Source organism: Stegodyphus dumicola, chromosome 10, assembly GCF_044657685.1.
Source record: "Stegodyphus dumicola isolate Sdum_Otavi_A_Nest chromosome 10, ASM4465768v1".
In the NCBI taxonomy this organism is placed as follows: Eukaryota; Metazoa; Arthropoda; class Arachnida; order Araneae; family Eresidae; genus Stegodyphus; species Stegodyphus dumicola.
This window is the reverse complement of record NC_140777.1, coordinates 71,510,039-71,582,127: the sequence shown is the minus strand read 5'-3', so window position 1 is coordinate 71,582,127 and position 72,089 is coordinate 71,510,039. Positions and strand designations below refer to the sequence as shown.

The 72,089-nt window shown below is 32.6% G+C and overlaps 3 protein-coding genes across 4 annotated transcripts; 1 reads left to right on the top strand and 2 right to left on the bottom strand.

The window, feature by feature from the left end:
- Positions 1–21,426: 21,426 nt before the first annotated feature.
- On the bottom strand, positions 21,427–24,759 carry LOC146995003 (uncharacterized). Its single transcript, XM_085825126.1, has 6 exons — positions 24,751–24,759; positions 24,424–24,486; positions 24,086–24,151; positions 23,514–23,582; positions 23,317–23,385; positions 21,427–22,199 (listed from the first exon to the last, which is right to left on the bottom strand). The coding sequence occupies exons 1-6, from the start codon at positions 24,757–24,759 to the stop codon at positions 22,077–22,079; spliced, it is 399 nt and encodes a 132-aa protein (XP_085681252.1). The 3' UTR covers positions 21,427–22,076.
- Positions 24,760–25,258: 499 nt separating this feature from the next.
- LOC146995002 (THAP domain-containing protein 2-like) lies at positions 25,259–27,061 on the bottom strand. The gene is made up of 2 exons (XM_085826067.1): positions 26,144–27,061; positions 25,259–25,364 (listed from the first exon to the last, which is right to left on the bottom strand). The coding sequence occupies exons 1-2, from the start codon at positions 26,294–26,296 to the stop codon at positions 25,275–25,277; spliced, it is 243 nt and encodes an 80-aa protein (XP_085682193.1). The 5' UTR covers positions 26,297–27,061; the 3' UTR covers positions 25,259–25,274.
- A 6,251-nt stretch (positions 27,062–33,312) lies between these two features.
- On the top strand, positions 33,313–61,738 carry LOC146995001 (uncharacterized). 2 transcript variants are annotated; one of them, XM_085825066.1, is made up of 7 exons: positions 33,313–33,469; positions 34,362–34,472; positions 36,259–36,325; positions 41,558–41,659; positions 46,870–46,956; positions 49,706–49,759; positions 61,597–61,738. In XM_085825066.1, exons 1-7 carry the CDS (start codon positions 33,444–33,446, stop codon positions 61,621–61,623), a joined length of 474 nt encoding a protein of 157 aa, XP_085681192.1. In that variant the 5' UTR covers positions 33,313–33,443; the 3' UTR covers positions 61,624–61,738. The 2 variants fall into 2 exon arrangements, with proteins under 2 accessions (XP_085681192.1, XP_085681193.1); XM_085825067.1 differs by lacking the exon at positions 49,706–49,759.
- The last annotated feature ends 10,351 nt before the right edge of the window (positions 61,739–72,089 follow it).

The following is a 72,089-nucleotide window of genomic DNA, read 5'->3' as shown; positions in this document are numbered from 1 at the left end:
AGGCAAACCGATGAAGGTTCACGGTAAACCGTAGCACTGAAGTTGGATGTGTTACGTGTGATCAGAAGGTCGAGAAACGGAAGAGAATTATGAAGTCTCAAGTTCAAAAGTGAACTGAATAGCAGGATCAATAGAACTCATTGTTGAAAGAACATTATTTAAATCATCTTTATTACCTTCAAACAGGGTAAAAGTATCGTCTACGTAGCGGAACCATACGGGAAGTTTAAAGTTTCAAATGATTTTGATTCATAATAAAGCATGTAGACAACAGCCAGGATGGGACTGAGGGGGCTTCCCGTGGCTAATCTCTCAGTTTGCTTGTAATGTTTATTTTAGAAAACAAAATCTGTTTGTTTCAAACAAAGTTGAGTGAGAGAAATTAGCTCATCAATTTCGATGTAAGAGAAATGAAATTCACGAAGTCTGGTTTCTAGACATCTTAATGCATCCTCCACTGGAGTATTGGTGAATAATGGTTTTACATCAAAAGAAACCATGAGGAAATTTCTAGGAGAAATGTTTTTAACCTTTTTTACAAACTCTATTGAATTTTTTATGGTGTAAATGTTATTGTCTAATAGAGTTGAAAATCTAGAAACTAAATATTTAGCTAACGGATACGAGGCAGTACCTAAATTTGATACAATAGGGCGGAAAGGAATAGCACTTTGAGACATACAACTTTGAGAAAAGCATATAATCTGGCACATTTCGCAACAGATGGGATAAGCGAATGTTTCAAGTTACTCGAAAAGATTTGTGAAGATTTGATCGCAGTTTTTATTTTTGACAGGTCCGAAGGTGAAGGATCTTTAGGGATCGGATTATATGGTCGTTCGTTTAAGAGTTTAGTGACACCATCGATGTAAGTGTTCTTATCCATGACAAATAGGGCCCACCAGCGGCCGAGCGGTAAAGACGCTGAACACTGGTAGTTCGGTCCGAGGTTCGAATCCCGCGAACGGGCTGGCTGCATGGGCGTTTTCGTGGTTTTCCCCATGTGTAACGTGTATACGAGCCAGTTTCCCTTAGAAAGTCCTCCACGAAAGGCATCCCTCCCCTTAGGCAGATAGCCCTAGTGTGCTTTGCCATGATTAAATACACACCAACACATACACACACACCATGACAAATATCTGGCCACCTTTGTCGGCCTTTGAAATGATAATATCCGGATTAGAATGAATTTCGCACATTTTAGCTCTTTCTCTCGCAGTTAGATTTGGTTTCAAAAGTTTATTATTGAATTTCACGCTATGAGCGATAAGATGCCTAAGTATTTTATTCTGTGAATCTGAAACTTTTCTGAACTTGAAAGCTTTTTCGATAGGAGCCAAAATCTTTGGAATCGAGGATTTGCAGATTTGTGGATTTACAGATTTACAGATTTGTGAGAAGTTAAAATTATATTTTAGAATTCTCTCTTGTTCTTTTCATAAACTAACATTAGAAATATTAACTTTTGGTTTAATGTTTACAGTGGGAAGATTTTTTGAACTATTTGAACTGGAAGACTGTAAAAGAAGTTTTCGTTAAACCCAGTGAAACTGCCAAGAACACGAAGTTAACCAACATCCAAAGTCAACTTACCTTCTGAAAACAAATTTCCTAGTCAAAAAGTGGAGGATGATTATGTTACTAATTCTATTGCATCTGATAATGTTAATACTCTTAATGTTGTCAGTTCGAACGTTTATAATTATGATGTCAATGTATCTATTACCGTAAATTCTGATAATTTTCTTAGTGAAAATTCTGTTGGTGTAAATGATAAGGTATCTCAAAACGGTAAGCAGGCTAAGCCCTCACATATATCATCTATTACGTTGAAACCCAGGCAAGGTATAACATTTTATGCATTTTTAATATTTATGAGTGGCAAGTTGCCCGAATGTAAATTTTAAGGTCGCCTGAGTGCGAATTTCTGAAAGTTGTGACGTCTGATGAAATAGCGATAGAGCGCTCAGTTAATGCTTTTAGATATTGGACCTGAGCAATATGTTATAAATTCCAAACACAGGAAACTTGCTTACCTCTAAGTATTATATAGAGGCCTACCGTCCAGGTCTGGAGTTAAAATTATCTAGTAAACATTTATTGAGAATAAAATAAGAATTCACAAGGTTGTGCGATTGACTAAGTATAGAATTAAAGCTCCTTTGCTACTCTTTCAAGCTGTATTTTTCCAGATGATAACTTTGAGAAAATTTATAATATGAGTTATCTTATGTTGTTCCACGTTAAAATTCAGGAGTATATCCTCAGAAACCAAATGCTCCAGTGTCACAATTTCCAAGACGTCATTCATCTGAGAATTATCATGTGGCTGTCTAATGCGTTAAGTATGCCGGGTTTCACACAGAACTGCTAATTGTTATCAGCAGGGGAGCTTGAGGATTTCAAATGTGCAAACTATCTTGGGCTCCATATGATCTCGTATTGTGATTGCCCTAAATGGCTTTTCGTTAGGAAAACTAAGACTTCTTCTGTTGTTAAACCTGGCTGGTGTTTTGCTCAAGCACTCAAAACCTCTAAAGTTACACAAGAAATACATATCATCGGTGAAGTTACTTCAAATGAGACACATACTGAATGCACTTCCCAAGGTTATGCGAAAAATTCTAATTTTAGTGACTTCTCTGAATTAATCAATGTGATGAATGAATTTTAAAAAAATCATTCGGCCCAAATATTGGCCAAGTTGTTCACATTTACAAAAGTAAACTACTAGAGTTTAATAAATGTACACACATGCTTGATAAGATATATATATTACACCAGATACTCCAGGAAGCTGAAGGGCTTTGGGGCTAAATTTCTTTTTTTTTCTTTTTTTTTCTTTTTTTTTCTTTCGTTTTTTTCACCATTTTATATCAATCATGTTACTGTGCATGTTTAATTGTTGTTTTTTACTAAACTTGGCTCTTTTTGTGCTCATTTTATACTCATTTTGCAATATAGGTCGTACTTTAGTTTCTTTTGGGAGTTCGACTCTAAACGTTAGCTAGTACACTCATGCTGTTGTAATATAAGTTTGCATACTGGCATTTCTTTTTTTTTTTTTTTTTTTTTTTTTTTGAGTTGCCAGAATCCTCTTTATTTACTCTTGCTTACATCATCTGACCCGTTTAACTGGTAAAGTTAAGTTATGCTGCTTTATCATCTGTCTCTATTGGCTCTTACATTGTATTATTCCTTGATGAAGACTCTATGTACTCACTGCTTGGATTATGCTACAATAATATTGCTATGCATTGACTGACATAATATGACGCTGCCCAAGTGAATTATTTTTCGAAACTCATACATAATCGAAATTGCCAAAATCTGTGTTATGCTCTTCCGCGTTATAGCGCTCTTGTGCGGCAGCACGTTACAGAGAAATGCGTTCGCCTGAGCAGAGGTTTAGTTTTGGTTTACTTCCAGCAAGCTGACTATACAATAGAGATAATTTTATTCCGTGTTTTGAAATTTTAATTCAGAGAAGGACATCCAAAATAGCGAAGGTATGAGAGTAGAATTCACATACTTTGTGTGATTGACGTCAAATTATTGAGATCATTTTAGGCTGCATTTGCAGTACATCTGAGAACATAGGGGGTAAGAATAATGTGATTGATATTGACGGCTTGAAGTTCAGAAAGCAGAAGTGTCACAGACGGCATCCTGTTAAGGAGAAATGGGTGTTTGAAGGTATGAAAAGGGGGTCTAACAGAAAGCTTTTAGCGGCTGTAGAGGACAGACCTAAAGAAATTCTTATGGATTATATAACGGAATGGATTATCTTAGGAATACTAACACTTTCAAATGGCAGGAAATCATACGAATGTATATTAATAGAAGAATTCAAACATGTGTATGCTTATCATAGTATTCAGTTTGTTGACCATGATTTCGGATGCCATATTAATACGACAGAATGTACTTGAAGGCATGTCAAAAGTACCTTGTCTGCTTACAGTGGATGGACAAAAATATGGAAACACCTTGTGAAATGCATGTTTGAAAAGAAAGATTGATTTTAATGAAATATGTAGGTGGCGCTGGCGTTTTTGACTACTGACGCCACCTGTACAACTTCGTAAATGTGCTAAACAGTTCAGTTGTTGTCGGAGTACTGTTATGTGAGGTTGTCATTGCATTATGACAGAGTTAACAGATATCGAACGTGGGCAAATTGTTATAGCACGTATGGTAGGTGCTTCCGTAAGCAAGGTAGCCGAGGTGTTTAGTGTTTCAAGAGGTACGGTATCGAAGATTTATTCCTCATAATTGAAAAGCGGAAAAACATCATCTGCTAAATCACAGCACGAACGAAAGTGTGTCCTGAGTGATCGTGACAGACGATCATTAAAGGCAATTGTGACGAAAAATAAGAAGACCACAGGTGCAAAAGTTACTGCTGCAATGAATGTTGTGTTACCGAACCCTGTGAGTACCAAAACAATTAGAAGGGAGCTTCATAAACAGGAAATTGCTGGCCGTGCTGCAATTGAGAAGCCACTCATCAGTGATGCTAATGCCCGTAACAGGAAAAGGTGGTGTTTAAGGCACAAAGCCTGGACTATAGAACAATGGAAGCGAGTAATATGGTCTGACGAGTCTTCTTTCACATTGTTTCCCACTTCTGGCCGAGTTTACGTCTGGAGAACGCCATCTCAAGCCTATAATACAGACTGCTTGTTGCCAAGAGTGAAACATGGCGGTGTTCTGTTATGGTTTGGGGAGCCATATCGTGGTTCTCTGCTAGCCCCATGATAACTGTGTCAGGGCACATGACTGCCAAGACTTACGTGAACATTTTGGCCGATCAAGTTCATCCCATAGTACAAACTTTGTTCCCCGATGCTGATGGTGTCTTCCAAGACGACAAAGCCCCTGTTCACACAGCTCACTTCTCTTGTCCAGGACTGGTTTTCTGAGCACGAGGATGAGTTGTCCCATCTCCCCTGGCCAACACAGTTACCAGACCTGAATATTATCGAACCTTTGTGGTCTACATTGGAACGGAAAGTGCGTTCTTGTTATCCACCGCCAACATCGTTATCTGAACTTGCCACCATTTTGCAGGAAGAATGGTACATACAGGAACATACAGGAACATAATTGGAAAACATACAGGAACTGTATTTATCCATTCCGAGAAGACTGCAAGCTGTTTTGGATGCCAACGGGTTTCCTACACCATATTAAGCAAAGAAACATGTTTTTTTAAAGGTGTTTCCATATTTTTGTCCAACCCTGTATAATCGTGAAGTTGACTTTCAATTTTATTTGGCACTGTATATGTTTCATCATTAATGTGCGGATATTGATGAAGATCCACTTAATAAATTCGTAAAACAATCCGAAAATTAACTAGGAGGAGTTTAGTGTGTTAAGAGCATTAAATAAATGTTTTAAAATTTTGTTGTGTTATCTTTCTTATTCCTATTCTGCTTTTTGACAGAGATGAATTTCTTAAACATTTTTTTAACATTGTGTTCCTTTCTCAAACGATAAGGGCACTTGTTTTACATTGTTTTGTAAGGATCTTAAGTTTTACTAACGTTTATTTTATTTTAAATCTTTACTATCACTTCTTATTTTCTACTTCCAGCCAGAATTAAAAGCGTTAACTTATGTATGCAAAATTTGTCTGGCGAACGCCAAGTACTTAAGTTGTGGCTTTTTGCCAAGCGAGAGAGAGGAAGGAGTTAGTCGAAGCAGGCCGCTTACCTTCGAAGTTTTACTCAGTTGCTAATTGCCTTCCAGGCCAGAGGTTTAATCCTCGTGATAATTTTAAACGTATTGTAGTGTTAACAGTTCTCTGTACTACATACGGCTTCCTGTTAATATAAGGCCAATCTTCCACGTTTATTATTCCAAATTTAAGTTAGAGTTTAGTTATATTTTTATATTCTTACGTTCAGACCACAAGTAGTTGGTCTCTGTATTCCGAAGTACGGAAATTATTGTAAAGAGTGAAAAATAAAGGGTTTTGTATACCCTTCCTGTGTATCTTGTCTACTTCCCACAGTTATTGAACATAGCTTTAGTAAGCTCCCTGTTCCGAGTCAGGTCTGTGCATGTTCCCAAAGAAAGTAAGACGGAACATTGAACCTGATAGTTTCAATTATGTAAGTTTTTTGTTTGCATTTCGCACCTTAAACCTAACAAGTCTGCGAAAACATAGCTTTCTCGCGAAAAATGTATAGCAATAACTTTTCGACAATGCAGTGCATCTGGCACATCTGTTTAAAAATGCTGTCAGATTCTAATCAGTAATTTCATTATAAGATTTCTTTGTATGAAATGCAGAATTTAGTTCTGAAGGTAAAAAAAAAAAAATTAAATACGAGCAGGGTGATATTTACTTATTTATTTAGCAAAATATCATGAATGGACCGAAACGTCTGAAAGGATGTAAGTTATTTATCATGTGATTATAATGCACTATTTAATATTTTGAAAAGAATATTATGAGAATAAATGTATTGCTTTAAATACATTTCAACAGAAGCGGAATACAAATTTAAAATGGCATAAACAATTGCATCTATATCTCATTCAATTGAAATTACCGACAATAATTTAAATAAGATGTTCCAGTTGGTGATAACGGACCAAGAATAACATATATATGTAATAAATTCAGGAGCAGGAATTTAGATTTTCAGCAACATCTTACGGTTACACAAAAGTCGGCACTTTAAATGTGCCTGTTCCAAGGGGTTTACATTTTTGAAAACTTTGCATCAAGAAAGAAGCAGTAGCCAGGTCAAAGTGTAGAAAGCAAGTGCGTAATTTTGAGGATGAAATCTCAAGTCAGACTGAGTTAGTTTTGGTTCTCAAAGCATTTTGATTGAATAGTTAATATTGCTATAAAATTATTATTGGCTGCTTGAGTTTTAGTTCAATTTAGATCACCAGAATTACGTACGAGTCATATGACATAGATTACATAGCATTACGTAGCGACAGAGAAGCCTTTTTAAAGGAAAAGCGTTAAAACACTAGCAAATGGGAAAAAAAAAAAAAAAAAAAAAAAAAAAAAAAAACCGTAAATCATAAAATTTTGATGCTGTAAAGTATAATTTATAAATATCAATTTTTTTAAATAAATTTTAATTTTTAAAGTTCTATTGAATTTTTCAACATTTCAGTCCAAAAGTCGTTTTGTTTGAGAATTCACATAATCATAATTCTTCAGGGAAGTTTCTTGTTATCACAGAATATCACAAAATAAACTTTTACATAATCATTACTTATAATTAAATGTAACGCACATAAATATTTATGATACTAATTTCCATACCGATAAATTATATTTTAACACCATAAATATAATAGGAGTAACAGTTTTAGAAATTATGGTTTCACCGTTATTATCTTTCATTTACAATTCCTTATTTTAGCAAATTGGAAGGCCTCGCAATACTTCTAAACAAACATATTGTTACGAAATGTACAGGTACAGTGGGATAGCTTCCCCCGCAAAGCAGTTTTAGGGTTGCAATAAAATACCAAGGTAAGGCAGGGTTGCCACATTTGGCGAGAAATCGTCCATTTGGCGACAAAATGGTCGGATGGAGAAACTTCTGGAACGAACTCTTACCGGTTTAGCGCAGAATGTTCTCGAACACAAGCCAAAAACTATATAAACCTTGCTGGTTCGCAGTCAGTTAGAGTGTGCCTTGTCAAGAGGGCGAGTGTGCGTGCCTCGTCTGGATTGCGAGATAGTTAGTATCGAGTTGGTTGTCTCGTCTAACGAGTCAATCCCTGCGGAGTCGATCGCGTTGACAGCCGGGCAGCGAGTGCCGAGTGGTCGTCGAGTGCACCAAAAGAGTCTCGTAGTGTATCGCGGTTAGTGCATCGTCGAGAGACCGTGTTGAGCTCCGGGAACGACTGAACCGAAGAGTCAGGAGCTGTGCTCTGCGTGTCGTCGAGTGCATCGCGAGTTGAAGCGTGGAGAGTCTCGAGAGTACGTGGAGTTCCGAGAACGACCGAGCAGAGTCGGGAGCTGTACTTTGGTGCTTCGCAAGGAAGCTGTCTCCACCGTTATTGCCTGACAGTGTGAAGGCTGTGTCGCTGATTGTTCCAGCGTGTTTACAGTAGTTCATCGACGAATGTAAAAAAGTGTTTTGGAGCTGTCCTGATTAATATTGGGAAATAAAGTGTGTTTTGATACTTCATCAAATGTCGTCGTTATTCACTCCAAATCTACGAACCCCGTACGAACGTGAAGGAAGAGGAAAACGCAACAACTGGTGTCAGATGGAATAAAATAACGTAACAATATTATTAGGGCTGTCCTCTTGAGACAACCAGTGTGTTCTCTGCACTGGTGGCCCAGGGTGCCTAGGCAGTTACTTGAAAAGCCCCCGTTACTTGCATAAGGTAACTGGCCTCTGAGAACTGCACTAATATATTCCACAATAATAAAAGTATAATAATATTTAAAAACATTACACACGCATGAAATGAGAACCTCCAACATTATCTTAAATGAAGAGGATAAAAGGAACGACTGTACAGAGGTATTTATAGGAACCAGTACTCCCTCAACATACTTTATACTCAACACACAATCACCCAAAAAATTTAACATGCATTTACCATAATTTCATATTACTTATCTGTACTAATTTCACTTATTTTTTACATCCACTTCATTTTTAGAATAATTATAAAATTCGTATTCAAAATTTTCAACAAAATTTCAAAAATATAAAAACTTAACAGCCTTTTCTAAAAATAATTAAATCTAAGAATTCTTTACTTACTTAACTAAATTATTATAATTCAAATTTCTAATATCATTAAAATCTATTTCTTTATAAGACAGTGTTCATTTTTAATATCCAATTTATTAAGAAAAAATATCAGTTCTCAATGGAGATTCAATTACGCAAAAGCAGAAGCGAATATAATTTTCTAGCATCTACTTCAAGTGTAAATTTAATCCCATAACTGCGAAAGAACAACATAAATTTATTCGCATAAGAGCCATATTAAGATATGCAGTTTGATAACCTTGAAAGCACGGGAATGATTTGAAACGTCAGCACTCGAAAAACATTCGTCATTTTACTATAAACAAAAGCTGGATTAATTTTGGAAGTCTGGCTCTAGATTTCACTTTTAAGCACTCTTAGCAACTTTATGATTCGATTTTTTTTCACATTTTCATATCGCTGTTCAATTACGACGTTGCACTTATGACCGCATATGCTAGATTAAATTTCGCTGACTTAAAACATTTAAAACTTTTAACACGACTTGCTGATTCCAGGTTGCGCACACAGATTGACCGTAGCCGAAGATATCTTGAAGATTAGAACATGAAGGCATTAATTAACTAATTCGCTTTCACAATCGTAGCCACTATTTCGATGATAACACTTCTATGAAGCACAGGCACACTTTGATGATGTAAAACACTTTTTTTTTAACATTTAAGGGAAGGCTGTACACCTACGTTAGCACTTTTGGACTTGCAGGTATTCGATATCTATTATGAATTTTTATTACACATGGAAGTTTGAAGATATGGTCGGTTATTGCAGACATTGCAATGACATTTCCACTGGAATTCCAACTCACAGGGCAAGTGTCCTGTCGATTCACTTGTAATATATTCAAACTCAGAAGCAATGACCAGGAAATTGGAGGCGAATGCAGATTAAATCTACAATTTTATTTTCAGCAACATGTTACGGCTACACACAAGTCGGCATTTTAAATGTGACTGCTCCAAAGGGCTTACATTTTTGATATATTTGTAGAAAAAAAAGAAGAAGCAGACAGATTGCAGTCCAGCTAATGCAAAGCGTAGAAAGAAAATGCGTAATGTTCAGTGAACTATTCGAGGGAGACCCAATCCGCCTTGTCCCAGCGGGACCTTGCGTAATGTTCAGTATGAAATCTCAAGTCAGACTGAGTTAGTTTTGGTTCTCAAAGCATTTTGACTGGATAGTTAATATTGCTGTAAAATTATTTTTGGCTGCTTGAGTTTTAGTTCAATTTGCATCACCAGAATTACGTAAGAGTCATATGACAGATTTTTCTCGAAATGACGCAATGCAAATAGATGTTGCTATTTTTAGAATAGAGAAGGGAAATTAATTTGCGCTGCTGATTTAATCTTTTACATATTCATCTTTCTTACATATATATAAGCTATACAATAAAATTAACAAGCTAGGAAGTAATTACAATACTGAAAGACCAATTTGGTCTAAAAAATTTTTTTGCGAAATATGCTGCAAAATTAAGGAAATGAGAAATTGTAGAGAGCTCGACAAAAGTTACCAGGAGCTGTGGTTCCAAGAAAAAGTTCAACACATTTTTTAAAAAAACAATGTCATTGAAGGGTGAAAAATTATTAAAAAAAATAATGTCATTGAAGGATGAAAAATTAGGCTACACGCGAAATAGACTGTAAAATTTATATTAAACACAGTAAAATACTAATCTTTAGAAACTAGTAATGGCAAAAAATACAGTAAAATACCTATCGATGTGATAAGTGAGAGGTAAAAACATATAAAAAACCAATCGATGGAACATGTTAAAACAAAGAAAACAAACAAAAAACAATTATAAAAATATAAAGCGGAAAATGGTAAATTAGCTCAATTCGAAGTCCAATCTGGCTTTTCAAGGGAAATTTCTAATTAAACGTCGAACCAAGTCAACTCCATTACGCGTTTCGCCAAAACAGACAATTGAAGCTTTTGCGTTACAAAATTTTTATTTAATTAGATGAATTGTTTTTAAAAATTTTTAGTCTCAATTCTCTGTTCCAATTTCCCGACGCGTCCGCACACAATGACACATTAAGGTGTTAAAAGATGTAAATGCAATTACGATGTACAGCAATAATGAAAATAAATAGCTGTGTTGTGAAATGAACTGAAGTAATAACCGGCGCGAGGCGCTGCTGTTTGTGACGTCAGCCTGCGTGCGGAGTGTTTCGAATGTTTTGCTTGTAGTCGGAACGAAAGCTGATCTCGGAAGAGTGATACTGTTTTGATGGAAATAAAGAATGACTTATTAAGAATTTTTTGTCTTTATTCATAATGCACCCAGCCTCGGGTAGAAGCAGGCCCGCAACTGAACGAACTGTTTTAAATATATTTGATTTATATATTTTCTGTGTTCTTCGTAACACAGTGGTACCCTCGGCGGGACCGGGTGCTTTGAATTAGAATTTTCCGATTGAACTTTTGATATTGAATTTCGATTTTGAATATACTTTGAAGATGGATTTGATCGCTTTAAAGGCTCAAAGAAAAGGACTTAGAATTGCGTTTTCGCAAACCTCAAGGAAAACCGAAAGTGAATTAACTAAAGAAGTAAGAGATTTAAAAATACTTTCGATTTTGAAGTGTCAACTTTGTGATAAATTCCAGAGACTTGACGTATGTCAGAGTGCTATATCGCAGCAGATTTTGCAGACTGAAGATGGAGAAAAATTATTTAGTGATGATTTTCAAGAAGCGGAGAATTATCGAGATAAGTTTCTAGAACAGTGTGCTCAAATAGATGCGGAAATACAAGCCTCCTCTCTTTCAAATAATTCCGAATCTAGGAAATTTAAATTGCCTAAAATTGAGCTTAAAAAATTCAGTGGTGAAGCTAAAGATTACCTGACTTTTTGGAGTCAGTTCCAGAAAATCCACGATGACAAAAGTATCGCCGATGAAGATAAAATGCAGTATCTATTGCAGGCCATGGAACCCAAATCGAAAGCAGAACGCCTAGTCCTTAGCTTCCCGGCAACGGCAGCTAATTATCCTAAAGCCATCGAACAACTAAGAGAGCGCTTTGGACGCGAAGATTTACTTGTGCAAATATATGTGAGAGACTTGTTAAGCCTAGTGATGAAGAACACTGTAGCCGGAAGAGCAAAAACGGATCTACCCTCCCTGTATGATGAACTAGGAGGGCGCTGCGATCACCGAGGCAAGCGGCTGGACGTTCGCAGCGCTCCGTAAAAAAGTGAAAAAAATTCCTTTCCGCTTGGGGATTATCAATTAAATTACTTTGAAATACTGATTTTTCTACAATACCTACACGTTTTCAATAGTTTTTCAGTTGCGATGTTGATGAGAATGAAACAGCGGACAATGTGAGGAAGTACAACGAAAGGCTGGAATTTTAAGATAAGTACCCTTCTTTCATCTAAACTCAATCAAATTTCTATAAATATGTGCCTTTAAATCAATAAATTTTAACTTTTAATCAGTTATTAGCATTAAAAAATACTTGAAATTGCTTATTGCCTGTGGCTTCCTTTGTTAAACAATTCCGAACAGACGCCAACGTTATCAGTTCACGTCTGTCGTCACTTACAAAGCCCCCTTATCTTGCTTTGAGGAATCTCGTGAGAGGGAAAATAGGGGACTCACGGCATCGCGCTATTTCCTCTCGGATCCTCTGGATTCTTTTTTTTTTTTTTTTTTAGATCGCTTAAAAATTTTTTGCCTTTAAACAATATTATACCTCACCGATTTTTTCTCATACTGTTCCTTGCTATCTGTTAAATGTCCATATGTAACGGATGGATTATTCGTCACTGCCTTAAATAAATTCTTAGAACTATGAGCTTATATAAACAACAGTGTCCCTCATCGTGTTAAGTAATTAATTGTGTAATTAATTAATTAAGTAGTAATAAATTGCGATAGCAAAATAATAAATCTTGTAATAAATTATGATATATAAATTAATAAATACTATGTTTAATTTGTGTTTTTAATACATATACTCAGTAATTTACATACACACACACATATATATATCTTTTTTTTTAAAATTTTTTTGTGTGTTTGTGTGTGTGTGTACGGTTGTGGTCTTGTATTGTATATGGTTCTATCTTGTTTGTCTGCTGCTGTTTTTTGCAAAAATGTATGAAAATGTTGGGAAAGAAAATAGCACAAGTTACTTTAGTTAAATTAATATATACTTTGTATGATGACTTTTGTTGATATCTCAGGATGCAATACATATTACTTTGCATATACTCAGCATACATATTACTTTGTATTTCATGCTAAATACCTTGATACGAAGCAATTTAACACCGTCAATATTTTTTTCTCCCCCAGTAACACATCTATTCATCATTACCAAACACACTCACCACACACACACACACACACACTTGTGAGACACTATTTATTGTAAATGAAGACAAATTTTCCTCCTTTTAACTACACTCATGGACACAATCGTATTTTAGGATATTTTCTACTTCTTTTCCTTTTCTTTCTATAGGCCCTTTTTTTTTCCTCTCTATTATTTTTGGGCCATTTATTTTAAATTTTATTTTGTCCCATCTTTTCTTCCTGACCTTTTGAACTCGTGCAAGATGTACGAAGTTCCCTTTTTACTCTCCTCAAATACGAAATTGCCCCCTTTCTATATACCTTTCTTTCGCACCTATGCTTGATTTTTCGCCCATCGGTGCAGAAAGACTTAGCGGGTGCAAAACAAGACATCTGTCTACTTTGTCTGTCTGTCTGTATGATGAACTAGAAGGAAAATTGCGAGCGTTGGAAAGTTTGGGGAGAACTCAAGAAAAATATGGGGATTTTTTGACCCCCTTAGTGGAAAGTTGCTTACCAGAAGAAGTATTGATGGCATGGGAAAGAAGCAGAAATCACGACTCCATTGAAACTAAAGGGAATCGATCTTTGAAATATTTAATGAATTTCTTAAAACAGGAAGTTAAGGGGGAAGAGATGGTTCTCCTCGCAAGAACTGGTTTCGCTTCCCAACAAAACCATCGGAAGAAAGATTTTAACCACGAACAGGTAAAGCAAAATGATCCCGATTCCGTAACAGCATCAGCTCTAGTAAGTCTTGAGAATTCAGGTAAGAGTGTTCCAAACTGTAATTTTTGTGAAAAGAAACATTTTAGTGAAAAATGTTACTCTGCAAAAAAAATGACTTGAATGAAAGCTGAAAAACAACAATTGTTGTTGAAAAAAAGGTGCTTGTTTTTCTTGTCTGAAAAGAGCGAGTCACATTAGTAAATTTTGTCCTTTCAAAGGTAAGTTAAGTTGTTCTATTTGCAAAAGTTGTAATCATTTTGATGTAATGTGTAATCAAAAGCTAAAAAATAATGATCAGATAAATGTTTCAAAAGAGAGTTCTCTTTCTAACTGTGGCAGAAGCGAAACTGTATTTTTGCAAACGTTTTGCGTTCGAATTCGGTGTCGAGGTCGCGAGAAAATTATTCGCTGCATAATTGATAGCGGAAGACAAAGTAGCTACGTTAGTGAAAATATGATGAGTCAACTTAAAGCATCTCCACTTCGGGAGAAAACAGTTATACATGCACTGTTTGGGGGGGGACGAAACGAAACCTAAACAACATGAAGTGTTTTCGGTCGAGGTCAGCAATTTAAAAGGAACATTCGCATGTAGTTTTGAAGCACTTTCTGAAAAAAAGATTTGCGGTTTTATTCCTAAGGTTAAAGACAAAGAGATTTTGAATGAATTAAAAGAAAAAGAAATCGAATTTTCTGATCCATTGCGAAAGGAAATTGAAATTAACCTTTTAATCGGAGCAGATGTTATAGGAAAATTATTGACGGGAAATTCTATTGAATTACAGTCCGGGGTAACGGCTGTCGAAACGAAACTTGGGTGGACGGTATTTGGAAAACGAAATTCGGGTGAAAAGGATAATATTTTGAAAACATTTTCAATGCATGTCAGGAGAATTCCTCTGAATGAGTTATGGGAACTTGAAAAAATAGGAATATGCGCTCCAAACGAAACTGTTAAAATGAATGAAAGTTTTAATTTATCTGAATTTGAGAACAAAATGAAAATTCTTCCAGATGGAAGATATGAAGTAGAACTTCCGTGGAAATATGATACGACACATTTAACCGATAATAAAGAATTATCCTGGAAAAGGTATTAAAAGATGATCTATAAACTCAGATGTAGTAAATTTTTCGATGATTATCAAAATGTGTTCAAGGAATGGGAAAGGTTGAATATTATTGAACGCGTACCAGAAACCGAACTGAATAATGAATGTCATTATTTGCCGCATAGGCCTGTAATCAAATTAGGAAGTGAAACCACGAAAATTCGTCCTGTTTTTGACGCTTCTGCATCTGGGAAAGGGAAACTCTCTTTGAACGAATGTTTGTTTAAAGGAATAAATCTTATTGAATTAATGCCTGATATTCTAGATCGTTTTAGAATGTATCAGATTGGTATTAGTGCCTATATTGAAAAGGCTTTTTTAATGTTATCCGTCGCATCTAAAGATAGAGATTTTCTCAGATTTTTTTCCCCATGCAATGAAGAGCAATTAATTTATAGACATTGCAGAGTTGTGTTTGGAGTTTCTTCGAGCCCCTACTTGTTGAACGCATCTATAATGCATCTATTACAAAACTGTCCACGTCAATATAGTGAAGTTGCTCAAAAATTAAAATCGTCATTTTATGTGGATAATTGTTTATCTGGTGTTTGTAGTATTGATGAACACTTTACTTTTATTGAACATTCCAAATTAATCATGTCAAATGGATGTTTTAACTTGCGCGGTTTTGAAAGCAATGTGGCTGGTACAAATGTTGACAAACATTCAGGGGATACTTCCGTTTTGGGAGTAATTTGGAATTTGGATAATGATACACTGAGGTGCTGCACAGATACAGATACATTGACCTGTGATACGAAAATCACAAAGAGGACAATTTTGGCAATTGTGCAGACAATTTTTGATCCTATTGGTTTATTAACGCCAACTACATTGCTTCCAAAACTGTTGTTGCAAAAATTGTGGAAAGTGAAAATTGCATGGGATGATGAATTGTCTCCGAATGATGTAAATATATTTTTGAACTGGTTTAAAGAACTTAATGTTTTTAAAGATGTTACTTTGCCTCGATACTTGTTTATCAATGACACGTCTGAACTACATGTATTTGTGGATGCTTGCAAGGGGGGGCGTATGCAGCGTGCGTCTTTGTTCGATCAATATTTAATTCTGAAGTAAAAATAAATCTCGTACGGGCGAAGTCTATAGTATCGCCTTTGAAATCTTTAAGCATTCCTCGCTTAGGATTAATGGCCTGTTGTATAGGTTCTAGACTTGCAAATTCTATTATCAAAGCTCTCTGTTTGCCCGATTTAAAAGTTACCTTCTGGTCTGATTCAACCACTGCCCTTTGGTGGATAACAGAGCAAGGAAATTGGTCTGTTTTCGTCGAAAATAGGGTTAAAGAGATTCGAGAGTTCACGCGAGGTCATTCATGGAGACATGTCCCAGGGAAACTAAATATTGCCGACTTGTTATCGCGCGGATGTTTTGCGAAGCAAATGCGTCGGTCTAGATGGTGGGAAGACCCCTTGTGGTTGCGAGACGGCCCTGAAAACTGGCCCACTGGTGAGATTATTTGTTTGCATGAAGAAATAGAATTGGAGAGAAAAAAGATAAAAATAGTGAATATTGATCTATCAAAAGACGCACCCCCTTGGCATCGAATCAGTGTATCCAATTATGATAAAATGATTAGAGTATTTGCATGGATATTTATATTTGTAAATAATTGTAAAGGTGGTTCTGAAAAGAATGGAAACATTGAACTTTCACAGTATGAAACTGAAAATTCTGAGAAAAATTTAATTCGTTTGGTTCAAAATTATTATCTGACTGATAAAATATCTTATAATTTTATTGAAATGCTCATTGATGATGATGGTATTCTGAGAGTTAAAACGAGAATACTAAATAGAGATGACCATGAATCTTTTCTGTATCCAATAGTGTTACCAGAAAAATGTGATTTCACTAAGTTATTAATCAGAAATGTACATAATAAGAACTGTGATGCTGGATGTACGTTAAAAAAGGGAATTGCACCTGATAAAATGGTGATGCAACAATATTCCTCCTCTGGACGACTTGTAAAAGTTCCAAAAAGACTTGATCTTTTAAATAATGTTTGTTATGAGTTTGAGACTCAACCTGAGTCTCAAGGGGGGGGAAAGGATGTTGTGAAATGAACTGAAGTAATAACCGGCGCGAGGCGCTGCTGTTTGTGACGTCAGCCTGCGTGCGGAGTGTTTCTAGAGCTACTAGAGATACAGGCTGACTCGTCAGCCATTTTGAATCTAAGCTTTAGTGTTGCAATTTAGGTGTGGAGCGGCAACTTTGGCTCTTTAGCGCTGTCCGCTAAAATTTAACATTCTAGAGAATCCGAATTTCAGCTTTTTTCTGCACTCCTATAAAGATGTGTGGCTTTTTCCCCTTCTTTTGTCTGCAGTACAGATTCTTTCTCGTATTTTTTTTTAAATTGCCAAATTTCTCGTATGATTCAAGTTATTTTAAAAGTTTCTAAAACATTTTCACATATCATATTTCAAATTTGTATTTTTAGTATTAATACAATTTGCCAAATTTGTATTTTTATGCTTTCTTTTTGAATTCCTTTATTGAATTTTCAATTTTTTCTTTTAAATACACACATAATGTTATTTATCTCAAAATGTATTTTTTGACAAGAGCTTTCCCTCAACCACATTCTTAATATGGTTGAGGGAAATCCCTCAACCTCCATTAATTTAGGATAAGGTTTAATCTTTAATTTTTGTTTTTTATTTTTAATATGTTATTTGAATTTTGCTCACATGGAATCAAGCGTCTATTACTGTAGCAAATTTGTTAAAAATGTTATTTTGTGTGTGTTTCCAGAAAAAGCTGCTAAACACTTTATGATTTTAAATACTCATTCAAGATATACACCTTTAAATTATAACGCTTTTAGAATGAAGTGCAGAATGCTATAAAAATTACTTCAATGCTCAGATGACTGTGGGATTCATAGATTTAATAGAGTAAAAAATTCCATTAATTTTTTTTTCTTTATTTAGCTATAAACAATATTAAAATAATACACACACAAATAAATAAAAATAAAAATAATACCTTTACATACAGAATTTACAGATACTATTTACTTATAAGTTTATTTGTTGTTGATGGTTACTTTTTATTATACTTGGAAAAATTATACTTACATACATATGCTCATAATATTACACGTATCTGAATATTTAAATTATAATTCCATAACATAATAAGATTCAATCTATATCACAGCAAAGACAATACTTAAATCACAGTTCTTTTATTAATTAATTTGCATAAGTAAAAACATAAAAATATTATTTAGCTTCAAATCTATAAAATAAGTCCTCTAGTAACAAACATATGACAAACACATATAGTGAAAATAAAGATAAATAAATAAAAATGTTTTGCTTTTTGGTCTAATGTAGTGCAATTCAGTCTATTATATTCAAATTTTATTAAAACATACTGCAGTAATTGAATTTTTTCCATTATACATCAAACAGCTTTATATAGAATGATATTATATTAGTTTTACTTTTAAAACTAATATAATATAATTAATTCTCATTTATATGCGGAGAAGTTTGAATAAATGCAAAAAACAATGTCCCTGACACAGTTCATTTGGGGCTAGCAGAGAACCATGATATGGCTGCCCAAACCAAAACAGAACCCCCGCCATGTTTCACTCTTGGCAACAAACAGTCTGTATTATAGGCTTGAGATGGCGTTCTCCAGACGTAAACTCGGCTAGAAGTGGGAAACAATGTGAAAGAAGACTCGTCAGACCATATTACTCGCTTCCACTGCTCTATAGTCCAGGCTTTATGATTTAAACACCACCTTTTCCTGTAACGGGCATTAGCATCACTGATGAGTGGCTTCTCAATTGCAGCACGGCCAGCAATTCCCTGTTTATGAAGCTCCCTTCTAATTGTTTTGGTACTCACAGGGTTCGGTAACACAACATTCATTTCAGCAGTAACTTTTGCAGCTGTGGTCTTCTTATTTTTCGTCACAATTGCTCTTAATGATCGTCTGTCACGATCACTCAGGACACACCTTCGTCCGCCCTGTGATTTAGCAGATGATGTTTTTCCGCTTTTCAAATATACGGAATAAATCTTCGATACAGTACCTCTTGAAACACTAAACACCTCGGCTACCTTGCTTACGGAAGCATCTACCATACGTGCTCCAACAATTTGCCCACGTTCGAAGTCTGTTAACTCTGACATAATGCAATGACAACCTCACATAACAGTACTCCGATAACAACTGAACTGTTTAGCACATTTACGAAGTTGTATAGGTGGCGTCAGTAGTCAAAAACGCCAGCGCCACCTACATTTCATTAAAATCAATCTTTCTTTTCAAACATGCATTTCACAAGGTGTTTCCATATTTTTGTCCATCCACTGTATCTCATTGATATATTATAAATATAGCTTAAACATGTTTTATGTGCATACCCAAAGGGGGTGGGAAGTAAGCCTTGATTCAAAATCTGTTTTAAAGCAATAAGTAAATAAATAAAATACACTGGTTCTATTAGAATGTCAAAAAATACTGTTATGTATTCTATAAACAAATCCAAATTATCACATCATACTATATAACCCTGGTACAAAAGAAGAAATGTCTGATTAGGAACATACTCTATTTATTTGGTAAAAAAGAAGAGTAAAACATATGCAACATCCCATTATGAAAAATCCTGCAAGCCATTACAATACTATAAGACATTAATTAGTAAGGTAAACATCCGTTGATCATTCTTTCACAACAGCAATAAATGTTTCATTTAAAATTCCTAATAACATGCCAAAACAGATTCACAATTGATGCCTCATTTAAGGTCACACAAAAGTAAATCCGATTTAGCTGACTATGAGATCTTCTATTGTAGAGGACTTTCTAAGGAGAACTGGCTTGTATTCACATTACACATGGGGAAAAACCACAAAAAAAAAACCAACCATGCAGGCAGCCTGTTCGGAAATAGAACAGAAGATGGAACTCCCAGCATTCAGTAACTTTAACCATTCAGCTGTTGGTGGGCCTAATTATTATTCGAAGAGACAAACAGCAATTTTTCAGTGACAACTACTCTACTTTTTTACAGACAGAACTGAACAGCAAAAACTTCTTAAACTCTTGATTAGATTCTAGTTTACTTTCTTCCTTTTAAAAGCAGGAGATGCAAAACTTTGCCACTGCTGCCTTTTATTTTGAAGAAGCTTCTTGAGACCAATTCCACGGGCAGTCAAATAATATTTTATTATCTTTGTTTTGATATTGCAACAGGAGGGAATATTTACCTCGCCTGCTTTCTTACAAATCATATTAACAAATTCCACATCCATAGTTACATTTCCATGTATTATTTCGTCTAAAAAATTTTGAATTATTTTTTCACACAGAAGGCACAATTTAAAAATTTCTGGAGAAGGACATTTAAGTCCACCTAAATTTGCAAAATTAATTATGTACTGCTTATTTTCATCAATGGAAGGAGTATTTTGCTCACAAACTAAGAGAAACTGTGAGCATGAATTACAAGCATTTTTCAAAACAGAATTTATTGCAGCTCCTGCAATATAACAGACGTTATTTTCCTCACTAAGGGTGAGATTCTGTAGAGATACATCAGAAACTTCTGGTATGGTAACAGGCTCTAAAGCTTTTTTCTCCTTCAGAAATTCAAATTCATCTTTCGCATAGTTTAATAAGTAAATATCTGAATCAGTAGCATAACTGGAGTTCTTAATGTCAGATATAAACTGAGATAAACAGATAAGCTTTAATGCTTTCACAGCTTGCAAAGCACTTGGCCTCAAACCAGCTTTTCTGCGTATCTGAGAAAATACATTTTCTAGAGCATCTTGTGTCAATCTGCTCGTCAAAATAAACTGAAAATCATTCAGAAAACATGCCTCTGCTAACTGTATGGCTGATAAAGTAGAAAGAATCAAACCAGTATGTAATGGTTTCCACCCTTTACCAATTTCTATAAGCTGTATAACATTAATAAATTCAAAAAGTAACTCAATTTTTTTGCTTTTATTTGTCACAGAAATTGAGTTCTTTCTACATCTAGAGGATAGCATTTGAAACCACTGACATATAAATCTTATCCACCATGCTGTTGTAAGAGCATTAGGGCTTACCTCTTTTAAAGCTACTGCCTTCTCCAATCCCACAGCTGTTTTAATTGGAAAAAACCTCACAGCAGAAGCAACATTCATTTTATCAAAATGTGAGGGGAAGAGGTCTTCTTTGCTGAGATGATGCATAGTTCTCAAACCACAATTTTGGTTTGTTTCAGTAATCCAGATATCTTTTATAAATCCTGCAGATACATGCAAAGTAACCAAATTTTCTTTATTGCAAACATAACTGGGCAGTTTTATACTATGATTAAGAGTTGCAGACCAGAGATTTTTTAAAAGATGTGGCACATCTGCAAATACATAAATAATTTTGCCCTTAATTTCAGTAGTGAAATTATTTCTTTGGTTTCGAGAAATAGATATTCCCAAAGAATTCCACAGGCTTCTATTTACTGCTGCCATATCGCTAACAATACCAGCAACATTAAATCCAACAGAATTGACAGCTTCGATAACATTGACAACAAGTTGTTTGAGCTGGCATCCTGTTACCTGTCCAGTTATCTCATGGGCAACCACTTGCTTCCATTTCAGCTTCAAACCTCTTAGTAAAATAACTAAATAGTGATTTCCTGTACCCTTTTGATTTCCTAATGTACATTTACCAATAAATTTACGTTTTGAAATATCAAAATCAGGATTGCCAGAAATCTCCATTTCATCCAATGATAAAATACGGTCTTTATCACTAGCATTCATTTTTTTCTCCTTTAATTTTCAAAGGTTCAATCATCTCACTGATGACTCCAAAATTCATTTCAAGACCTTGAAGTCTTTTATTTAAAGTGCTGTATGAAGGCACGGAAAACCTATTCTGTGCAAGTAATTATAACCATGCTTGCCCAAGGCAAATCTAACTTTGAGGCCTTTTATTATTCCCTCGTTAGACCATTTTGCAATGCTTCTATGAGGAATTTTCAACATTGCTATTTGTTCATCTGAAAGAAATGTTTTCACTCCTTTCAGCAATTCCTCATGCTGTACTTGAAGGTCATGAAGTTGAATTTCAGTGCTATGCTATTTTTTTAAAACATTAATTTCATTTTTTTTTTGGTTGCTGTAAGTTCTTTCAGTAATATTTTGTTCTCGCATTGCAGAAGCGAGATCAATTCAGTCTGCTGTTTTATAAAATTCCTTAAAAGAACATCCTGGAATAAAGAAAAAATCTATATGAATAATCATCAAAGAAGGGGGGGGGAACACAACAAACAAACAAAAAAGATCTGAAAGGTTTCAGATTTTAAATTACACCCAAAGGGGCCTTTTTTTAACATTTTGTGTTTTACCTTTATTTATTAAATATCAAGTTTTTCACACTTAAACTATAAAATTCAGTTCAACAGCAATATTGCAAGATAATTTTAAAATGAACATATCTTCAGAATTCCCGATTCATTGTCTCACACGCTGGAGATAAAAGTGTCTTTTCTGTACAACATTGCCATTGCTCGCTTTGAAATCCTCAAGTTTGTTAATCAAAAATTCGTTAAAGTTTTACAACATATAAAATATATATTAAAACAAATTCTGAATTTCAAATTCGGTCTTCCAGATGTCCATATTCACAGTAGAATTAAGTCATTCAAAATTTGATGGCTCTAGGTACCGTTGTTTTATGAGAATGCAAAAAACATACATGCATTTATGAGTCTTCACTATATAATTTCTTTAAATATAGTACAGGGTGATAATATTTGGTGGCAACAATTTGAAAAGTGATGCAGCCATTTATAGTGTTTCAATACAAAACGAAAACAATAGTCCTTCAGGGACAAAGCACCTTTGGATTAAATGTCAAACTTAAACAGATAATAAATCCACAAAATAAAAATGCAAGTTCCAGGTCTCTTTTCCTATACTGTGGTGGGTTTTTAAATTTGACTCTATTGTTTTCAGCATTTTCTAGATTATTTTTGTTTTATTTTCTAATATTTAAAATTTATTTCACTTAAAAATAGATTTTTAAAATTTATTTCCAGCTTTTCAAGGGATCGATTATCTCCATAATCATGAGCAATTTAATAACACAAATTATCAACTTATATCACAGCCTTCACAAATGCTGATGAAATTAATTAAAATTAATTACAATTTGGTTGCAAGATGAATCTAAAGGTTGTTTTTGCAAACAAAACTGAAATTTACATAGAGAATTTGCAACTATTGATGAAATTAATTACATTCCTTTTACCAAAAAATTACTTTATAGAACATTTTAAATGCATATAAGGAAGTAATTTAATTATACATTAGTTATCAACTTACATCAGAGCCTTCACAAATAGATGGTATTTCATTGCAAAATGAGGCTAAAGGCTGTTCTTGCAAACAAACCTGAAATGTACACAAAGAATTTGTAAATGCTGATGAAATTAATTACATTCCTTTTACCCCCCCCCAAAAAAAGTTAATAGAAACGTTTTGTATAAGCAAGCAATTTAATAATACACTAATTATCTTACATGAGATCCTTCACAAATAGATGGCATTTTATCACAAGATGAAGTTGAAGCTTGTTCTTGCAAACAAACCTGAAATATATATATATAAGAAATTTAGAAATACAGATAATATAAACTACATTCATTTTATGAAATAATTATTTTACATAACATTTTATAATTCATAAATAGATAATAAATTGTTAACACTCAAAATTCAAAAATAATTCCATAGCACAACAGCCAGATATAGTACAGCTGTTTAGCAACCATAAGACAAACAATTTGATATTTCAGAAATCGTATAAAAATTCATTAATATATGTAAAACATATGACATTTAATAGCTGCTCAAATGAAAACATAGAATAGATTCTTTACTAGCAGCTGTTATTTAATCAGAAGGTAATGCTAAATGTTGTTGCAAACACACCTGAGATGTACTGTAATGTACACATTTGCAACCACTGGTGAAATGAAATAATAAAGTGCATGATTATGAAGATGGAAACATTTAAAAAAACATAGTACAGTTTACGAATAGATGTTAAAAAAGTATTAAAATTTTTTAGAAGTGCAAAATGGCAATTTACATCAGATACTTCGGCAGCAAAATTTATTTCTCCAAAATATGAAGCTGAAGGTTGTGGCAAATGAACCTAAAAGAAATTATAATATATGAAATATGTGGAAGTGAAAGAAATTATAAACTCTGATCGGATAAAAATAAATACAAATAATCATTACCATTTTCAAAGTAACTCAACTTATAAAAAAGCATAAATACATTGGACTGTTCATAGCATTCATACTTCTTAAACATAAGTAAATATTACGTTAATATATTTTTTAATTTTAGAAACAGTGTTAATACTTTTTAGAAAAAGTTTATAATACTAAATATTTAATAACTGTTCAAATGAAGACTTACAACAGATGGTTCAGCAACAGAAATCGCTTCAGTTGATAAAGGTAAACCGTGCAGCAAGCCACCCTGAAGATGCAAAAATTATGAAACACATATAAGTAAGGAAGGATACCTGAAAATGCTGATAAATAAAATATACTTAATGTAATTTTAATAATAAATAATATAAATAATCCTAATAAGTTTTGTAAATCTTTAAACAAAAAATAACAACATTCAGACAAGACATATAAGACATTAAAATATACATTTAAATCAATGTATTATAACTATATTATTGTATTACTCAAGATTAAAATTATTAATTTCAATATTATTTCTTCTACTTACTCCATACATATTTCTCTCTATTTATCTGGAATTTAAAATTAAGCAAAAAAGCAACTTTATTTTAATACAAATTTTGATTTAAACTCTTTTGACTTTGAAGGCAATCAGATACCGGTTTCTTTTTTTAGGAGCAAATTTGAAGAAACCAGACCCATGTATGACCGTCCTCGAAAAACTACAAAAACTTTATCCAAAAACTACATCAAATTGAGGTTTTATGCTTAATTTTCAATATATGATTATAATAACAAAGTACATACTTAATTATATATATAACAACAGCAAAATTTTAATTTTTTAATCTAATCTTAGGGACTGTAATTACAGCTTTATCACATAATGCCTTAATTTCAATATTTTGATTCTTTTATAAAGCAATTTAGTCCATTTGTAATAAAAACATATTTTTTTATGAAAAACCATAAAAATAAAAAACACATACATTACAAAAATTGGATGTAACTTAATGGTGCTTTGGTAAACCAATGCCTTTTAGACGCTGTGGGGTCAACAGTTGTGGGGGATTAGGCACATTGAGTTGGCACAGCATTGGGCTTGAGTTTTTTACGCCCATCTTGCCTAGAGCATTCAAATTGATTTTCTTCAAAATGTACCTGCATATTTAACAAAAGCATGCATGAAATTTAACATTAAAATCAAAAGCACTAGTATTAAATTACAGTTACATATATTATAATAATTTAAGAATGTAATTTTCTGATAAATTAAAATTTTTTATGAAAATAGAACAAAATTTTTAAAAAGTAATCATGTTTGTAAAACTACTTAAAACATATTTCCTGCTCACACACTAAAAATAAATTTAAAGTACCTATAGTTAAAAATACAACATTAAGATTTGCTACTACAATAAAGGATAATAATGGGATCAAAACGATTCATCGAATATTTAAATTAATATTTAACTTCTTAAAAATGTCTAAAAATACAGAATATATTTATCTTACTATAAAGAAAAAACAAAATCATTTATTATTTGGATCATACCATCCAGTTTTTAACATTGGCGCCAACTATCCGATTTGGCGACAATACATCAGAATCAAAACATAGAATGCTACTTTAAATCACCAATCGTACAGTAAAATTAAAGAAAGAAAAAGGCACATCACATTTCTAACTGAGCACAAAGTTTACATGAAATGTATGATATAAATTTTACAAACGGTATAAACTTTTCACGATAACAAAAGAAACAACATGAAACAACGATATTTTACTGCACAAACACATACACATTCCGCAGTTGATTTTGTACTTATAAAATCAGTTGATCGTCAATAAGTGACAGTTAAATGAAAATAAATATTTTAAAGTACCAAGAAGAGTAATTTTTCTAACATTCTATGGAAAAATACGAAGCTGAACTTACCTCACAAAGATACGCTCCTGGGCCCGGGATCCATTGATCTCGACGAGAATTAACTATCCATTTTCTTCGTCTTTCTTCATTTCTAGGGAAACGAAACATCCTAAAGTTATTTTTAGACTGATTCGAACAATTTGGTGCAGCACAACCACCCATTTTTCTGAAAATTAGGTCGGAATCGATCCACAAATATGTCAAGAAATCAGTGCTAATCCAATAGCGAATACCAACAAGTTAGCTTCAAAATGGATGATGATTCAGCTCCCCTTTATAGTAGCCTTAAGTGTTTCGAATGTCTTGCTTGTAGTCGGAACGAAAGCTGATCTCGGAAGAGTGATACTGTTTTGATGGAAATAAAGAATGACTTATTAAGAATTTTTTGTCTTTATTCATAATGCACCCAGCCTCGGGTAGAGGCAGGCCCGCAAATGAACGAACTTTTTTAAATATATTTGATTTATATATTTTTTGTGTTCTTCGTAACAAGCGGTCTACTATTAGTCAAAATATACAATAACTTACATATGTGTCTGTGTGTGTGTAAGATATAAATAATATACGATGGCTACGCTAATAAATAACTGGTAAGCTCAAAACTGACTATTCTAAATTTGTGTTCTCCCTCCAAGTTTATCTTTTCTCCCAGAGTCGAGATCTATCCAAAGTTATTAACATACGACATAACGCTGCTTGCAAAGACAACTAAAACCAAAAATTAACTAGCTTAGCTGCACATATCTACCTGTCTGCTTCGCGAGCAATTATGTTATTCCTTTTCTTTACTTCTCCTGCCCTGCAAACATCTCTGCGCTGCTATGGTCAATTGTCCTCCTTTATCTAGGATAATGTAGTATGGTGTTAACACATGTACATAAAACTTATTGTATTTAATTATGATCGAGAAATATCTTGTCTACTAAAAATGATTTGCTGTGTATTATCATGGGACAAAATGATGGTTTCAAGCAAGGGCAACTAGATATCTAGTTGGCCTTGTTCCAAGCGGCCCTTATGTCTGTATTCAAGTGTCATCATTCTAAAGTTTTCAAGCAGCGCATTGAAATATCACACACACACACACATACATATATATCAATATATATATATATATATATATATATATATAATAATAATAATAATATTGTTGTGAAATGAACTGAAGTAATAACCGGCGCGAGGCGCTGCTGCTTGTGACGTCAGCCTGCGTGCTGAGTGTTTTCGAATGTTTTACGTGTGGACGAACGAAAGCTGAGCTCGGAAGAGTGATACTGTTTTGATGGAAATAAAGAATGATTTATTAAGAATTTTTTTGTCTTTATTCATAATGCACCCAGCCTCGGGTAGAGGCAGGCCCGCAACTGAACGAACTGTTTTAAATATATTTGATTTATATATTTTCTGTGTTCTTCGTAACATAGTGGTACCCTCGGCGGGACCGGGTGCTTTGAATTAGAATTTTCCGATTGAACTTTTGTTATTGAATTTCGATTTTGAATATACTTTGAAGATGGATTTGATCGCTTTAAAGGCTCAAAGAAAAGGACTTAGAATTGCGTTTTCGCAAACCTCAAGGAAAACCGAAAGTGAATTAACTAAAGAAGTAAGAGATTTGAAAATACTTTCGATTTTGAAGTGTCAACTTTGTGATAAATTCCAGAGACTTGACGTATGCCAGAGTGCTATATCGCAGCAAATTCTGCAGGCTGAAGATGGAGAAAAATTATTTAGTGATGATTTTCAAGAAGCGGAGAATTATCGAGACAAGTTTCTAGAACAGTGTGCTCAAATAGATGCGGAAATACAAGCCTCTTCTCCTTCAAATAATTCCGAATCTAGGAAATTTAAATTGCCTAAAATTGAGCTTAAAAAATTCAGTGGTGAAGCTAAAGATTACCTGACTTTTTGGAGTCAGTTCCAGAAAATCCACGATGACAAAAGTATCGCCGATGAAGATAAAATGCAGTATTTATTGCAGGCCATGGAACCCAAATCGAAAGCAGAACGCCTAGTCCTTAGCTTCCCGGCAACGGCAGCTAATTATCCTAAAGCCATCGAACAACTAAAAGAGCGCTTTGGACGCGAAGATTTACTTGTGCAAATCTATGTGAGAGACTTGTTAAGCCTAGTGATGAAGAACGCTGTAACCGGAAGAGCAAAAACGGATCTACCCTCCCTGTATGATGAACTAGAAGGAAAATTGCGAGCGTTGGAAAGTTTGGGAAGAACCCAAGAAAAATATGGGGATTTTTTGACCCCCTTAGTGGAAAGTTGCTTACCAGAAGAAGTACTGATGGCATGGGAAAGAAGCAGAAATCACGACTCCATTGAAACTAAAGGGAATCGATCTTTGAAATATTTAATGAATTTCTTAAAACAGGAAGTTAAGGGGGAAGAGATGGTTCTCCTCGCAAGAACTGGTTTCGCTTCCCAACAGAACCATCGAAAGAAAGATTATAACCACGAACAGGTAAAGCAAAATGATCCCGTAACAGCATCAGCTCTAGTAAGTCTTGAGAATTCAGGTAAGAGTGTTCCGAACTGTAATTTTTGTGAAAAGAAACATTTTAGTGAAAAATGTTACTCTGCAAAAAAAATGACTTTAGCTGAAAAACAACAATTGTTGTTGAAAAAAGGTGCTTGTTTTTCTTGTCTGAAAAGAGCGAGTCATATTAGTAAATTTTGTCCTTTCAAAGGTAAGTTAAGTTGTTCTATTTGCAAAAGTTGTAATCATTTTGATGTAATGTGTAATCAAAAGCTAAAAAATAATGATCAGATAAATGTTTCAAAAGAGAGTTCTCTTTCTAACTGTAGCAGAAGCGAAACTGTATTTTTGCAAACGCTTTGCGTTCGAATTCGGTGTCAAGGTCGCGAGAAAATTATTCGCTGCATAATTGATAGTGGAAGCCAAAGTAGCTACGTTAGTGAAAATATGATGAGTCAGCTTAAAGCATCTCCACTTCGGGAGGAGACAGTTATACATGCACTGTTTGGGGGGGACGAAACGAAACCTAAACAACATGAAGTGTTTTCGGTCGAGGTCAGCAATTTAAAAGGAACATTCGCATGTAGTTTTGAGGCATTATCGGAAAAAAAGATTTGCGGTTTTATTCCTAAGGTTAAGGATAAAGAGATTTTGAATGAATTAAAAGAAAAAGAAATCGAATTTTCGGATCCATTGCGAAAGGAAATTGAAATTAACCTTTTAATCGGAGCAGATGTTATAGGAAAGTTATTGACGGGAAATTCTATTGAATTACAGTCCGGGGTAACGGCTGTCGAAACGAAACTTGGGTGGACGGTATTTGGCAAACGAAATTCGGGTGAAAAGGATAATATTTTGAAAACATTTTCAATGCATGTCAGGAGAATTCCTCTGAATGAGTTATGGGAACTTGAAAAAATAGGAATATGCGCTCCAAACGAAACTGTTAAAATGAATGAAAGTTTTAATTTATCTGAATTTGAGAACAAAATGAAAATTCTTCCAAATGGAAGATATGAAGTAGAACTTCCGTGGAAATGTGATACGACACATTTAACCGATAATAAAGAATTATCCTGGAAAAGGTATCAAAAGATGATCTATAAACTCAGATGTAGTAAATTTTTCGATGATTATCAAAATGTGTTCAAAGAATGGGAAAGGTTGAATATTATTGAACGCGTACCAGAAAACGAATTGAATAATGAATGTCATTATTTGCCGCATAGGCCTGTAATCAAATTAGGAAGTGAAACCACGAAAATTCGTCCTGTTTTTGACGCTTCTGCATCTGAGAAAGGGAGACTCTCTTTGAACGAATGTTTGTGTAAAGGAATAAATCTTATTGAATTAATACCTGATATTATAGATCGTTTTAGAATGTATCCGATTGGTATTAGTGCCGATATTGAAAAGGCTTTTTTAATGTTATCCGTCGCATCTAAAGATAGAGATTTTCTCAGATTTTTTTTCCCATGCAATGAAGAGAAATTAATTTATAGGCATTGCAGAGTTGTGTTTGGAGTTTCTTCGAGCCCCTACTTGTTGAACGCATCTATAATGCATCTATTAGAAAACTGTCCACGTCAATATAGTGAAGTTGCTCAAAAATTGAAATCGTCATTTTATGTGGATAATTGTTTATCTAGTGTTTTTAGTATTGATGAACAGTTTATGTTTATTGAACATTCCAAATTAATCATGTCAAATGGATGTTTTAACTTGCGCGGTTTTGAAGGCAATGTGGCTGGTACAAATGTTGACAAACATTCAGGGGATACTTCCGTTTTGGGGGTAATTTGGAATTTGGATAATGATACGCTGAGGTGCTGCACAGACACAGATACATTGACCTGTGATACAAAAATCACAAAGAGGACAATTTTGGCAATTGTGCAGACAATTTTTGATCCTATTGGTTTAATAACGCCAACTACATTGCTTCCAAAACTGTTGTTGCAAAAATTGTGGAAAGTGAAAATTGCATGGGATGATGAATTGTCTCCGAATGATGTAAATATATTTTTGAACTGGTTTAAAGAACTTAATGTTTTGAAAGATGTTACTTTGCCTCGATACTTGTTTATCAATGACACGTCTGAACTACATGTATTTGTGGATGCTTGCAAGGGGGCGTATGCAGCGTGCGTCTTTGTTCGATCAATATTTAATTCTGAAGTAAAAATAAATCTCGTACGGGCGAAGTCTAGAGTATCGCCTTTGAAATCTTTAAGCATTCCTCGCTTAGAATTAATGGCCTGTTGTATAGGTTCTAGACTTGCAAATTCTATTATCAAAGCTCTCAGTTTGCCCGATTTAAAAGTTACCTTCTGGTCTGATTCAACCACTGCCCTTTGGTGGATAACAGAGCAAGGAAATTGGTCCGTTTTCGTCGAAAATAGGGTTAAAGAGATTCGAGAGTTGACGCGAGGTCATTCATGGAGACATATCCCAGGGAAACTAAATATTGCCGACTTGTTGTCGCGCGGATGTTTTGCGAAGCAAATGCTTCGGTCTAGATGGTGGGAAGGCCCCTTGTGGTTACGAGAAAGCCCTGAAAACTGGCCCACTGGTGAGATTATTTATTTGCATGAAGAAGTAGAATTGGAGAGGAAAAAGATAAAAAGAGTGAATATTGATCTATCAAAAGACGCACCCCCTTGGCATCGAATCAGTGTATCCAATTATGATAAAATGATTAGAGTATTTGCATGGATATTTAGATTTGTAAATAATTGTAAAGGTGGTTCTGAAAAGAATGGAAAGATTGAACTTTCACAGTATGAAATTGAAAATTCTGAGAAAAATTTAATTCGTTTGGTTCAAAATTATTATCTGACTGATAAGAAATCTTATAATTTTATTGAAACGCTCATTGATGATGATGGTATTCTAAGAGTTAAAACGAGAATACTAAATAGAGATGACTATGAATCTTTTCTGTATCCAATACTGTTACCAGAAAAATGTGATTTTACTAAGTTATTAATCAGAAATGTGCATAATAAGAACTGTCATGCTGGTCTTCAGATGATGCAATGCATATTACGAGAAAGATTTTGGATAGTCAGAGCTAGAAAGGCCATTAAAAATGTCCTCTTTAACTGTATCGTTTGTAAAAGATTTAAAACTAAGGCCATGTCAAGCGAACCGACACCTCTGCCGCCAGACCGAGTTACGGATTGTGCGCCATTTGAAATCATAGGGATTGATTTGGCCGGACCGCTGTTTTTAAAAAATGGAGGAAAGGTGTGGATCGCGCTGTTCACCTGCGCTGTGTACCGTGCCATTCACCTTGAACTCGTAAATTCTCTTTCTACTGATGCGTTTCTCCTGGCGCTTCGACGATTTGTTGCTAGGCGCGGACGCCCTAGAATAATCTATATTGATAACGGGACAAATTTTCGGGGTGCGTCTAATGATTTATCAAAACTAAATTGGACTAAAGTAGTAAAGGAAACGGGAACTGAAAGTATAATCTGGAAATTTATTCCACCTACTGCAGCTTGGTGGGGTGGCTGGTGGGAGAGGTTGGTTCGTACAGTAAAAGAATTGTTAAAACGTACTTTAGGTAAAACAGTGTTATCATCTGAAGAACTTTGTACTATTATTTGTGATTGTGAAACTATAATTAATTCTAGACCCTTAACTTATGTTTCTGAAGATCCGCAAGAATTAGTACCTCTGACACCCGCCATGTTTCTTATCGAGAACAGAAATTCCAATGTTGAAGATCTTGATGAATTAAATTCGTCAAGTCTTAATAAGAGATTAAAGTATAGAACTAAATTGTTAAATGATCTGAGACAACGATTTAGAAAAGAATACCTTAGTCAACTGGTTCAAAAGCATAATGAAAAGCGATCTCGGGAACCTGTTGTAGGAGAAATAGTACTGATGGGGGATGATAACAGAAAACGTTTATTTTGGCCTTTAGCCCGAATTACAGAATTGATCCCTGGACGTGATGGAAAGATTCGTACGGTTAAACTTAAGACCCGGCATGGAATAGTTATACGACCAATACAACGCATCTTTCCTCTGGAGATACAGTCCAATGATAGAAACATAATTCCTGATAAGAAACTGGGTGCAGAGGAATCTAATTCTAGTGCTGGGTGTACGTTAAAAAAGAGTATTGCACCTGATAAAATGGTGATGCAACAATATTCCTCCTCTGGACGACTTGTAAAAGTTCCAAAAAGACTTGATCTTTTAAATAATGTTTGTTATGAGTTTGAGACTCAACCTGAGTCTCAAGGGGGGGGGAGGATGTTGTGAAATGAACTGAAGTAATAACCGGCGCGAGGCGCTGCTGCTTGTGACGTCAGCCTGCGTGCTGAGTGTTTTCGAATGTTTTACGTGTGGACGAACGAAAGCTGAGCTCGGAAGAGTGATACTGTTTTGATGGAAATAAAGAATGATTTATTAAGAATTTTTTTGTCTTTATTCATAATGCACCCAGCCTCGGGTAGAGGCAGGCCCGCAACTGAACGAACTGTTTTAAATATATTTGATTTATATATTTTCTGTGTTCTTCGTAACAAATATATATATATATCTATATATATAATATATAGATATATATATATATATAATGATGCGTTATTTCTTGATTATTATTAATTTAATATCTTGATCTTGATTATTATAATCTTGATTACTGTCAGCCACAAACTCAGCCGCATTTTCAATTTTTAACTACAAACGAATGGCAACTCTGAAAAACGGGAATTTGAAACTGCGAAGGCGTTTCGCAAATTTTGTGAGTGATTAAGAATTTTAGATCATTCAGTATCACTTTGCTTCCTTGTTACAAATATGACCGGAACCGATGCTGAAAAGAGGTATGCGTTTGTTTATACAGGTATAATTAAAAATTAAATGAAGTAGCGAAGAAATCTTCTAATATTGTGATGCGTTTTTAGGCATGTGGTCTACGATATTATTATATTTTGACAGAACGGGGAAAAGTAGAGTTTATTTAAATGAGTTATACGTTAAAATTACTCAAATAATTTTTCATTGTATTAATTAATAAGAAGTTCCTTAAATTATTTGTATAATAAGAATAAATTAATTTGGTCACATGAATAAGAAGTCCTTTATTACACAATAGTACAATATATGTACATGACTGCATTATAATGAAGGTTTGTCTCCATGTGAACTATTTCATCGTAAAAGTGTAACAACTTTTATATAGTTCCATTTTCTCATTAATTTAAATTACTTATAATTACTACTATTATTGTTTTTGCTTCTAAACCATGTTATGTTTCTTAAAAAGCTTTTGATATGCACATTTTATAAAATTCGTTGCAATTGTATATTAGTGCATAAACTTTTATTTACTAGCAAATTACCGCTGACTGTTATATTTTGAATGCTTAGGATTTCTTTCTGGAACCAAGAATAAGCTTTAAATAAAATATTAATGCTTTTTAGTGCTGTTAATATTAAAAGTGAATTATTAATTCATTTTTAATTACTGTTTAAAATTCCTTTTCCAAAATTTTACTAGCCTAATTTTTTTTAAATGTTTTTCATTAGGCTAAAGAATTATTTTTAACCTTTTAATTGGATACTTAGATAACATTAGCATAGCATTTTGCTATTGCAGTTTTTTATTTTAATATTTTTATTTATTGCCTTTTGTATATGTACTAGTTTTTGGCATTTTTTTTAGTGATTTTACTAATGTGCTAATTTTTTAATAATTTTACTAACACATTTTAGGCCACCTCCAGTGCTGTGGGCTGAAAGAAAAAATCTTTTATATTTATTTATTCAAGTTACTGATTGCAAAAGACCAGAAATAAATTTAACAGCTGATAAATTATTTTTCAGGTACAGTATTTTTCTTTTAATGATGATATTTGGAAATTAAAGATTATCTGCATATTTTATTACATAAAAGTAGATTGATAACATACTAGTATGAAAGTGAAACAGAATGGTATCTTTTTAATTAATCAAATTATGAACTAATATCATTATTACCTTAAATAAGCTGTTTATAGATTAGTATTAGGTTTTATTCCTCACGGCAAAATTTAATAAAACTTGAAAGATTAAATTCTGCATTTTATTATGTTAAATTTTAGTACATAGACTACTAAACAGAATTTCTCTGCAGGCTGCAGTAGACTAATTTTGTTTGGCTGTCATGAATTGGTAAATTGGATTTTCTGCTCATTTTACATGCAATCCAGTCTTTAAAAAAATTAGTATATCAAAATATCCATAAATTTCAACAGTAGAAAGTAATTACTTATTCTTGTGTAACTAGTGTAATTTTTTAATTATTTATATATGATAATGTGCAATGTTTTGTATTAATCTTTACTTGAGAGAAAAAAGAAAGGCTACTAGTTATGCTAAAATCCAAAATATATTTCACTTGCATCTTCTTTGTAAATAGCTTCCACTGTGATACGTTTTTTTTTTTTTTTTTTTTTTTTTTTTTTTTTTTTTTTTTTTTTGTGTGTGTGTGTGTGTGTGTGTGTGTGTGTGTGTGTGTGTGTGTGTGTGAGAGAGAGCTGCTTCTATTAAAATGGAAAGTTTTATCATCTAGCTTTGAAATAGTGACAGGTTACAATCGTTTACAGTGGCATTGCAACGAAGCAGTGATTTGAAGAATGTTGTCACCTTAAACAATGCCAAGAACATGCAAAAAGCAACAAATGTACTCACCTCGTTTTGTTGTAGATTATATCTGATTGTCAGTGTCGGATGACTGCAGCACAAAGCATTTTTTTTTTTTTTGGAAAATTTCATGTAATCGATCCACAGTGTAAGCAATGCCACATGATTTCTACAAAGTATGAATCGGAAATGTGATCCGTTGATTGCAGAAGGCCCTCCTTTTGAAACTGCCACAACAACTTTGCCAGGAGTGCCGATCATTTTATTTTTTTTATACATACATCCATACACATTTCTCTACAAAAATTCCTCCAGTTAAACACAGTTTTATTCGAACAGACATTGTGTTGTAGAAAATAAATAAATGAAATTCAAACTAACATCTAACTTATCCCAGTTAGTTTGAATCTTCACACATTCTTTTTCTGATAGCTGTTCAGTTTATTTATTTATAATGTCCAGAATTTATGTTGTTGAAATCCTGCAGACTGTAACTAGAAAAAATAGTTGTACAACTTTGAAATTGGAATAATTACATGTATTCTTATTTGCAAATATCTCTGTGTTTTTAGTTATTTATTTTGGATTTAATAAAACAGCCATTCTTTTCACGAAGCTGTACATATTGTTTGCATTGTTATTCCTGTTTCTGATTAGATTTCAAACCAGCATTTTTGTATGGCACCATATAACTCTCCATTACTAAAAAATACCGATATTTGTGATATATTTCCAGTATGCACCTGCCATGCTTTTTGATGGTACTCTTGTAATAAATAGTATGTGCATGCTTATTATTCTTGTTTATACACCCTCATAAATGCATAGTCTGCAGATAGTGCTATCATTAGATCTCAGCATGTGTTTGTCTTCTCTTTCACGGGCAAAAACCATGATGTGCATAATGGAAAAGTACCGTATTACTTATGAAGTTTACTGCTTTTCATATCTTTTTAGTTTTGAATAATGTATATATATATTCTTGCAGGGGGAAAGATGATGAAGGAAAATTGTATGAGGTTACTTTAGAATTTTATAAAGATGTAAATCCTCAGGTAAGGATTTTGAGATTCATAATTACAATGTTGAATGGATTATGCTGTTACGATGTCAACTGAATAACTAATGGTTTATTAACCTTTTCATAATAATGTTAACAGTATCTAATTGTCTTATTTTACTGTATAAATACATATTTAATAATATTTGTTTGAAATATTTTTTCAAGCTTATATATGAAAAGACTGATTATCTGTTTTAGCAGTAATTTCAGCACTAGTTCCATATTTGTAAGTTTTGAAGGTTGATCTTTACATTATGGTAACTTGGCGATTTTTTGGCGAAAATTTGGCAACCAACTCCCCTACAGCAACCCTCTATTTTTTTTTTTTCCCGCCGCCATTTTGTCTTCACGAAGTAAAGACATGTTTCTTTTCTTCTTATCTACTGAACACTTCTTCCAACAATCTACTAGCCGAATTACACTTATGCTAGAAATTTTATCAAACAAAACTGCTTAATCATGACAAATATTCACTGCAAAATTCGGAAAAAGTGCACAATACCATACACCTTACGCGTTTTTCAAAATAACACATACACATAAACCATGTACACGCCGACTTATTTTTACTTAAAAAAACATCCCAGAATTGCACAAAAATGGCATAGCGCACACTCTTCACTATATCCATGTACACTGCTTTTTTCTCATAAATTCGAAAAATTTCACGAAAATACATGACAATTTTCTCAATCTTTAAACCCGGTAAAAAGAACATATATGAAATTACCTGATCGCGAAAAAATATTTACCCTTTACAAATATGAACATTTCCACATATAAAATATCCAAAAACTTTTACCTCTAAATCATCTATTACATTATACACGTCACCAATGAATTCATACTGCAAGTATTACAAATACTTAGTATCAAATATTTAAATTATTTCCATGCACATTTATTTCAACTTAAACGTATACCAAATTCCTACAAACATAAAATTCACAAAATAACTATCATTTCATTAAAATATAATTAAATTCAAAAACACTACTTAAAATATACATGAGCACATACATTAAATTAATAAAAATTACCTTACAATCCTAATTACTTTAAACTAAATCATTGCTAATAACAATTTTCCCAATAATACCAAATTCCTTTCCACCTTACATTTAGAACAATGCATAAAAATAATATCCTCAAATAATTAAAAATACTAACTTACCTAGTCTTCTTCAGAATCTTGATTACGTGGCGGATACACTTTTCTAATTCATTCAATAAAATTATTGAAAGATTTTTTCTGCGAATTTTTCCTCCATACTTCCTCCGCTAAATAAAAAGCAAACTTCTCTTTATCACAATGCCTAAATACTCATTTCGAATTCACTTTACTTAGGGCCATGAGATCCAAAAATTACACAACACTGTTTCACACAACACAGAATAAAGCTAAATACAAAATTTCCACCTTTTTACCCGATTTCCCCCCTTTTCCGATTAAAGAACCGTAATTCGTCCATTAATATCACATGACATATCCCATGATCTCTCATTTCCCTCACGCAAAATAATGTGTAATCGGAACTGAGTACTGCTCACATTATTACCAAAGTCCCAGGTAGTAACCTTTATCGCCTCCAAAATGTCGCCAAACTACCAGTTACCATATTGTAAAGATCAACCGTTTTGAATGTTTAATAGTTTATATATATATATATAATATAACAATTTTTTTTTTAAAATTTGAAAACATAATTTTTCCAAGTATTTCCCCGCAATATGCTGTAGAAAGTTGATTGGTATAGACAAAAAGTAAGAAATTTAGATTTAATTTTACAAAGACCCAAAATAAGTGAAATTTAGTACCAATAAATTTCAAAATATGCTATAAATATGAAAAAAAAAGTGATAATATTAGCATAGCATTTTGCTATTACAATTTTTTATTTTAATATTTTTATTATTATTTATTGCCTTTTGTATATGTACAAGTTTTTGGCATTTTTTTTAGTGATTTTACTAATGTGCTAATTTTTTAATAATTTTACTAACACATTTTAGGAAAATGAAACCTAAAAATTACAAAAACCAGATAAAAATACCAAAACCAGAAAAAATACAAAAGATGAGGAATTCGATCAAATCTGATGTAATGTATCAAGAGAAGGATACGTCAGATAACTCAAGTACAACCCTCTTCCACTTAAAAACCACCGTGTTTCTGTATCCAAAAGTAGCTAAGTACCATTTTGTATATCTACACCTTGAGTCATATTTTTTAGTGCAGTAAGATCCAATAGTCATCTCAGTTCTCTAGCTGTTGCTTGTTATGTTCATTGTTTGTAGAATAGGCTAAGGCCAGACTCGGTGCTGAGGAATTTGTCAAATCCATTTGCAAGTTACTTAATGACGTCAATGGAAGTAACAGTTTTATTTTCCTGATTTAAAACAGAAATTACTTTCACAATTTATGAACTCTGCTTTATTATTAAAATGTTTGTCCTGAGCAGTATTGAGGCCATAATAAATCCAGTCTCCTTTGTTACATCTGCCTCTTTAATAAAGATTGCCATAACCTTGGTGTGGTTATTTAATTTTGGTTTTACAGACAATATTGTGGTTGATTCTAACTCTCAGACAGCAGAAAAGTGTTGACTGATAGAATTGTGATTTTATTCATGATGTATCTTGAGATTACTGGCCTTGAACTGTGATAGTGTTACTCGATACAAAAAAGCATATTGATTTACTTACTTTACACGGGAATCTTTAAAAAATTGTTTTCTTTTTTTACACAAGTAAACTAGCAAAATTAAAAGAAAAATAAATAAAAATGCCATTAAACCATATGTTTCAGAGTTTACACCAGGGATTCTCAACCAGTGATATGCAAGAGAAAAATAGGTGGTACATAAAGAAGCAAAGTATTTTTAACTATTAAATTCAAAAACTAAAACCCCAACATCCTGATTGAGTTTTTTCTCCAACACTCATAAATTTATGCGATCTGAGCTTTGAGTACTTTGCAGTGGTGGTACTAAAGGTTTTCAATTTTTGTTTACATGGTTCGTGTTAGTCAAAAGGTCCATCTAACCTTTTGAGAACCACTAATCTACCGTTCATTGTGGATAAACTGGAATGAACTGCAGTGATTTTCAGTGTAGTTCTGAAAACTGTGATAAACAACATGAGGGGTGAAATTGAAAGTTTAAAATGCAATGGAAGATTTTCGTATGCTTGTAGGAGAATCATATGATTTAGTTGTGCAAGTCACAAAGAAATGTTTAACTTGCTAATATTAACATTCCAACCTGATTTATCGTATCAAAAACCTCACACATCAAACTGAGAGTCGCTTAGAATCGATGAATAATAAATAGATGTCAAAAACTGTTATGAATTCTATTAATGAGGTCTATTAGAAAGGTGTGCTCTTGCAGATAGTTTGAGCAAATGTAAGAAGCACCAGTAATCAGTCCATGTCCAGAATGCATGTATTACGCAGCTTTGCATCGCAGAAAAGTTTCAAGAGAAGCATTTCTGAAAGCATGCATTTGCCAAGTATCAGCAGTGAATTCATGATGGTTTATGCATTGGCCCTGAAAAAATCACAAACAGAAAAAAAAAAAAAAAAAAAAGCAGTGTCTGATTTGTTTTTTCTTGGCCATTGAATACAGAATAATATTGAAGCTTTAGAAGCAAATAATTAGGAGCACTACAGTACCAATGCCCAATAAAAAGACTGCAAAGCTATGTAGAAAGAGGATTGGAATTAACAGGCATATTTTATTCTAATAATAGGAATGTTTTGGAAGACTGTTACACTGGAAAAGTTAGCCAAATTTCTGAATTATTGGTAGTGCTAGAAACTAATTTGAAGTAATCTGTGAGAACTAAAAATGCATGTAATGCATTAGAAGCATTTAATACCATACATAATTTGATGCAGGTTAAAAATAATTTAAGTCTGAATTTATGAGACATTTGTGATAATGGGAAGCTTTAAGAATTTCTAATAAATCTGATGATAGTCCCAGCTTAGAAATGTTATCTATATAAAAGTTAATGAATGTGTAAAATGTGAGGACAATGGATATATCACTTGTTTCTTGTGGAACAAGCTTGCTGGAGAATTTTGAGGTAAAGAAAAACTATACGAGCCGCTGTGGCACAGATTTAAGAGGCATCCACAAAGTTTCATGAGTATTACAAAGCTGTGATAGATCAACATATACAAGAAAGTAATCACAAAATAATCGGTCTTTGAAAACTGAAGAAGAGTACTTTTTTTAGCATATCAAGCTGTAATTAGAAGAAACAAAGGAACTACAAAATTTCACGTCGTCTTTGTTCAGATGTGAACTGTTATTGAATAACTGTTTAGAATCGAATGTTTCTTTCCACTTGAAGCCTGTTTCACTAATAGACCAATGGCTTTTGGAAAATGTAGTTACAACGTTCCTTTTCTTGAATTCGACATGCGGCTCTTTCCGACATGAAGCTTGGCCACCTCTGTTTATATATCTTTTATGTATCTGAAAAGTGAAAAAATATAAGTGTAATTCTATAAAATTATTTATTGTTTTTTATTACATATATCATGAATTAAATGCATTTTGGTTGAAAATAATGAGACTAAAAATAAGTAAGTAAAAAATAAATAATTTTAAGAATTTCATCTATTGCTTTTAAATAGTTTGTTAACCAGTAAGAGACAGATTAAATTTGAAAGAATAAATATCTTACATTTTGTTGAATGTGGAGACTTGAATGAAAAGTGTACAAAGTAAAAATTCCATTTTGAGACTAATATCCCTTTTGGGCTAAAAATGAAAATGATTTTGTCTCTAGTGTAGAATTGGGTGTCCCTTCGATTAGCGACAAATTTTGATGAAAACTCATTTCTGGTTACCGTGATAGTTTTAACTTTGTTTTAACTTCCTGATTTTTCAAAAATGAAAGTAGATTTTTTTGTGCATGAACAAAGTTAAGGCAGTGCACAATGCCTGCCTTCCTAGCCCCGATCTTGGCATCGGAAAAGAATCCAAAAAACAAGGTGCACCCAATTGCAAACTTTTATCATGATTTACCCTCTGTACGTTTCATTTCTTAAATTTAAATCTTTTTCTTTCTTCTAAAATATGTGTTAATAAAAAAACATAGAAAGTATAGTGTCTTAATGCCCTAATGAAATCATACCTAAAGATATTTTATTAATTTTTTTAATGTTTTCTGAGAGTACAGTTAAAATAATTTTATTATTTTATTGTAGACTTCTAAATATTCAGTTCTAGACAGAGGAATAGACTTCATTTTAATGAAAGCTGAAGGAGAAGGACCTTATTGGAACAGGCTTCTGAAGGATAATAAGAAAGTAAATAGCTCTTATAATTTTTAGTTTATCCCTTATACTTTGTTAAAAATACTACTTATGAAAATCAATAAGCAATAAAAGTGGTTTCCCCCGAAAATGCATTTTGTTTTATCACTATTAAATTAAAAATATTAATTCTTTATTATGTTCATTTGTGCTTCACGAGTTGCATATGATTTTAAATATTTACTGTTTAATGATGAAAGAGTAATCTTGCTGGAATTGGCTAGTGGTTATGAAACAATTCAATACTTACCATACTTTCTTGCATAAAGAATCTCAGTTCCTTAATATTTTTCAATTAATTGAATTCGATTAGTGCCTTAATATTTTTCAATACATTTTAATGCATTATATTTTTTCTTATGTGACTGAAAGTTCTTTTTGTGATTAGTAATAGCAATATTACAAGAAGCATACATGTCAGTTCATTTGTTATGGTGATGTAATTTAAAATTATTAATGCCCAAGAATATTAATTGTTTGAATGGGATATAGTTATCTTTTTATTTGATTGGTAACTATTGTTTGATTAATATTGCTGTTTTGATTGTTAATGCATGCATATGAATTTTTAAAACATTTCAGGAGGTACTTTTAGTCAAGCTAGTATCGATTTGGTTTTACGTCACCTAAGTGACTAAATGGACTATTGAACTGAAACACTGTAAGGTTTTTGAATTCGGTTTCAAACTCAGAAGATACTTTTAGTCAAGCTAGTATTGATTTTGTTTTACGTCATCTCAGTGGCTAAGTGGACTGTTATTGAACTGAAACACTGTAATGATTTGAATTCAGATTCAAACTCAGAAGATACTTTTAGTGAAGCTAATATTAATTTATTTTATGTCGCCTCAGTGGCTAAGTGGACTCTTATTGAACTGAAACACTGTAAGGTTTTGAATTCAGGTTCAAACTGTAATGAATTATTGGGCTGCATGAGTGTTTTGTTATTTTTCCCATGTGTAATATAAATATGTTGAAAATTATTCTCGTAGGCATCTTTTATCTTGGACTGATAGCCCTTGTATTCTTTGTATTAATTGATTAAACAACAGCTTATTTGTATTTAATGAAAGGTTAAGAGTATTGGTTAGATATTTGAATAAATTAATGCATCTGAGTTCACAAAAAGTTAAGAAAAAAATTTTATATTATAAATGACAATAAAAAATTGTAGAGTATAATCCAGTAAAAAAATTCTGATGATAATTTACTATCTCATTTATACTGTAATAAATCTATAAAAGCATTATGAATAGCAAGATGTAATTGGGAGGCTAAAATAAATATCTACAAAATTTGCCCGCAGATGGATGAGTGGCAATACTACTAAATGTAATTCAACCTGGGTTTGAATCTTTGTGAAGAGGTTGGCTGCATGGAGTTTGCTTGTTTTTCCCCGTGTATAATGGGAACATGAAGCAGGTTCCCTTAAAAAATTCATTGCGGGGCTATCACTTTCCGTAAGCAAATAACCCTCAAATATTTTGCCGTAAACTAAGTCGGAGATTCCCAACCCTTTTCTTGCATTGTGACCCTTGCATTTTTTTTGTACAATACACAGTGTACAACATATTTGTAATAAGTGCACATAAATAACTTAAAGATAACAATTAGACTAGTATTGAAAAAATGGTTTATTAGATTTATGTTTTATAATTTTGCATACGACAATCGCAGATTCTGAGTTTTTTAAAGTATTTACCATTAAATTCCTTAACTTAATTCTTTAAAGTCCTCATTCAAAAGTATTCGGCTTGTTTTTCATTTTCTGTAGTAAATCACCGACTTAGCTAATGCCTGCTTTCTCTAGGTTAGAATGAAGAGATAACAATATTGTTTCAGCAGTAATTTATTTTGAGATGTTTCTCTTGGATGACTTTTAATTTCAGATTTATTGTACCCATGTGTTTTGAATGATTTATGCTTGAATATCCTTCTTCTATGCAATCAACTCTTGTATCATAATATCTAGAGCAGGTATAATGCAATTCAGTGGCTTCATACTTGTTTATATTGTACTTGATGCATAAGAAATTTATGCAGTTTTAAAAATATTATTGATTTTAAAAATGTATTAAATTGTTTTTTGTATATTTTCTCTTATATTCATTTTATGATTTCTTTCTTATTATATGATATAGCTTTTTATCAATGTGCAATTAATTATCAATTTTATTATTTATTTATTTATTTTGTAATCAAGGGTATCGTGATTATGCAGATCATTTGCCAGTGTATATTCATCTATCAATCCCTAGTTGACCTATTGATCATTAGTCATCCCTTTTAAAATTTCCTTGAGGCCCAGGAGGTTAATCCTGTTCCTATTGGAAACCCCTGATCTAAATACTCCAATTCGTTCTACGAATGCAGATGAAATTTATCACTAATTTTGTGTGTAAAAATGTGTATATGATTTCTTAAGCATGTGCAATTTCTTTATATTGCTGGAAATATGTTTGTTAATATATAAAATTATCATTTGTATCGATTAAACTTTGCTTAAGGTTAATTAACTGTAGAACTGTTTTATCATACACTAATGTTCTTAAAAAGGCTGAGTATATAAGAGTGTATCAAAAAGTTCCCATTATGTATTTCTGTTGATAAATATTTGTTGGTATTGCAAAAAGAGGGCATTAAAAATCTATCTGTTCAATTCACTTATTACCTACTTATTACCAGTGTTGTCATGAAGCAGTAGTAATGCAGGAAAAGAGATTTTAATGTATTGAATTGAGGAAAAATTAATCTATTATTCTAATATAGCTTGCATTCAGAAATGAATACTGATGAGAATTACCAGAGCATTGTAGTGGTGCGAGTTTCAGAAATATGTTGTCTGTGTAAATAGAAAAGATTATGTAATTGATGAAATGTTAGAGCTAGGCTGAGTTTCATGTTCACAACAACACTGATAAAGCTAAACATTGCATCAATACTTCTGTGATCACCACTGACATGAATGCTAAGAATGGGTTAAACTTGATACTTTAATACTAATGTAATTATCTAGGGTTTCTACTGCGAATGCAGTACTTCCCTGTAAACCTGAGTTGATCCACGATGGGCCTCATATAAAGCTTTGCGTGAGTAGGTCCCAATATAAGAGATCTTATAAAGAGAATAAAAAAACATATGAAATTCATATTAAATCCCACATAAATGACTTGGGATAAGGAACAAGTTGTCTGGCTGATCAAGGAGTTGGCACTCTGTTGGAGGTGAGGAGAGTCTGATCATTCATCGGGAGCAGACATTACGTGGGTCTTGCTGGCAAATCAGCTGTGGGTTTGTAATCAGAATATTTCAGACTTAAGGGAGGTGTCAATGAATAGACATTACAGGTCATTCTGACTACTTTGAAGGATTGTTGAAAAATAAAAAATGCTGGAAATTATGAAAACTGAGGAATGCTCAAAAGTATTTTAGTCCTATCCATGGTACGGATGTAATTAGATGAGTTGCATGTAGTCATTAACAGAATTGACTGGCCTTTTTGACTGTTGCGCTTGACAATTACTAGGATTTAAAAAATTTATATGTTGAGCATAAATGGGAGGAAAAGTGAAGCTAATGTTTCAAAAATATCTGGAATTAATATTCTGAGTGATAAAATAGGCCATTAAAAATACGTTTTCCTAAATATTTTCTTTCTTGTCACAGCCGGGTTCTGAATTGATGACCCGTAGGACTGTGGGAGAGAACATTACCACGAGGTGGTCAGGGAGGTAGCAGAAGGTGGCAAAAAAATAATAGTCACTTGATCCAAGTCAGATGATTTCCTGTATTTAAGGCACTGGGATTCAGTAGTACAGAAGTGTTAAGAATTTATGTTGATAATATTGTGGGTTGAAATGACTTTTTCTTTTTAAGAAATACGCTAGTATGCAAGACTTGTGCATCAGATTCATTTTTCAACATAGAACCATAAAAATATTAAAAAGGGCTTTTTATGATCAGTACAGCCAATTCATTAGAAAACTGATGCATATGCACGAATATCAGCATCACGAGGGTGCGTTAGGGCATGCTAGACGCAAGTCATGTTGCATTTGGCCTCTGTAGTACGAATTTTATGTTTCCCAGCTCATTTTTTTGAAGAATTACAGTCAAAATCCGAACAGTTGCTTAAGTTTTGCACATTAATGTATTATGCATTTGATAGGCCTCTATAGAACACTTGTAATGTACAGTACAAAGTCCAAGATCCAGACATCGAATATCCAGAATAATCTAAAATCCAGACCTTAAAGCTATCAACAAAATTTTTTTTAAGAATTTGTTTGTTTTCCCTGTAAGAAAGCATGTGGAGAATCCTGTTTCTTAATTTCACTTCGGTACCAAATAAAATACCTCGTTATTGAAGAAACAATTATTTTAGCATAAATTTGTGTGATCAATAATTTGGCTCCGTATCTGCTACGGATACGCAATAGATTTTGTAAAGAAATATGGAGAAGTGGTAATAAGTGAAGATGATATAACGGACCGCAATGTTTCGGTCATCAATCAACGGACGGTTAAATCTGTAATATGGTTCTAGATCCAGAAAATACTGTTACCGATAGTGAAGAAAGTGGCTAGAGGTTATTGAAAACGAAAAAATTTGATTGACAAGTTATTCTTTGACAAGTTATTGACAAGGAATTCTCGATGCAGCAATTACAGGACTTGAACAATGGAACCTTGTAAGTGAACAAGAAATTATGTCTGTCTACAGAATTTGAAGAGCACAAATTATTACAATTAGCACAAAAAATGAAGTAGCTTAAACAATTTACATTGAAAGAAATGTTTAATAAAGTAGACAAATAAATATTAAGCTTTTTTTTTTTTTTGTAAATTTTGATATCCTATAGATCATAGATGCTTCATTATTTCATAAATCACGATTCACATTTTTAATTTTATAATTTCTGCATGTGATCGTACTAGATTTAAACTGATCTAATATCCGGAAAAATCCCAAATCTGGAATCGCCGAAGTCCTGACGAGTTCGGATCTCGGACTTTGTGCTGTATTATGAAAACTTAGTTTTCAGTTCTTTTCATGTGTTAAGTAAAATCTTTAAAAAATAGTGTTTGAATTCTGATGTATCCTTTATAGTAGCCTTATTATGTTGATATCTTTGCATTGATTCTATCAACACACAATTTCAAGCTTAATGCAGTTTTCTGATATATTTTTGTATTTTTATTAGCATCACTGGTTAAGAATTGATTTCAACAAATGGAGAGATGAAGATGATTCAGATATTGACATAAATAATGCAGAAGAATTTGAAGAAGTAAGAAATTTCATGAGCAAATTACTTAAATGCTTTTGTGTATTATTATTTTGCTAATTCATACTAACATAAGGGAATTTCTAAAATGAAATATGTAGAATATTTTAGGGTAAACTGACATTTTGAATTCAATGTAACATTAGATTAGTCTAAAACTGCAAATATATTTTACTACTTAGCAGTAATTATTATGATATAGATTTTTCCTGATTTCTCCTATCCTTGCTTTAGAAATGAAAATATGCATATTATTAAATGTTGAGCTTTCATAGACAAGAGATGAGTTTTGCCTGTGTGATGTTAAGGGTCAGTGACAATTGCAATTAGTTTCACTTCGTACATTGGCAGAATTTTGTCATTAAGTGTTATCAGAAGGTGTGATTTTTAAAGTATTCATTTTCATTATTAATGGCTAATGTGCTTAATAAAGTAAGTGAAAATTTTATCCTACTTGCGATATTAAATATAAAAGTTTAATAATAATAGTAGTATTTGTTCTGTGCTATTATGGCCTTGGCGACAGATAGAAATTCTCGTATTTTAGCCTTATCAAGAAACGAATATTGTCACACACACAGGGCTTAATTTCTAAAATTAGAAGTGCCGGAACCCTATGGAAGACTGTCAACAAAGAGAAACTAGAGTAAATAAATAAAATGACTATTAAACTCGTTAATAATTTAAAAATTAATAAGTTAATTATTGTCAAATTAATAGCTATTTAATTAATGTTTATTAATTGTTATTTAATCAATAATTATTATATAATTATCATTTCGGTTTGATACTTATTAGATAATTATTATTTATTGAAATTAAAGTAATTAAATAATTAAAATCAAATTAAATCTAAAGAGATAAATTAAAACGTAATAAGCAATTTTTAATATAATTTTATTGTTAAAAATAAAATTTTCGAGATAAAGTTTCTACTGAGATTGTTATTCAGCTACATAAAAGAAGTGCTGCAGCCTTTCTATTTAGGGCTCTGTGGTGCGCTCCAGCTGGAATTATGATTTATTTCAAAAACTAAGAAGCACAGGAGTTGGGATTCGGTGAGCTCCGGCCCAATTTAAGCTCTGATCATAGGGGAGAGTTCTTTTATCATCAAAAAAATTAAATGTACTTTTAAGTATAGCTGATGAAAATTCAGATAATGCTAAAAGCAGGACGTAACAGAATGAGGGCGTGAGGGTATGAGTGGGTGGAAACAAAAAAATGAGGGAAATCTTGCTGAGAGAGAACGTTCTCTTTGACTGCTGCTCTCTGCTGATATAATTATAGCCACCAAGAAGATGCGTCTCAGGAGTAAAATGAGTCCTAAATCTGACTCTTAAGGATAATAATCTGACTCCTAAAGTTGCTGCTTATGCTTTTTGCCCCCCCCCCCCGATATTTGGTTTCATTAGTGGATGCTGTAGAAAAACAATGTATAGGACGAGCTTGTGCATTTTGTCTCAGTTTTTCACTCTTGTTATACTCGCTGTCACTTAAAATATATATTTAAGAGCATAAATTTAAGAACACAAATTTTCCTTCCTGCAAGGATAACTGTAACCATCGATAGCAATACACCAGATAAAATGTTATGGCGAGAAATTTGTGCATTCCTAAACAACCCCCCCCCAAAAAAAAAAAATTATTGCTCTTCTTAAAGGAAAAGGTTTCCGCATGCAAGTGAGGGGACTTTAATTGAACATTTCGTGTTTGCGAGTTTTTATTTCTAGGGAAATAAGAGTATTGCAAGGTCTGCTTATTGTTAAACTAAAACGTTACGAATTCTATTTTTTTTTCCCTTAAAATTGGGGTTCAGGTTTATAAAAAGAAGTAGTGGAGTTCATCTTATTTAGGTAGAATTGTAATTTATCTTAAAAATTGGAAGCACTGGAGCCGGCCTCCGGCCCAATTTAAGCACTGCACGCACAGGAAATTCTTTCAATGTCTATGGATACTGAACATATTTAATATGTACATAGAGAAGCAGTTTTATAAATATGTATTTATAATTTTATTTAATATAATTTTTTAAACAATTTATTTAAAATAAGCAGTAAATAGAAACATACAGAAAGTTTATTTTAAGTAGAAAGTATTTTTGGTGATGACGCTTGCTATTTTTATTGCATCAAACACATTATTATGACCAAAGCAATCTCCAGATGGTTCCTTTTCTAGCATGTAGTTGCATATTATGGCTATTTTCATTAATACTGTAAGAGGTTAAAATCCTATTTCTCTTTGGGAAAAACTCTTATCAACTTTTATACATTGACGGAAGTTGAAAATAGTTAGCTTATTAAATATCAAACAATGAAAACCAAAAAAATTTCCAGTTACTGAAGAAATATAAAATAATTGCATGTGTGAAATGTATGCTCACATGTAGATTAACAACCTTTAGTTTTTTTCACCAGGCTGAATGCACTGATTTCTCTCTAGTTAAGACCACTATAACACGGAAGAACCAACATACCTTTTGTCATGTGTCCATGACATCTGTCTTCCTAATATGTTTACATCTGTGTTAATATATTGCAGCTGAACACATATTTTTTCCACTTATTTAATTAACTAAACAAATAAATTACTTTTATTGAATCTTTACAGTTTTTAATACTTTGTTGGAATTTTATTACAGTTTAAAATTTTACCTTAAATAAAAGGTTTGTAGGCAAAATGTCAGTGCTTTACAGTTATTTTGAAGATAGCTATGAATTAATATAAATGAATAATCCATTGTTACTTGTAGATGATGAAAAAAATGAGTGGCTTGCAATCAACTAGTAATGATTTACATGATTTGGTAAGTGAAGAATTTTTTTAATGGTTGATCAGTAAAGGGAAACTCAGTTCACAGATTGCATGCTGAGATTAAGCTACAACTCATTTTAAATTTAGTGATTTTTGGTATTTACATGAACCATGTGTGATTTTGTTAAATTATAGGATTGGTTAATTAAACATAAATAAAAATAGCAAGTACCTAAAAAAACTTAATAAATGATCTCTCAAAAAAGGGTCTTAGTACATGGTCTTTTGAAACCCTAGTTATCTTAAATATTGATTAGATAAACCTATATTTTACGGATATTAAATCTGATATGATAAAGGTTTACCATGTAAAAATTTTTTTATTTTTGTTAGTTTCTGTTAAAATTTAACAATTAAATACTACAACTTGAATTATGATAGAACTCGTATTTCAAATCGTTGTTTTTTTAATGTACCTTTTATCATGTTATATATGGTTACTGAAATTATCTTTATGTACAGAAAAATCATATTTTATGAACTAATTGATCAGTTTGATAATTTTTTTATGAAATGAACAAATGGTAAACCTGTCTGTCACTATCCCATATGATTTAATAAATTGATTTTGGAAATGGAAATAATGGTGTGACATCATCTAAAAGTATGATGAGTACTTCACACAGTGGTCAATGTTTGATTTTAGCTTTTATTGAATTAATGATCAGTATTCATACTTCCTTATATATGTTAAATAGAGAATGTGTATCTGCATAAAATCAAATTTATTGTATAAGGAGGAATTGTTCTGATGTGTCTTGTGAAGGCAAACAAGAGTAAGAAGTGGTGCTAGTATTAAATTAAAGCTATGAACAAATAATTTCATGTTGACATTAACTATCAAGGAGGGAGGAGCTTGGTTATTCTGATGCTTTTGCAATTTTTGCATTTGTAACGCATAAATATGAATTAATTTTGGTTAGAAAGTAGTCTATAAAAGGTCTGTTTAGGGGACTGATAAGCTTTTTCTTTAAGATTTCAGTACTGTGTGCTTCTTGAATTCTATATGTTTTCATTCTCATTATTTCTCTTCTCACATTGTATGCTTCAGCTTGTAGACTTTCCTTTTCCTAAAGGAAATGACTAATATCAAAGGACTGTGTTACCGTTAGTCATGAAATGTTATTACTATTGATATGCAGCTGTTTCTTTGTAGTGTCCATATTCAAAATGTGTATTTCTGTGCATAAAAGAAAATACTGTTTCTAAAATAGCCTGGAACAATACTTTTCAAACCTTGTTGTATCTGTAAGGCATGATGAAATATCTAATGTATCACTATATTTTCTTCAGAAATGTATTAAAAGTGTAGAGTTATAAACAAACTTCACAAAAATTTCTTTTATAATTCTGGAGTGATTATAAATAACCTCTTTGAAAAGGATATATCTGCTTAGCATGTACAGCTTTCTATTAAAAGTCCAACTGAAATTTTCTAATGGCATTCTTGCTATAGATTTAATCTGTTAGACTGCTTACCATTAGGATGAAAAGCTATATTATTGAGAAGAAGAAAATGAAAGATGGACTTGGGGGGGGGGGACTTAGAAGACTGTTTCCTTCCTTGTCTTGTTTATTTTGAAAAAAAATCTCTAGATGGGAATCCAGTTCCACTACCGACAGTTATGGGTAAATTATCAGTAATCAGATTTTCTGTGTAGAACAATTTACTGAGAAACCAGATTAGTATACTCTTATCACTCATAGTTATTGTACCACTCTTACACGCTCCAGTGTACTTTTTTAAACTACACTGTGTGCACCCTTAAAGTGAATTTAATTTCATGGCTATTATTGTATTAGAATGCAGAATACCTTATCTTTGCACAGTGATAGCCTAGATGAAGATTGATTTACAGTGGTACCTCGCGATACAATCTTAATCCGTTCCTGGACCGGGATCGTATCGTAAAAAAAATCGTATAATGAACAATGTAATCTTATGTAATTTAATTAATTCGTGCAACGCCCCATATATAAACACCAAAATCGTCTATACGCAATAATAATTAGTCACAAAATAGTATGTTAAGTACCACACACACACAATAAACATTTATACCACATTTATAAATTAAAATAACCTTATAAATAAATAAAAAAGAAAAAGAAAAATTAATTTCACTTACGGTAAAGTACTGTACAGTCAGCGAGGGATAGTTTTTATTACGACACTGATAAATTGCGCACAGCGTTTATAAAACTTAGACACAGTAATGAAAACTTAAAATTAAATTAAATTTCTTTTAAATTTAAATTTCTTATGTAAAATTACAGACACAGTAATGAAAACTTAAAATCAATTTTTTTAAATAATTTTTATCTTTTGTAATTTTTTTTTTTTTTTTTTGCTTTTCTTTTTTTAACTAACTGAACTTAAATTTGAGATGATACATCATCGTCTACATCATCTTCACTTTCCTTTCTAGTTTTCTTACTAGAAACACTCGCTTCTTCACTTTCTGGGGCACTTCTCTTCGAAAAATATCTATCTAAAGAAGCCTGTTTCTGACGACTCCTCAAAATGTTTCGAAAATGACTCGTACAAATGTCATTCACATTGTCCATTGCACGAGCTGTACGCATTTTTTCTGGGTGCTTTTTTTCAATAAAACTGTTTAAGTTTTCAAACCAACCGATGGCTTCCCGTATTTCCATAGATGTCAGTGCCACCTCCTCCTCAACACTCGAATGATGTTCCTCTTGAAGATCGCTGATTTGCATCGCCTCCAATGCCTTCAAGTCGTCAGTGTTGAGCTCCTCCTTGTGCTCGTCGAGTAGGTTGTCAATGTCAGCCTCATCGACAACAAGCCCCAAAGACTTTGACAGAGAAATAATCTCCTCCAATGGAGCAGGATCATCCACAGCTTCTTCTTCAGTAGGGATTTCAAAACCCTCAAAGTCTCGTTCTGCAACCACAGCTGCCCAGAGCTTCCTCCATGCTGAGTTCAAGGTGCGCCTTGAGACCTCACCCCCATGCCTTTTCTATGATTTTTAAGCAATGGACAATGTCGTAGTGACTATTCCAAAAATCACGGAGTGTGAGTTGCGTGCTCTCTGTCACTTCGAAGCATTGTTTGAAAAGGTGCTTCGTGTAAAGCTTCTTAAAATTAGCAATGACTTGCTGGTCCATAGGCTGGAAGATGGAAGTGGTGTTCGGTGGCAGATAGAGCACTTTGATGAAGTCGAAGTCGGGATGTATCTGTTCTTCAAGGCCAGGAGGATGAGCAGGGGCATTGTCGAGCACAAGGAGGCATTTTAGAGGAAGACCATTCTCCTCTAAATATTTTTTCACTGCAGGTCTGAAGCAGCAATTAACCCACTCAACAAATAAAAGCCTCGTGACCCAGGCTTTGGCGTTGGACCTCCAAAAGACGGCGAGCTTATCCTTCGACACATTATGTGCATCGAAGGCACGAGGATTTTCTGAGTGGTATACCAGTAGGGGTTTTATTTTTAAATCCCCACTGGCATTCGCACATAGGGCAAGAGTAAGCCTATCCTTCATGGGTTTGTGTCCAGAAAGTTTCTTTTCTTCTTCTCTGATGTATGTACGACGGGGCATTTTCTTCTAGAAAAGCCGTTTATCACAGTTGAAGACTTGTTGAGGGATGTAGCCTTCATCGAGGATTAACTTTTTGAAGGCCTCGATAAATTCTTGCGCTGCTTTTTCATCGGCGCTGGCAGCTTCCCCATGCCTGACCACGTTATGTATCCCCAATCTCTTCTTGAATCGTTCAAACCACCCATGAGATGCTCTGAACGTTGGGGCCTCTTGTGTTGATGTCCCTTCGCCTCCTTCATCTCTCTGGGCTTTTGCGAGGTCTTCAAAGATCGCAGTGTCTTTATGGCATATAGCAGCTTGTAGTATCGTATCACCAGCAATTTCCTTCTCTTTTATCCAAATAAGAAGAGTTTCCATCTCGTCATAAGGGCAGTTCTATTGTATGAGAAGGTGGTAACGCCCTTTGCAGACTTGCTGGCTTTAATGGCTTCTTTATTCTTTATAATGATACTAATCGTCGATTGGTTTCGTCCATATGCATTAGCAATAGCCATGATGCGCATGCCACTTTCGTATTTTTTTATAATTTCCAACTTCACTTCCATGGTTATCGATGACTTTCTTTTCCCCTTATCACCACCAGCACTAGAAGCACATTTAGGACCCATGGCGAATAAAGTTTATCACAAAATAATATTAAGATCACACAATCATAAGAATATCGTATGAACTGTACGAACGCCACACGGTCTCGAGAAGGAGAGAACGATATCACATCGTCGCTTTGTGTGGACTCGGTATCCTACGATGCCATGATGCCGACCAATAGGAGAACAGGATTTATAGAGAAAGGAAGATGACGTCACGTCGACCAATACCAGAACAGCTTGAATAGTGACGTATTGAGGCTTGCTGAGTGACGCGTGAGGTTTGCCCATAGCGTGCCAACTTCAAAACAATTTCAAGCGGCAAGAGATATTGGGATCGCATCGCGAAAAACGTATCATTTCGCGAACACGAATATTTGTGATATTCCACTTCGTATCTTGAACACATCGTATCGCGAGGTACTACTGTACAGTCAAAAGTCATTAATCTGGACTCTTCGGGACTTCGGCGATTCCGGATTATCTATTTTTCCGGATTATAGATCATCAGTTTAAATCTGGTAAGATGGCATGCAGAAATTACAAAATTAAAAATATGAAACCGTAATTTATGAAATAAAGAACAATTATGATCTAAAGGATATCAAAATTTACAAAAAGAAAAAGCTTAATATTTATTTGTTTACTTTATTAAACATTTCTTTCAATACAAGTTGTTTGAGTTGCTTCGTTTCATGTGATAATACTTTCTCTTTAATTCTATTAAACAGACATAATTTCTTGTTTAGTTACAAAGTTCCGCTGTTGAAGTCTTATAATTGCTGTGTTGAGAATACCGACTAATTTGTCAATCGAAATTTTTTCGTTTTCAATAACCTCTGGGTCACTTTCTTCACTATCGGAAGCGAATTATAATGACGAGGAACTTTTAAATCATATCAAAGACTGAGTACATCGAGATGAAATACTACATTTAGTAAGGAATTATAAGCCAAAAAAAAAAAAAAAAATTCTGCCCTGAAGATAAGGATAGTGCTGACAGATCAACTTCCAATTCATTGCGCGCCGTGGCTTGAAATTGATAAACAGATTTCGATTTCGAAACATACTTTCGCTTTGTAGATCCTTTACATATTAGTAAATATATATTGGAAATTCTATTTGACATAATCGAAAGTTCAAGCTTACTTTTATAAAATTGCTCTAACAGTTTGCAAAAAATAATAAGCCGGATCCAATTCGAAGATTAAGGAATAACGCAATCTGCAACATTAACTGAATTAGATAATTTTAGCTTAGCTTATACCGTCCGTTACACATTAAACGCGCGTGCGCACACACATATTCGCAGCCATAAAGGTCTTACGCGCACTCGTAAATGCTTGTGCAGAAAGTTTGTAGCTTTGAGGTCCGGATTATAGATCATTCCGGATTATGAGTGTCCAAATTAACGACTTTTGACTGTATTTGCTCTTATTAAACAGAAATACATGCAAAATTTTTGGATTAGAAAATTCCTCTCAAAACACTATTGGTAAAAATTTTAGGAATGATTTGTTAAAGATATGGGCAGCTCGCCAATTTTCTTTACATTCCATGAACTATTCTCTTCCTGTTTGCAGCTCCTCATCTCTTAATTTGCACACTTGTTATTTTGCATACTTCAGGCTCTAATCTGAATACTTGAAGGATCAAAGTGAAAAATCATTGCTTGCCTCAAAAATGGCTTGCTGATCATCACTCCTTGACTTTCAATTACTAACAAAGAAAAATAACAATGTAGCTATTTCCGTTATTCACTCCCGTGAAAAGCAAGCTAATCTTAGCAATTATCTTAATAAATGTAGAGAAACTGAAACAGTAAGTAATTTTGTGAAAGAATGTAGTAAAACGTAAATTAACATTTGTCAGATAAAAAAGTATTGTAATTTTCATTTATGAAATTATTTGAAAATTCATGTGTCACTTTAATTTGTGTTTTCTGAATACTAATATAATCACATAAATATTCTGAAATATTTGAAATTATGGCTCATTTTTACCTTAAGGCTAAGGTATTTTAAAATGGGGTCAGAATCTCTCTTGCATTTGCTTATCATAAAATTATGAAAATAAGTGTAGCTGTGTTGTTTAGTAATTCTTCTAACTATAGTTCTTTTGCATATTAATTTAATAACCCTTTGTATCTTGGATACTCATATTTAAGGCACTGCAAGGAAGTTTTTTCCATTTTCTTCTGAACAGCTAATGTAATGAGTCATCTGGAAAATTTCTGCAGTTTTTCACACCTAAATGCATTTCTTTTAGTTATTTAGTTACTGCTGATAAGGAGAGACTTTGTTTGAAGCAGATGTATAAATATATTTTTTCTGCATGTGCTACTTACTTCTTACTTGTGTTGTGGCATACTTTTTGTTTCAGTGCAATGCTAGCAATGGAGAATTCAAAAGCTTTTTCGCATCATATTATACTCTTTTATTATAAAAAAAGGTTAAAATTGCAAGCAGGCGACTCGTAAATTGTTGCTGCATATGGACAAAGTGCTGGTTTTGATAATATGACTCGGAGGTGGTTTGAGAAGTTTAAGCACAGAAATTTCAGCATCGAAGATTTGTCTACCTGGATGCCCATCCTATGTAAACAAAGACTTAATTAAAAGAAGTTATCTCTTAAAATCTATGTTATGCAGTTTAGGTTCTAGTAGACTGATTAAATATCATATGAAGAATATTGGTTATGTAAGCCACTACAATATATGAGTATTCCTCACTTTAGCAGAGCAGAATATGCTTGCTTGAATTTCGACATGTTTCCCATATGAAATGAAATAAAGCTCCTTTTTTGAAATATCCCGTTACGAAGATGAGAAGTGGTTGCTATACAGTAATGTTACTAGTAAAAGATCATTGGTTAAGACAAATTAACCTCCTTTGGAACATCAAGAATGAGGCTGCATCCTAATAAATTATTATTTTGTGTATGGTGCGATTACAAAAGAAGTACTGCCATCAAATCTGATGACGAATTTAGAAAAATACTTTTCTCAGGCTAACTTATATGGAAATGAAATAGAGTGATATTGAAAAACTTTTTGAGAGTAGGAAGGCAGTTTTAAAAACAGAAATCAAAGCAAAACATCATGACCAGTTGTCAAGATGCTGTCTTCCACTATGATGGTGCTTGGTCTCACATTTTTAAGAATTTCAAAGACTATTGAATATAATTGGGATTTTTTGTATGACTTTCCATCAGGGCTGTGGAGTGGGAATCGGAGTCTGGCAAATTTTGGGGTAAAAGGAGTCGGAGCTGGAGTCACTAAAAACAGGTAGACTCCAGTTTTTGTTGTACAGTTTAAATTCGAAATGAAATTAAAATGAATTGAAAAAAATTAATAACAAGTTGAGTTATTATTTTTATTTATGGACTGTATACATTAATAAATGAATATAAGGGTAAATATAAGGGAGGAGGATGGATGTGATATTTGCCATTAGTGATTAAACTGCTTCATTTAGTTACAAATCTCACTGGTAAATTTAGGTAAGCAGGAATAGCAGCAAGAACACTCAAAATTGATGCTATTCTTAGGAAGCGAGCAGGAAAAGGAGCTATTATTGATCAAGCAACGTGATAAGGAAGTGCATATTTGGTGGTAAAGAGGTTTTTGGAACTTTTTTAGAAGATGTAGATAACCCTAATGTTTCACTAACAGAAAGACTGTGGAATGATCTTGTAGAATTGGAAACTCTTCTTTCTACACTCCATATAGCCACAAAAAGGGTGCAATCTGAAGAATTGACAGGAGACGAGAATGGAAGAATGGGATGTTTGTTCTTTCTGAAAAGGAGGGTTTATTGAAGAAGGAATCGTTTCTTCTATGAAAAAAAGAGAAACTAGTTTGCTAGACAATAAGATCTTGCTGGATTCAATATACATATATCTGAAAGACTGAATTTTCTTGAATGATGAACACATTAAAAAGGCAAAGAAAGCCATCTATGAACTTTCATTAAGAATGAAATTATTCTCAGAACGATTGGAGAATTCGAATCAGGACAGTCAAACTGCAGACATTGCAATTGAGTCTCTATCATCGTCTTCCAGCGACGAATTATACTTTGAGATATATTTTTGGATAATATTGAAAAGGCTAAGACAAAGTGAATGAAAATAAAGAACCAAGAGCCCTTAAATATAAAAATGAAAAAATACAAACAAGATTATTTCTACACGGCCTTTGAAGAAATAGAGAAATATGATTTCACTTGCAAGACACCTCATTTAGAACTTATAAAAATATATCCTGAAAAGTTATAAGAAGTAGCCCTAACAGTAATAGCTCTTCTTTCTACTCAAGTTAGTGTGGAAAGACTCTTCTTAGCTCTGAAGTTTATCAAATCATATCGATGCTCTCCAACAAAGAAGGTCTTGCCGAAGGTATACTGTTTCTTAGAAATAACTAATGCCAGTTTTTTCCATTTCATAATAAATGCTAATTAATATAAATAATTTGCTATGCCATCAATGTTTTTTGTAGCATGTATTACTTCTTTTATATTAAAAAAAATAAGCTGTGACTTATTTTCACGAGGGAGTCTAAGTTTGTCATTTTCTCTACCAACTTCACAGCTCTGCTTTCTATATTCATCATACTTTGAACCCAGATTGAAGAATTTCATTTTTCAGGTCACTTCCAAATTCTTGTGACCATCAAAGAGCATTTCAATAACCTAATGATTTTTTTTTCTCTTCCAATTTCCCCTTTCCAGAACGAATAAAAAAAGTCATTGAACAAAGTGATAATTCAATGAACTTTTCTTATGTTTCGTTTATATTAATCATTCAAAAACCACAGAACTTTCTGGATGACCCAATACATAGTAAGTAGCATGCTCGTATGCACATTTTGTTAATGTTGAAATAAAAGTTTTTGGTTTAGAGAGGTTCAAAGTAAATCTAGTTAAAATTATAGAGTAGTTCAGAGAAATTTGAAATAAGTAGAATCTATTTAATTTTTTAGCAAAGGCAAAATTATTTCCTTTTATCTGATCATTTTCTTATCTTATCAACTTGTTTTATAAGTTTGTCCTTCATTCGTAGCCTTGCATGTTAACCCTAGTTTGCATGAAATTGCCCTAAATCTTTATTTTTTTATAGCATGTACACAAATAATTATTAAAAAAATTAATTTCTATGTTCAAAATATTTTGATATAGACAGCTTCATGAAAAAGACTTAAAACAAGCGAACAAACAAACAAAAAACTCTACAAAGCTAATTCTTGCTTGTAGCATTGACAAAAAAAGTAATGGAAGGACAAATCAGGTGCAATAAACAGTCCATGAGATTACAGTTTTTTAAAATGATCAGCATAATCTTTAGAAAAATTTGTATTTTTATTTAAGTGAGAATAAATTTAAAGCGTTATAATAATGCATTTATTTTCATTTCATGTTTCACATCACAGTTTGGATGATATGTTTGCATTAAATATGATATAAAAAAGTTTGCCACTCATTTGGTCATCATTACATGAAGAAGGAAGTCATGCTGAGATCAAGTCATGGGAAGCAGTATTGAACTTTAAAGGATTTTTTGTAACATTTCTAATAAAATGTATCGGATGAGACGAATAAAAATGTTATAGAAAGTTCTGCTTGCATTCATGGCTGTAAAAAGCGTCAGCCGCTTCTCTTGTTAGTAAAAGCACAATGGGCTGTAGCTACTTGGCAAAATGAAAATATCAGGTAGTAATTGCAGTAGTTATAGTTGAAGTCGTGGGTGTCTGTGAGTAGTGCTTTATGTTTGAGTATATTACACAATGGGAGGTCTTGTCAAAATCTTTTTGGAGCTGTTTGGTAGTGTTTCTTTAAGTCTGACCATTGTAAGGTTCTATGAATTTTTTATGAAAAACACAACATATACAACTACATTTTCATCAATAAATCTTCTTCTGCCTTATATTTTGCTATTAATGCTGTTTTAAGTTAAACTGCTATGACTATCTGACAAGATTTTTCATCAAATTTGCACCTATGACTATCGACTATCTTGTCAGATAGTCATTTTTCACCAAATTTATGTAATTTTCTGACACTTTGTAAATCGGAGAATTGCACAACTTTGCACCTGGTGCCAAATTTATGCAATTCTGATGCTTTGTAAATCAGAATTGTACAGATTTGCCATTGTGCATAGCTTAAATTTGCACCTGGTGCCAAATTTATGCAATTTTCTGACGCTTTGTAAATCAGAGACTTGCACAGATTTGACATTGAGCATAGCCTCTGCATTCCAGACCCTAAACGTTACATATGTTGCCATAAATTGTTTAAAATATTTTAAATAAATAAAACTTTAAGTTACAAAATACGGTAAATTTATTATTATAATTTGTGTATAATTAAAGTATGTACTTAAAGTAAAAAGAGTGGATAAGGTAAATTTAAAAAAAAAAAAAAAAAAAAAGTTAAGAAGATATAAGTATTTCCATCTATAAATAATGTATATAAATCATAAATCGACTATATATATATATATATATATATATATTTTTTTACAAATGGACGGGCACTTGCCTATAACGACATTGGCCACTACTAAGGCCAGAAGCGGTGACCATTTCATTATGGAGGCACCTAATAGGCAGCCACCGTTACCTCCTATGAAGGGACAGACAATTTTACATCCATGCCTTCTCCGGGATTCGAACCTGGGCGCTTTGGTATCACAGTCAGGCTATATATCATTATGTATTTATCCTGTATTAAAAATCCCTTTTCTCTTTATCTACACAAACTTGATGGAGGTAACACCATTAGAAAGATACTTTTGTTGGTTTCTTATAAATGTTAATTATATTTTATAAAAAAGTTATTGTTTTATAATTAAGATTGAAAACTGAATGTAATAGCTAATTTTTTTATTAAACAAATTTGGCACAATAATGGTACAGTAGCAGTCATGTATGATTATTATTTGTGTGTTTAAAATGTTATGATGATATCATGATGCTTATGTATTTGAAATATTACTAAGACAATTTATAATTCTGTTTACAGCAGTATTTTAATTATTTTCAAAGCAACATTATTTTGCTAGGTGAAGTTTGAATTTTTCTACTTATATTTTGTGTATTCAGTGAATTTTTCTACTTATATTTTGTGTATTCATATATTATCACTTATATTTTGTGTATTCAGATATTATAATTTTCACATTTATTTTTTGTTATCATTATGCAGGGGCATAGCAATGTACAAAAAGAATGTTTTATAGTTTAAAATATGACAGAACAGGTCATTTGTCAAAGTGGCCTGTGTAATTCGCATTTGTATAGCAAAAAAAATAAAATTTACATAATGAGCAATTCATAGCAAACTTTTGAAGATTGACATGTGAATGATACAAAAGTAAACAGTAGAATTAGTAACAATAATAAGTTTATGGTTAAAAAAAAAAACAAATATTTTAATGTATGAAGAAATGTGATAAAGCCATTAAGTTCTGAAACTGAGAAACATATTCCATGCTTTTATTTACATATGGGTGTTGAAACAGCAGCATACTATGCAGATTCTGGCTATTCCAAGCACATTAGAAAGTAATTATTTGAGTGATGTAAAACTACTTAGTGAGATAATTTATTAATTACTTATTTAATTATTCTTTAATTACTTATTTTAAAATCTAATCAAATTTTTTTCTTTATTTCAGGAAACAGATAGTGAAGAAGAAGATTAGATTCTGGAGTGAAAATAGGTTGTGCAATGTGTAAATTGTGATATAAATTGTCCTCTCAATTTTATAATCCTGTACTTTGTTTTTAAAATAAAAGTACAAGTTGCTTGTTATGAAATGTACAAGTTATTTTATAACTTCTGATGAGTGTTAACATCATTAACATTTTAAAACATTTTATGATTCTTTCACAACATTTCTTTCCAACTTACAATTAGATTGTATAAGTGCATTATTACAAAATCTAAAGGATGTATTATGTATGCAATATTACATGCATTACGTACACTGTTCAAAAAAAAAAAAAAAAGGGACAGTGCTATATCTCCCATTCTACTGGGCCGATTGACAAAATTCAAACTGCGTTTTTCATGTCTCAAAAGCGTGACTTAGGATATATATTAGATATATATATATAGCACTATTCTATACATAGGTATTTTGACACAAAATCGGACTTAGGATATATATTAGATATATATATATAGCACTATTCTATACATAGGTATTTTGACACAAAATCGGACTTTTTCTGAAATAATATACCAATTTTTTTACATATTTCGATTCTACGACTCAAATTATACCAGAATACCAAGTTTTGTAAAAATCGTGCGAGTAGTTTTTAAAATATGAGCTCTCAAAATTTTAGCTCCTCAATGTTAATTGAATTTGGCAAATATTTATTAATATCTCTTTTATTAAACTTTTTTGATTTTTTCTCTCGCATTTCAAAATTTAGGTTCATTCCAAATAAAATTTACCCGTTTTTTGTGTTTTATTTTTTAAATTTCTATTTTTAAATAATTTTTATAAATTTTTTGAAAAAATTTTGAATTATAACCTATAAAATTTTTACCATCATCTTAAAGTAGATGTATTTCTAAGCATATCTGAAAAAAATTAGACTTTTTTATTCAAAATTTTCTAAGATATATACACGAATTTACATATTTTCGCGTTTTGAAATTTGGCATCTTTTTTTTGAGCGATAATAATGCCAAATGTGGTCTATCGATTTTTGTTAGTGAATTGCCACAGCTATTTTTAACCTTAAATTTCAAGTAAAATTTTACGGAGAATTAATTACATGACATTTTTTCCCTCAATGATGCGTAATAAATATTTATTAACACTATATGAAAAGCTATTTTTTTTTAAATTATAGATATTATTCAAATTTTTAACTATTTTTTTTTTTAAAATTTCTCTCTTTAAAAAAAAAAGAGTAAATTTTTGCCTTCGGCGTTTTATCGTCTGCTACCTTACTTCGTTTAAATCGAATTGTTTAAAACTGAGAATTTTCGTTTGATGTTTATTTGAATTTTATGACATTAACTGCATAATTTATTTCTAAACAAACTGTTGCTTTTGAAGTGGCTGAAAGAGCGGCTGATACTAGCATCCATATTTTTAAAGCATAGTATATTTTTATAGAAACATAAGATTTAGAATAATCATTTTTATAAAAGTCAAATTATGATATAAAGATACAACCCTCTAGAGACTGAATTAATGGAAGTTCAATGGTTATGTAGAAATGATCTGCAGCTACTTAATGGCTGGATAAGTCAGCAGCTTCTGTGGACAAGTAAAAATAATTATATAAACGACGCCCATCATTCTGGATTCAATTAACAACGAGGATACAATGTTTATTAAATGAATTAAAAAAGTTTTAAAACATAAAAAATCAACTCATTTTTTTTATCCTAAAATGTATTTTTGTGCGTAGCGTATTTTCATTATATCCTTAAAATTCTAATTTAGAATGTAATTGTCAAGAACTGAATTCTAATCATCAGTAATATAATAAGTAACTATTGCGGTTATTAATAAATCCTTCTTATAAATAATTGCAAATATTTCAAAAAACTTTCTGTCTGAATGCAAATACTTTTCTGTGCAAATATTTTAATTTTATATTAATCAAGATTGCACATGATATTATTTATTTGCATTTCAATTCTTACCATCAGTTTTAGTAGAAGTTACAAATCAATTATATTTAATTAGGGATTGGATTGTATTATTTAATTATGGCAAAGCACACAAGGGCTATCTGCCTAAAGGGAGGGGTGCCTTCGTGGAGGACTTTCTAAGGGAAACTGGTTCGTATACACGTTACACATGGGGAAAACCACGAAAACATCCATGTGGCCAGCCCGTTCGCGGGATTCGAACCTCGGACCGAACTACCAGTGTTCAGCGTCTTTACCGCTCGGCCGCTGGTGAGCTATTTAATTAAGGAATGACCATCTAAGTTTAGAAACAGCGTACCGTAACAGCAATTCAATTATTGGCACCGTATCTTTCACGTTACTCCCGATTGGCAAGCTACAGGATTTTTAATGAGTATTCGGGTTTTGCTAGTAACTTCACTTGGAAATCGCGCTTAAACTAGGTTAGTTGGTTATTTGAACGTATAAAGAACATGGGAGCTATTTGATTAAGATGCTTTCATAGAGAACCTTTGTAAAGAGAACCTAGAAAACTACAAAAACCAACCATGCAGCCTGGGTTAGATTTCGCAACAAACAATTAGTATTTAACGATCTTCAAATGCTAGGCAACTGGTGAGGCTCCAATTAAATCTCCAATTTAATATTTTATTTGTAAATATTTAAAATATTGTTGTATTCTTAAACACAAAAAGCAGAATTTAAGTTTTGTTAACTCGTTAGTAAACTACCAAGCCGTAGTGCAAATGAATATTCAATTTCTTTTGCAATAATTGTATTCACTTAATATTCTTGGAATATGAGCTAAAGAAGGAATGTTCTCGGAAGATTAAAGAAGTGTTTTAAATCCAGTGATATTAGGTTTGTCTTACAAGCTCAGGATCAAAACGATTCTGCAATTGCCCGAGTAGTTGACTCGTAAATAAATGGCTGTGAATTAAGCAGATGACTTTTAATCTTACGTTTTCGGTCAGAAAACGAATTCCAAATGTTTTGTATTGCATGACAATGCATCTTTTCATTATTCAATAACCAGTCTGAGAACCGCTTGTGTTCCGAAAATAAGTATATTGTAATGTATTTTGCAGTAATTTACAAAACAGACAATCTTCTTAGTAGAACATAAATTTTATTTCTAGTTCTTGGTGATAGACAAATTTTATACAATTCTTAAGTGGCAAAATTTTAATACTACTCCTAGCTGGCAAAATCTTTTTAAAACAATATCTCTCATTGCTGAGTAACGGTTTGATACAAATATGGCGTTGCCACTTCAACAATAATTATATTTATTTATTAAATAACAAGATATTACAACCTCTCCCCCCTCCAGATAAACTTTAATTTATATTTTTATAAATTAAAGTTTACAGTTTTTAAAACAATATTATCAGCACAACACAGAATTAAAATACAAGCATTTAAAGGAGAATTAAACAAGAAATAACATAATAACATACACTGAAGAAGAGAGGAAGGAACAAAATATTTTTTTTTTATCTATATAGAGAAACAAATTATTTAATCAGGCCAGGGAGTACGACTTAATGTGTCTACATTTTTATGGTTTTTACCACTTCGATGAACGATCGTATAATTGTAGGGTTGTAGTACCAGTGCCCATCTCATAAGTCGTGGATTTAGACTCACATTATTTTTGAGCCAAACTAAGGGATTATGATCGGTCATGATGAGGAATTTAGTATGCCCGTCTAAATAACAATGAAGTTTCTTTACAGCAAATATTATGGCGGCACATTCCTTTTCTGTGGTACAGTATTTTTTTTCAGTTTCTGTAAACTTCTTACTGAGGTATAATACTGGATGTTCATTGTCTCGTTCATCCTTTTGAGCTAAAATGACACCCATACCAGAGTCTGAAACATCAATTTGCAAAATAAACTCCTTATTGAAATCAGGCGAGTGTGACAAAGGCTTTTGTGGCAGTTTTGCTTCTTCAACAACTCGCTCTTGTCTGTTTAGTTTCTTTAAAAACTTCTCTTTGACTTGCATCTCAACTTCAGAACTTGACAATTCATCTGGAACGTTTAACTGAGAATCGTTTAATTTTATCAGTTCTTTCTTGTAAGATAGTTTTTGCTCTTTGCAAGATGAATCTTTGTTCTTATCTGCTACTTGCACTCTCATTGAATGTGGCAACTTTGAGTATCCTTCATCATGTTTGTGCCTCTTTGCTAAGTTTTCTGACGTGTGCATAGATTCTGAATGTATTTTTAATTTCTTAGCTTTAGAAGCATCTTCATGAGTTCTTTTATCAGAAGTTCTTTGATCTTGCTGTTAACAAACTGTCAAACACATCTTTACTTTTTGGATAAGAAGGAACTGGGGAACTTGTAGAGGAATAATCATACACATTATCCATAGAAGATGAATCACCAGGTAAATAAGGTGAGTCAACTTCCATATAAATAACTTCAGCTTTCTCATCAAGAGATGAATGCTTAGATTGTTTGTCAGATTTCCGTGAAGCATTGACAGAAGCCTGACTTTTAGGAGGGTGAGTATTGACCAAATTACCCTGAGTCTTAGCACTATTATTTGTTTGGTTCTGAATCAAAGTTGTGTAGTTCTGCATTTGATCACTATATTTTTCAAGAATAACAATTATTTCCCTTTCATTTCCATTTTTATCTAATTTCTTTTTCTCCTTTATTTTGAAATAATTTCCGAAATTTTCACTTTTAGCTTCGCTAAGCATTGAGATTAGATCTCTGCTTTGATGCTGAGATTCAATTAATTCTTTTGAATTAGCATTAATTATTTTCTTAATTTCCTTGTCTTTCTCATCAGCTTGCGGTAAAATATCTTCGTCAGACTCAATAACAGACAGTTGTTCTTTTTTCCCCATTTCGGTGTCTCTACTTCGATCTCCTTCTCGAGATCGTGTCAAAAACTGCATTTATCCTTTCTAAATTTGAGAACTGTTTATCTTTGAACAACTGAGCAGTTTTGTTACCCAAAACATATCTGCCAGGATCATTTGTAATAACAGCTGCCTTTGTCTTTATATTACCAAGTTCGCAATTAATTTCAACTTCCGCTAACGGTAGACACACTGAATGGTCATTTAAAAGATATTGTACCCAGACATGTTCTCCAGTCATTTTTGCGAGTGGCTCCTGTGTCACTAAGAAAGGCATTTCATACCCATTCACTAAACCGTTAATTGTATATGTCTCTAACAAATCATCATTTGAAGATACGCAATTTACCTTTTCATTTGTTTTTAAGCGAGGACACTGAGGCTTAAAATGTTCATATGATCCACACTCGAAACAACGTGGTCGATATCTTTTGTCATATAAATTTTCTTGGTTTTTGTTTCGGAACTGATTCCTTTGCTGATCTTTCTTGTATTTTGAATCATCCCATCTATCAGAATGCTTAAAATGAGGCGGATGCTCTGTTTTTTTTCACAAAATTATCATAACGCGGTTTAAATGATCCTTTGTTAAATTTCTCAGTCTGATTGGTAGAAAATTTCGGTTTTATTGTTTTTCTCACATCTTCAAAATCTTCAATTTTCTTAACCATTTCAGTAGGTGAAATGATGGTTGTCCATTGATCCATAAAATGTTCTTTGAAATCAGGAGAAGTACGCTGTTTTATTTGATCAACCAGCATGAGATCTTTTAGATGTTCAAAAGTTTTAATGTTTAATCCGTTAAGCCATCCTTCTAAATAATTCTTTAATTCATAGTAGAAATCATACCAGGTACTTTCAGTAGATTTTTGGTGTTTATTAAATAGTTGTCGAAATTTTTCCGCGCTTAATTTAAATCGTTGTAACAGTAAAGTTTTTACATATTCATACTTTTTCGCGTTCTCTTCTGGTTCTCTAGCAATAAGCTGAACAATGTCGGGAGGCAGCAATGAAATAAGTTGAGTCACTTGATTTTCAGCAGGTATATTCATTATTTTAGCTTGACGCTCAAATAACACCAGGAATAAACTTATTTCATCTTCTTTAGGGTTGAAATGTGGCATGACATCGTGAATTCTGATTTTTAAAGGCTGCTCAGGTAACTGCGTAGTTTCTGCCGGCTGTGCTGTGGCAGCCATTGCTTCCAGCTGAAGTTTCTGTAGCTCAAAGGCTCTAATTCGCTCTTCTCTTTCAAGCTCTTCTTTTCTTTCTTCTCTTTCGCGTTCCCTTTCTCTTTCGCGTTCTTTTTCTCTTTCTTCTCTTTCGCGTTCTTTTTCTCTTTCTTCCCTTTCGCGTTCCTTTTCTCTTTCTTCTCTTTCGCGTTCTTCTCTTCTTTCTCTTTCTTCTCTTTCGCGTTCCTTTTCTCTTTCTCTTTTTTCTCTTTCGCGTTCCTTTTCTCTTTCTCTTTCGCATTCCTTTTCTCTTTCTCTTTCTTCTCTTTCGCATTCTTCTTTTCGTTCCCTTTCTTCTCTAATTGCAGCCAGTAGTTCTCGAGTAAACTCCTCATCATAATCGGGACTTTCAGTAATCAGTTTATGCAACTGAGCAATCTTAAATTCAGGTTTCACGGTTAAACCTAACTCTTCTGCTAGTACTTTTAAATCCTGTTTTTTACTCCTAGCTAAGAATGACATGTTGACACAAGTTACCTTTATTAGGCGTCCCTTTGAAATTGAATCTAAAAGATCGTACTTGTACTAAAAATGTATAATTTCTGGCGAGACTTAATTTCTCAAATACGAAATTCACACTAACCAATTGGAGAGAATTATTTAAACAACTTTGCCAGGTTGGCACAAAATACTATAATACTACGTCGGGTTGACGTTTTAACTCACTATTCACAAGCCTCGTTAGCTATAACTATATAAACACCTTTGCCAGTTAGGCAATACAATAGAATTTCACCAACGTCAGTTTGACAATTTTACTATCTATCTCCACGCCTGGTTGGCGATAACAAAAACAATTTTTGCCAGTTTGGCAATACAACTTTTAGAATATACAATCTGTAATACGTCGGGATGACGTTACTATCTACCACACGCCTGGATGGCGAGAACTTAGACTTTGCCAATTCTGCAGTATAATCAATTCACTCTACGTCAGTTTGACGTTATTACTTATTTTCACGCGCCTGCTTGGCAACAAATTCAAAAACTCATATAAATGCCGGGATGGCTAACACATATCAATTATCAACATAAAATTTCAATACAAATAAAAGTAAAACATAAATAATAATTTCAAAATACTTCTTTACCACAAATATCAATTATAAATTTAAGCTGAATAATTTTGGGGTCAGTTATTTTAAACAAAATCTTACACGATAAACTATAATTCTGAAATAAAGTATTAAAATTCAATAAAATCTTTTTTAAAGAAAACCAAAAGTTAATCTTATCTTCAGAGATCAGCAGTATCCTATTTTTGACAGTTTTTTGCTCGGACGCAAGTTATAGAAGCACAGAAGATAACCTTTGAATGATCCGCTTCAAATCTGGCTTTAAAACGGCAGACTTCTTACATCCTTTCTCCTTGAAATAAACAAACTCGGCAATTGGTATTAGCAAACTTGTTATAAAAAATTCAATAAATTTCTGGGATTTGGAGACCAGCACCATCGAAATTGATAATTGCACTCCTAATTTCCAGGATCTCGGTGGAACCTCCAATTTATTAAGACTGTAACGTATTTTGCAGTAATTTACAAAACAGACAATCTTCTTAGTAGAACATAAATTTTATTTCTAGTTCTCGGTGATAGACAAATTTTATACAAGTGACAAAATTTTAATACTACTCCTAGCTGGCAAAATCTTCAGAATACAAAATCTTTTTAAAACAATATCTCTCGTTGCTGAGTAACGGTTTGATACAAATATGGCGTTGCCACTTCAACAATAATTATATTTATTTATTAAATAACAAGATATTACAATATGTACTCAATCGTCTTGCATGTTCTTCAAATTTGTCTTCTTGTGATTTTTTTTCTTTCCCAAAAACTAAAGTTGCCTCTCAAAGGAAAGTTTTTTGACATTGAAGAGACAAAGGAGTATGAGTTCTACTTTTAGAGGCATGTCAAAAACAGATTTCTACAAGTCTTCTCTTCCATTACATGTATTGCAGTCAGACAAAAAGTTGCATCAGCGTAAATTCTATAATCTATTTTTATTACACTCTGATTACTTTATTAACATACAGTGAATATATACTATTGGTATTAGCAAACTTGTTCTAAAAAATTCAATAAATTTCTGGGATTTGGAGACCAGCACCATCGAAATTGATAATTGCACTCCTAATTTCCAGGATCTCGGTGGAACCTCCAATTTATTAAGACTGTAACGTATTTTGCAGTAATTTACAAAACAGACAATCTTCTTAGTAGAACATAAATTTTATTTCTAGTTCTCGGTGATAGACAAATTTTATACAAGTGACAAAATTTTAATACTACTCCTAGCTGGCAAAATCTTTAGAATACAAAATCTTTTTAAAACAATATCTCTCGTTGCTGAGTAACGGTTTGATACAAATATGGCGTTGCCACTTCAACAATAATTATATTTATTTATTAAATAACAAGATATTACAATATGTACTCAATCGTCTTGCATGTTCTTCAAATTTGTCTTCTTGTGATTTTTTTTCTTTCCCAAAAACTAAAGTTGCCTCTCAAAGGAAAGTTTTTTGACATTGAAGAGACAAAGGAGTATGAGTTCTACTTTTAGAGGCATGTCAAAAACAGATTTCTACAAGTCTTCTCTTCCATTACATGTATTGCAGTCAGACAAAAAGTTGCATCAGCGTAAATTCTATAATCTATTTTTATTACACTCTGATTACTTTATTAACATACAGTGAATATATACATTGGTATTAGCAAACTTGTTCTAAAAAATTCAGTAAATTTCTGGGATTTGGAGACCAGCACCATCGAAATTGATAATTGCACTCCTAATTTCCAGGATCTCGGTGGAACCTCCAATTTATTAAGACTGTAACGTATTTTGCAGTAATTTACAAAACAGACAATCTTCTTAGTAGAACATAAATTTTATTTCTAGTTCTCGGTGATAGACAAATTTTATACAAGTGACAAAATTTTAATACTACTCCTAGCTGGCAAAATCTTTAGAATACAAAATCTTTTTAAAACAATATCTCTCGTTGCTGAGTAACGGTTTGATACAAATATGGCGTTGCCACTTCAACAATAATTATATTTATTTATTAAATAACAAGATATTACAATATGTACTCAATCGTCTTGCATGTTCTTCAAATTTGTCTTCTTGTGATTTTTTTTCTTTTCCAAAAACTAAAGTTGCCTCTCAAAGGAAAGTTTTTTGACATTGAAGAGACAAAGGAGTATGAGTTCTACTTTTAGAGGCATGTCAAAAACAGATTTCTACAAGTCTTCTCTTCCATTACATGTATTGCAGTCAGACAAAAAGTTGCATCAGCGTAAATTCTATAATCTATTTTTATTACACTCTGATTACTTTATTAACATACAGTGAATATATACATTGGTATTAGCAAACTTGTTCTAAAAAATTCAGTAAATTTCTGGGATTTGGAGACCAGCACCATCGAAATTGATAATTGCACTCCTAATTTCCAGGATCTCGGTGGAACCTCCAATTTATTAAGACTGTAACGTATTTTGCAGTAATTTACAAAACAGACAATCTTCTTAGTAGAACATAAATTTTATTTCTAGTTCTCGGTGATAGACAAATTTTATACAAGTGACAAAATTTTAATACTACTCCTAGCTGGCAAAATCTTCAGAATACAAAATCTTTTTAAAACAATATCTCTCGTTGCTGAGTAACGGTTTGATACAAATATGGCGTTGCCACTTCAACAATAATTATATTTATTTATTAAATAACAAGATATTACAATATGTACTCAATCGTCTTGCATGTTCTTCAAATTTGTCTTCTTGTGATTTTTTTTCTTTTCCAAAAACTAAAGTTGCCTCTCAAAGGAAAGTTTTTTGACATTGGAGAGACAAAGGAGTATGAGTTCTACTTTTAGAGGCATGTCAAAAACAGATTTCTACAAGTCTTCTCTTCCATTACATGTATTGCAGTCAGACAAAAAGTTGCATCAGCGTAAATTCTATAATCTATTTTTATTACACTCTGATTACTTTATTAACATACAGTGAATATATACTAAATCTTTTACCTCAGCTTAAGTAATTCGGAATTTTTGTCGGAACTAGGAAGATAAGTCAAATTAAGTATTTCGATAACCCAATAAATTCAAGGTCGAAGTTTCAATATTTTATTTTCGGAGGGAGGGGAAATTGTTTCAATTTTGGTCCATTATCCTAAGTATATTTGCTTCGATTCTTTATTTTTCCATAAAAGCGAAAAATTTACGCATGGTATACATATAACGCATAGCTTCAAATTAAAATTTAATAATATGCAGAGTGATTATAATTAAAGTTCCCCATTGAAACGGTCATAAAAGGAAAACTACTGGATCAAATGTTATCAAACTTGGTAATCCTGTAAAGGAGGTCATGGGAATTT

What these genes read in the sequence shown, in the direction of transcription:
- LOC146995002 (XM_085826067.1), bottom strand. Translation starts at nt 26,296, where the DNA reads ATGGGTGGTTGTGCTGCACCAAATTGTTCGAATCAGTCTAAAAATAAC. An exon ending in CAGGAGCGTATCTTTGTGAG is followed by an intron (nt 25,365 to 26,143) that starts GTAAGTTCAGCT and finishes TTAAATATGCAG; the next exon opens with GTACATTTTGAAGAAAATCA.
- LOC146995001 (XM_085825066.1), top strand. Translation starts at nt 33,444, where the DNA reads ATGACCGGAACCGATGCTGAAAAGAG. An exon ending in ATGCAGAAGAATTTGAAGAA is followed by an intron (nt 46,957 to 49,705) that starts GTAAGAAATTTC and finishes TGTTACTTGTAG; the next exon opens with ATGATGAAAAAAATGAGTGG. An exon ending in GTAATGATTTACATGATTTG is followed by an intron (nt 49,760 to 61,596) that starts GTAAGTGAAGAA and finishes TCTTTATTTCAG; the next exon opens with GAAACAGATAGTGAAGAAGA.
- LOC146995003 (XM_085825126.1), bottom strand. An exon ending in TTGCTGCCGAAGTATCTGAT is followed by an intron (nt 23,583 to 24,085) that starts GTAAATTGCCAT and finishes TATATATTTCAG; the next exon opens with GTTTGTTTGCAAGAACAAGC. An exon ending in CTATTTGTGAAGGATCTCAT is followed by an intron (nt 23,386 to 23,513) that starts GTAAGATAATTA and finishes TGTACATTTCAG; the next exon opens with GTTTGTTTGCAAGAACAGCC.